Source organism: Gymnoscopelus microlampas (assembly GCF_963454915.1).
Source record: "Gymnoscopelus microlampas genome assembly, chromosome: 3".
NCBI classification, from domain to species: domain Eukaryota; kingdom Metazoa; phylum Chordata; class Actinopteri; order Myctophiformes; family Myctophidae; genus Gymnoscopelus; species Gymnoscopelus microlampas.
In genome coordinates, this window is record NC_139940.1 from 46844463 (window position 1) to 46910019 (window position 65557).

Below are 65557 nucleotides of genomic sequence, written 5' to 3' on the forward strand. Positions count from 1 at the left end.
AAACTGGGTTCACTGAAATGTTAGGGTCACAGTTTGAAATAATAAATCTGATCAGGAACAACTGATTGTTGTTCCTCCCCGTCTCTTATTTGTAATTTATATTCTTCAAAAGGTGGTTTATCATTCATCCATTGCATCCTATGCTAGCTATGGCTTTCTCTTGCAGTATTCTAAGCAAAAAATGTTTTAGTCGGGTATTGAATGTACTTGTTTTTTGGGGCGGTGTAACCGCCCCCTATAAGTGAGTTTTGGACACTGAGCAATCCTCCACCGTGATTGGCCAATAGTCTACAACGCAGTCTACACCCCTAACCCTTCCATTGTTAATGCAAATCGATACTTTTGCAAAGTCAGCCAATCACATTACAGCTAGTGTCATCACCACTAACTGTAATGTGATTGGCTGACTTTGCAAATTAAGGACTGTGATTGGCTAGCGAAACACATGACACATGTGCAGCCCTATGAATAGCAGTATGGACTTAAAAAAAAGTAATTCATCTTTTTTTTTAAGTGAGTCATGTTGTGATGACCACACAACGCCCACTTCACACTGGGTGTGATTTTTATTATTACGTGAGTGTTAGTAGTTTTTGTTCTGTCGTTTCATTGGAGGTTTTATGTTACTTGTATGTCGTGCATATGCTTATAAACCTGGGGATTTCTAATCTGTATTGCCTTTCATTTTGTACTCATGATTCTCCAATAAACCCTATTTGACAAAAAAAAAGGGGGCACTTTGATTTAAAGTCAGAGAAAAGCGGTACTGAAGCCAAAAAAGGTTTGAGAACCACTGGCCTAATGCATGCCAAACTGGGGGTCCTTGAAATTAAGAAGTTTGAGAACCGTATATATTATCATGTTTGTGTTTTTTCAGAGCGGAGCAGGGTATGGGTCCAGACAGTATAAATGATATATACCATGATGTTTGTGTTGTTTCAGAGCGGAGCAGGGTATGGGTCCAGAGGGCAGTATGGGCTCAGGGGCTCCACAACCAAACCCCATGATGGCTGCCAACGCTGACACCACGGGGATGTATTCACCCAACCGCTTCCCACCACAACAGCCACGGTCAGTTCGCCCGGAAAATCCTCTCCAGCCGTTAATATAGGTTTGATGCCACCAGCAACTGAATAGCCCTTCTTCTTATCGAAGAAATATATATTATTTTTTTCAGTTCTTATCGGATTAGAAATGGTATGTTATTATTTGTGACTTATCTACAAGCCCATGCGTAGATTTTTCGGCGAAGAGATTTGAGTGTTGAGAAGGGAAAAGGAGAGTACCTAGTATAGAGCCCTGGGGGACTCTGGTTTCTAGTGCTAAAAGATTCCCGTCTAGTGCTAAAAGATTCCCTTCTAGTGCAAAATGATATAAACACTTTCAAGATCTTTAAAAAATTGTGAGCTTGTACATCTGATACTTCTGAATAGCCAACGTATAAAATGTAGATAAAGTGGTTAAAATGATTGTCATGCTGGGACCCCCCCCCCCCCCCCCCAAGGACCCCGCATTGAGAACCACTGATCTAGACTAGAGGTCAAATATGCAGGGCAGCCACCACGCGCAGTCAGTTTCTGTCTGTGAATTTGGTCTTCTTGAGTATCAAGAACGTGGACACCATCTATCAAAACCGAAAAGAACACGGTGGGCGCCAAGTGGCGCCATGTTCTATTCGGTTCCTCAAGCTGCATAAGAATAACCAGACTCATAATTTCAAACAAAAAATAAGTAGAAGGTCTAAATAACATATCAAACACATTGGTCTTCATAGAAATGTAGGTGATGTTGCATAAGAAATAGCCTATCTACAAGCTCACAGCGCACCGTGGCATGTTGTGAGCATGTAGATGTGGCTTTTTAATGATTTTTGAGAATTTGCTAAATAAGTAATTCTTTTGGCGGCTATTATTATTATTTTTGTGTTCACCTACTTACATGTCCAAAATGGGGACGTCAGGTTGAAAGTGATTATGGTCTGTATCCCAGTGTGCCATGTGTTTACTTGCCTAGTAACACAATGAGCAGCTCATACAGTATATGTGGCTGTGAGCAGCAGTGACTCTGACTGTTTGAGTAAGCAGTGTGACACCTAACATTTGACCAAGTGGAAGCTGACAGGATCTCCTAATGTTTGCAGGCATGATTCCTATGGTAATCAGTACCCTGGCCAGGGCACGCCCCCTAGTGGCTCATACCCCAATCAGCAGCCTGGAATGTACCCACAGCAACAACCGGTAAGCGATCCCTCTGTCTCACACACACACACACACACACACACACACACACACACACACACTTCAGTCTCACACCAACGCCGATACGCCGGGAACAAATGATGTCACACTGAAGCTATTCAGTTTTCAAGTATAGGTTTCGTCCTTTGGTGTTGGCACTATTGTTGCGTTTCCTTTTCAAATGGCCTTCTGATGCTATCTGGTTAACTGGATGCTGAGTACTCGTGTGCTGCTTTAAGAAGTTTTAATCTGGGTCACCTGATGCTATTATCCAGGTGGGGGGTTTCCCCCGAAACCTTTTAGTTTGAGACCAAGATCAATTATTTGGTGTCTCCCCAGGAAAGACACCAAATGTACAAAATACATTACAGCGTTGTTGTCGGGCAGAAACCTTATCTCCATATTCTAACTCTTTGTGTTTTTTCGTAAATTGACGCCCGACTTGATCATGCTACAGCGTCACACAAAAGCATCAAAAGTAGCAGATCCACAAGCTCGGAGTGCGGCACGTAGCGACGCGTTTTGAGCTTGTAGATCTGCTACTTAAGCTATTTTTGAATTTGAATCCTTTCCACCCGACCGCGAAGATTGATTGTTCACCTAAGCAAAATACTAGATAGTGGAAATATACGATGTACAACGTTTTGAGCTTGTAGATCTGCTATTTTCATTATTAAATCATGTTTTATTCATGGAGTTAATAATTAAATTTATTTTTGTGAAATTATGAAAATCAAAATTAAATGGGTCCGCGACCCAAAAATAAGTTCCCGACCTGTTGTTTTTAGGAGCCAATGCTATTGTCTAGACTGCCTGTGGACCGTTATTGTTTGTTTTTCCAAACGTGCAGAACTACAAGCGTCCCGTGGAAGGTGGATACCCGCCAGCCAAGCGCCATGAGGGCGACTATTCCGGGCCTTTCCCCGGCGGGCAGCAGCCACCGCAGCAACAGCAGCAGCCGCCGCAGCAAGGAGGCTCCACTGCGCCCTCCTCAGGCCAGCCGGAGGCGTACAACCAGTACAGTGGCAGCGGCGGGCCCTACCCCGGCCCCGACCGGCGCCCGCCGGGCCCCGGCGGCCAGTTCCCCTTCCCCTTTGGCAGGGAACGGATGCAGGGCGCCCAGGGTCCACCCAACGCCCAGGTAGGGCCGCAAATAATCCATTATTATCGTAGCAATTATTGTTCTATTGATTACTTTTTTCGATTATTCGCTATTTCATACTTTTTCCCACAACGGTGTCGTGCAAAAATAGTGAAAATACTTATACTATGATACTATAAGAGCTCACTATTCGCCGCATTATTTGTGAGGTTGTAGATCAGCTATTTTCACTTTTTGACTATAATGACATGCCTCAAAACAGGGATTGATTATTAATTGATAATGTTTTATGAGATTTATTTTAACTGTTGCACCCCCTACTGGTCACCCAGGGGCCCAACATACCTCCCCAGATGATGCAGCAGGGTCCCGACGGCCCCCAGGGGCCAGGCATGTGGCAGGGGGGACCCCGGGAGATGAACTTCCAGAACTACCCCAACCGGCAGGGCGGCCCGCCGGGGGCCTCCGGGGGACCCCCGGGCCCCGGCGGTTACCCCGGCATGAACCGCTCCGAGGAGATGATGCCGACGGAACAGCGCATGAACCACGAGGGCCAGTGGGGGGGACCCCAGATGGGCCCCCGGCCGGGGCCCCCCTACGGCCCCGGAGGCGCCGGCCAGCCCATGTCACGCGCCGGCGTGCAGCCCGGCGGCTACCCGTCCCCGCAGGGCGTGCAGAACCACATTCCACAGGTAGGGGGGGCGGCTGTTTCCATCATGGAATTTTCTAATTATTGCAATAACAATTTTAATTGAACATTGGAACATATGAATCAAAATTACATAACATTTCTGTTTGTCTTTTAAGCTTAGTGAACAAAAGTTGCACAGAGCAGTCAGTTATGACGAATAACTTCAATATACAAATGAATGACTGACAATGACCCGTAGCAATAATCAAAATGTGCTATGGCCAAATAAACAAGCCATATAAATAATAATTTCATACTTTGTACTATGGGAAATCTACGAGCTTTAGTAGAGAGCCTTTAGATCTGCTATTTTGTAAAAATAATCTAAATAAATGTATGACAACTTGTCAACAGATGAATTTACACAGATGAATGGAAATGATGCAAACATAATTGAGGTCATTGTTGAGAAATAAACCCTGACAGGGTGTTTAGACCCCTACACGTCTACTTAATAAAGAAATTGATAATTGAAAATGTAACAACAAAACGAAGGATTTCATTGCTTACGGTAATGAAAGCAGTCCATTCATTTATGCCAGGTGCGTCCAGTGCAACGTGTCGCCTCGGAAAACAACGGGAAGTGTTGATAAAATAGAATTCATTTTCGGTTACTGCATTGTCTAGTTCTCGCTTCAAATGTTTTCAGAAACATTCTTGAAAGCAATGTTGAGCTTTAAATTACATTGTGCGTTTGTTTACACGGCTGCCATGTTGGATACGGCATAAAATCAAGCAGCACAGCTGGGTGCTCTGAGCCTTTGAGCCAATAGCAGACAGCAGTCTGCTATTGAGCTCAGTGGTCATTATTCAGAAATAACACGCCGCTGAATTCAGTGATTGACCAATCAGAAGCAAGAATTCAACCAAGCCGTGTAATGATAATGTAATAAGAGTGACCTTGTCCTGTCCACACAGGTGTCCAGTCCGGCCTCCATGCCCCGGGTCTTGGAGAGCAGGACGTCGCCCAGTAAATCGCCCTTCATGCACAAGATGCAGAAGGCCGGACCCCCGGTGCCCGCGTCTCACATAGTGCCCCCCGCGGTGCAGTCGCCCCTCATACGGCGGGACATGCCTTTCCCTCCCGGATCCGTGGAGGCCACCCATCCCGTCTTGAAACCACGACGGCGACTCACCGTCAAGGAGATTGGTATGTTATGGCTAGTTGGCTACAACGCACTTGATAAAGAGTAAACCTTCTCACTTTAAAAATCCTGTGAATATATATATATATATATATATAGCTGATCTACAAGCTCACATCGCGTGGCTATGCAACACGTTGTGAGCTTGTGGATCGACCATTTCGACTACTTAAAGGCCGATTTCACCCATTTTCAACCTGTCTTCATATAATTGGTCCTCTCACTAATGCTCATCATAATATGGCATGATTTCTGTCTACTCACTGTGTTTCTCATTGGTGGACTGTGAACAGTTCAGAAACCTGCCTACCAGTGACATCATCGATGGGGAATCCAAGCTAATAGAAACTGCAGGATTTATATTCCTGGAAAGTTAGCATGCTGAAATAGACGCCATTGTTATCGCGTAAAAATAAATACAAAAATGGAATCTTGAAAAAAAGAACATTCCTAACAATGATGTCACTGGTAGGCAGGTTTCTGAAGTGTCCATAGCCCTCCTGAGACAACAGTGCGAGTAGAAAATAATTACACAATTGTATCGGGAGCATTAGTAAGGACCTATTATATGAAGATATAATATATAAAATGGGTGAAGTCTTCCTTTTAAGGGAGTTTTTTTTTTTATGAAAAAACTAAAGTTGAATGAATTACGGAGACACAAGGTTTCTGCCCGACAACAACAATATATATGAACGCACGTTGAATACTTGTGTCTTTTCTTTTGTTTCTATCTGGCAGGAACCCCAGAGGCCTGGCGAGTAATGATGTCATTAAAGTCTGGTCTGCTGGCCGAGAGCACATGGGCTTTGGACACCATCAACATCCTGTTGTATGACGACAACAGCATTCAGACCTTCAGCCTCAACACGGTGGGCACATGATCACACCCATGTTTATTATTCTGAAAATGTTTTCAAACTAGTAAACTACCGTGACCAATTCAGATACTTTTTAATATCTATTATTACTGATGGGCATGACTTGATCAGCCACAGGGGGTTTAGGGTTGAGTTCAGGGCTGTTGACACCAAGCACTATAAATAACTCTATTGTTCACCATTGTCTTTTATAGTTGCGCTGTGAACTTTCCATTTAGAATGATTTTTCAAACTGGTGTGAATGGCCCTTTAACCAAGAGAAAGACATGCTGGCCTCTATGGCAGGGGTCTTCAACGTTTTTCAGCCCAAGGACCCCCTAGCTGAGAGAGAGATGAAGCAGGGACCCCCACTACATACTGTATAAGATTGTATTTTCATAGACCAACACCAAACCTCTTTGCCGAAAATAGCCGATCTACTAGCTCACAACGCCTTGCAGCGTGAGGCGCTGTGAGTTTGTAGATCTGCTATTTTTGGCTTAAGTTCTCTTCAGAATAGGGATAATAGGATTCAAGTGGTTAATGTAAAAAAAAAAATCCAATCACAAAGATTTGGCGGCCCCCCTGCAGTAACTCTGAGGACCCCCTAGACCTCTGCTCTATGCTATCCAAATGAGTCAAATAAGTTGTTGTGACTGAGAGCTTTAAACCATGTGTATGTTAACAATACTAACTGTAATTTCCTTCCCCTCCACAGTTGCCTGGCCTACTAGAGCTGGTGGTCGAGTATTTCCGGCGCTGCCTAATCGAGATCTTCGGCATCCTGCGGGAGTACGAGGTGGGAGACCCCGGCCAGAGGACGCTGCTAGACCCCGACGCCCTGAACCGGGACTGGGACAGCCCGGACGACGAGGACGCGCTGGTGGAGGACATGGAGCAGGACGACGAGGAGGACGACGACGACGACGAGGAGGAGAAGGAGAAGGGAGCGGCCGAAGGGCAGCCTCGCGTGAAGGCCGAGGAGGAGCAGGAGCCGTGCTCGGGCTCTCGGACGGAGGAGAAGGCGGAGGACGAGGAGAGGAAAGGGAAGGGGTCTTCGTCCGAACAGTCGCGTTCCTCGTCGTCGACGCAAGAGAGACCCAAACAGGCCAGCAAGTTCGATAAGCTCCCTCTCAAGGTGGTACGAAAGAAGGACCCGTTTGCGGCCAACCGCGCCAGCCACCACGGCAAGGTGCAGGAGTTCGACAGCGGGCTGCTCCACTGGAGCGCCGGCGGAGGAGACTCCACGGAACACATCCAGACCCACTTTGAACCTCGAGAGGACTTTGTGGAGCCCCGGGAACGGATGCTGGTCCCCATGAAATTCCTGAAGAGAAAATTACCTGAAAAAGAAACGGCAGCGGAGGCGGCGGAAACCGGCGCCCGGGCAGAGGAGGCCAAAGAGCGGCGTCTGGACGAGGATGAGAGGCCAAAGCGGCCAGCGTCCTCGGATAACGCCTCAGCGGTGGAGAAGGCCTCTACGTCGGCGACACCCTCTACATCGGAGACGTCTGAGAAGGCCTCGGCGTCCGAGAAGATGTCCGAGAAGGCCTCTGCGTCTGAGAAGGCCTCTGCGTCCGAGAAGGCCTCGACGTCCGAGAAGATGTCCGAGAAGGCCTCGGCGTCTGAGAAGGCCTCGACGTCTGAGAAGGCCTCAACGTCCGATAAGATGTCTGAGAAGGCCTCTGCGTCTGAGAAGGCCTCTGTGTCTGAAAAGGCCTCTGTGTCTGAGAAGGCCTCTGCGTCTGAGAAGGCCTCTGCGTCTGAGAAGGCTTCAACGTCTGTGAAGGCCTCTGTGTCTGAGAAGGCCTCAACATCTGAGAAGGCCTCGACGTCCGACAAGACGTCCGATAAGGTCTCGGTGTCCGAGAAAGCCTCGGCGTCGGAGAAGGCCTGCACGTTAGCCAACAACAGTGAGGAGAAGAAAACGGACGCCGACACCAAGCAGTCAGAGAAAGAGATCTCCAAAGGCCAACAGGAGATCAACAGCATCAGCGCCCTTCCCGCGTTCGGCGGCAGCGACCTGGCCCTGCTCCCGTCGTCCCGCCGCCTCGGCACCATCCTGGAGGACGAGCCGCACAGCAAGGACGAGGGCCCACTCATCACGCTCGCCCACTGGCAGGACTCTCTCGCCCGCCGCTGCATCTGCGTGTCCAACATCGTCCGCAGCCTCTCCTTCGTCCCGGGCAACGACCACGAGATGTCCAAGCACCCGGGGCTGCTGCTGCTGCTCAGCCGCCTCATCCTGCTCCACCACAGGTAGGCCCCGCCCACAATCATTACGTAACCACCTCACCGCAGTTATTTGAGATGAATCGCAATTATTTGTGCATAATCGTCAGCATCGTTTCCGTTCATCTGCATAAATTCATCTGTTGAAAATGTTTAATTTTCAATAATAACGGAAATTGCCAAGCTACAAGCTCATATTTAATCATTTAGTAAAAATATTAAATATGGCCTATTTTGCCAATGGTACATTATTTATTTGGATTATTGGCATACTGGTCATTTTCAGTAATTTCTTTGTATATTGTACTTTTTTTTTACAAAGCATTAAAGCCATACAGAATTTTTTATTTCAATTTTGCAATGTCAAAAACCCAATGAAATCGTTAATCGCAATTATTTGTACGACAAATAACCCACAGGCACCCCGAGCGGAAGCAGGCCCCGCTCACGTACGAGAAGGACGAGGAGTCCGACGAGGGCGTGACCCAGCGGGACGAGTGGTGGTGGGACTGCCTGGAGCTGCTGCGGGAGAACACACTGGTCACCCTGGCCAACATCTCTGGCCAGCTGGACCTCTCCATCTACTCCGAGAGCATCTGTCTGCCTCTGCTGGACGGCCTCCTCCACTGGGCCGTCTGCCCCTCGGCCGAGGCCCAGGACCCCTTCCCCACGCTGGGCCCGCACAGCGCCCTGTCGCCCCAGAGACTGGTCCTGGAGACCCTCAGCAAGCTGAGCATCCAAGATAACAATGTGGACCTCATCCTGGCCACGCCGCCCTTCACCCGGCTGGAGAAGCTGTACGGCATCCTGGTGCGGCTGATCGGGGACAGGAAGGTGGCCGTGTGCAGGGAGATGGCCGTGGTGCTGCTGGCCAACCTGGCCCAGGGCGACAGCATGGCGGCGCGCGCCATCGCCGTCCAAAAGGGCAGCGTGGGCAACCTGCTGGGCTTCCTGGAGGACAGCCTGGCGGCCACGCAGCTCCAGCAGAGCCAGAGCTCTCTGCTGCACCTCCAGGGGATGCACTTCGAGCCCACCAGCCCGGACATGATGCGGCGAGCGGCCCGGGCTCTGCACGCCTTAGCCAAGGTGGAGGAGAACCACTCCGAATTCACACTATACGAGTCCCGGCTCCTCGACCTCTCCGTGTCCCCACTAATGAACTCACTGGTGTCCCATGTCATCTGTGATGTACTCTTTCTGATTGGCCAGTCATGACAGCTGTAGGGAGCTGAGGCTCCACCTTCTTAGGGGTTTTTAAAATCCCTGCCCCCCACCCCCCACCCCATGTCTCTCTCTCTCTTCCCCCCCGGTGACCTGGCTTGTATGTGTAAAAGGGGCAGGGAAAGCTCAAGTGACTCTTTTTAATTTATGCAAAACCCTTCAGATTCCATTCTCTGAGCCCTCCCCAGGCCTGTCCTCGTTTAGAGGCGGGCCAGTCACAGAGCTGCAGTGGATTAACCAACCAGAGAGACTCCCAACAGCCACAAAACAACAACAACAACTTGGATCGTGAACGCCAACCAGACAATGTCGGAGCAGAGCGGCAAAGGTTTAGGAGACCGTGCCGCACTTGTGTGTGTGGGGGGAGGAGGTCGGGGGGGAGGGGGTAAAAGTACTTTTTAATAAAAGATAAATAAATGAATTAAATAAATAGCTGAAAAACAAAAAAAAGAGAAAACTGTTAACCAAAGTTGCTGTCTCGTTTACAGTGAGTTTTGGGAGGCTTAACGTTGTGCCCCAGCTCTCCCCTTGAAGGGGCACAGTGAGTCTGTAAACTGGTTTTCTGTTTCTGAGGCGAAAGCAGAACTGATGAGTGGCCAACTGGTTCTGGTTGCTGTTCAACTGGATCCCCACCAGTCAGCCTCTACGATAGACAGCCTGCTGCTCAAGCAGACAACCTTCACCGGGGAGGCCTGTGCAGTGTGCAGTAGATTGTAGGACATTTTCTGTACCGTACTGCTCTTTTGAGTGTAAGCATTCTGTAACACGAGTTCTCTCTCTCTCTCTCTCTCTTTCACACACACATACACACACACATACACACACAAACGCGCGCAGAGAAGGGCGACGACGGCGCAGCTCTCCCTAGACGTTTCGAGGTCGTTTTTTTCTTTTTTAGTTTGGTGTTCAAGAGAGAAAAAACTAAACAAAAAAACTAAACAAAAAAAAAGGTCTTTCTTCCCCCAAAGTTATAAAGACAAAAAAAAAACCTACGACCGGACGACGACGACGACAACAACAATCCTTACCTCCTCTCTTTATCCCTTGATTGTATGAGATACCCTTGACGGAAAAAGAAGTCCCCCTCCCCCCCCCCCTTCTACACCCCCCGAGGACTGGTTTTCAACTTGGGATAACAGCTTTGCTGTGGTGTATATATGATGTTGTACATTACACTTCTTTCTGTGTCCGTCCTCTTCTCTGTCTGTGTCACTATTTCCTCTACAAACACACGCTACTGACGGGGGGCATTGATCGAGGGCCCACGTAAAAAAAAAAGCCCCGATTCGTACTTCGTCGGACGGCAGCGGCGGCGCTGCGCGCCGGAATCAGGCCGACCTATACAAGCGGATGCGAAGCGTTGTGAGCTTGTGTAGGTCGGGACGCTTTTTCCTGCGTGCGGCTTCGTCGTGTGACGGAGCATAAATTGAGGCCGTAAATAAAGCCTTTTGGTTCCTGAACTCTGGTTCCGGGTCCCACTACAATCCCCACAACCTCCCTCTCTGCGCTGATGGACCCTTTCCTCCGGTCTGTCTCTCGCTCTCTCTCTCTCTCTCTCTCTTTTCACAGCTCCTTAGTACGGCAGACACGGCTCGAACCCTGTTAATCTCCTGGTACAAAAATGAAAAATAAACCCTAGATGAAGTTACGTTTGACAATTTTTCTCCGGTTAATATGGATTCTCTGCATATTTGTATTTCAAGACTTATGTAGCTAAAGACATCATGTAAATTCCTCCCTTTCCCCCTTTTTTGGCTCAATGAATATCATTTATTCAGTATGAAAATCTTTATACTATATGTTCCACGTGGTAAGAATTAAATGTACATTAAATCTTCCTAAGATGTTTAACGGCGTCATTCCTCTGGTCGTGTTTCTGGGGCATGATGGTGTACTTTTTTTTTTCTGGATCATCCGGATCAGAGCCATATAAGGAGAGTTGTGTCACCTCCGTTCACTTCATCGGGCCAGTCTTCTACAGAGCCTTTTATTGGCGAATAGTGACAAAGCCCTGAACCGGAAGTTTACGGAATGCACTGGAGTCACGTTTGTCACTACTTCGAGTTTACATGAACCACGTGACCAGTGCTGTTTCTGCCCCCTCATTGACGCAACTCTCCAATAGAAGGCTGTGGTCCGGATACAAGGATAATATCTGGAAATTACAAGATCGATAACTTCATGTGCATGCATTTTTATTTTGTGGGTTTCCACTAACCTTGAGCTCACTATTCAGAAGTACACAGCCCAGTCACATTTTAAAGGGATAGTTCACCTAAAACAAATCTTTTTTTTCTATCGATTAGTCACCCCATGGAGACTTGAATTCATGGATATTTTTTAGTTTTTGTCGCATTCCTAAGCCAATGATTTGATGACCAGCGGATTAGGCAGCGATTCCTGTAGGAGACACAAAGGGAGACTCTTTGTGTCTCCTACCGGAACCGCTGCCGGTCATCAAGTTCTTAGCTTAGGAATGCGACAAAACAATATCCATGAATTCAAGTGTCCATGGGGTGACTAATCGATGGGAACATTTTTTTTTTTGTGGGTGAACTACTCCTTTTTAAAGCCCCCCAAAGGTCAACCAGTAGTGGTTGTGAATGATCTTAACCCTTTAAAGCTGCACTCTTAACTGTCATGTCATGTCCTACCGGGGGATTCGAACCCGGGTCTCCCGTGCAAGTGCCTGAAATTCTTAACCTCTGAGCTGATAGAGCACACCTGCTCGCTCAGGGGAGAAATATATATTTTTTGACCACCTTCAGGCAGTAACGCTTGTCAACCAGTAGTGGTTCTACCGGGCCACAAGCATCTAAATGTCTACAGACCAATTATTTATTTACTAACATTGAGACTGGATGCATAGGTGATTGTTTCACGCAATCAATTCCCAACCTGTTGTTTTGGGGTGCGCTGGTTTCAGCACACCCCAACCCCCTCTTGTGTGTTGGCTAGTGAGGCGCGTCCTAGCGAGACCTGACAGAATGGGTTTCATTGCGCGCATACTGGTTGCGCGCATACTGGTTATTATCAGTGTGACGTCGTCTGTTAAGGGTCTATAGGGCATAGCAGTGGCGGCCATTTTGTGGGGCCACAGATACAAAGCCCATCCATTTTCCCATGGATGGGTTTCCGAAAATATTTATATACAGTTCTTTTAAGTCTGAAACCAAGCCATCCAGACATGACCACAAAACATTTGATTCTGTGTCAAGATAGAATATTTGAATATTTAATTATATTTTGTCATTTTCAAATATCTTTTTGACACAATCAAATGTTTTATGGTCATGATTCACTAGGAGCCTGGATGGCTTCGTTCTAGCCTTAAAATAATTTATATAAATATTTTCGGAAAAATCGATGGGAAAAATTACAAGACCCCAGAACCGAGAGGGAGCAGTGAAGCGCACTGGACATGGTGGCCGTTCATAGGTACTGCAGCTTATTACAGGGCCAGACACATGAACGAGTGAAATTGTGAATTTCACTCGTTCATGTGAATTGGGTTTCGACCAATAGGCTCGACTCACGAGCTTGCGCACAGGGTTGCGCACGGAGGTGACACTACTGCGCATGTGAGACGACGCGCAGAGTGACGCATACCGCACCACATAGGCCCAAAATAGGCCCCGTCCGTTACATTTCCTAACCCGGAAGAAGGGGTGAAAAGGGAGTACGCACTGGCTGAGCAACTCCATACAAGTGAATGGGCTGGGATTTCCGGTGTGCTCTATTATTTTTAACTGTTTTTTTTATCTGTGGCACCACAAAATGCCTATCGAAAAGCCGGGAGAGCAAATGCAACCACTGCAGTCGTGTTGGTTATATTGTATAAATATACTCTTGAAAAGAGGCGAAAAGTGTTGCACACTCCGGCTCCATAATTAACATACTCTTTAACATACAGATTGGTCCAAATAGCATTTTATTCACTAAGAAAGTTAGTGTAGCTTTTAAGCCCGATACTTAGCGAAAATAGCTTTCAGATCTACTATGTTCGCTGGTTTTCGGAAATGTTTTGCCTATAATGACATGCCCAAAATCTTGACCTAAGGTTGAAAGTGACTTATCTGTCGCATCATCACTTCACTGAGGGGTTTTGTTCATATTTTTACAAGTGAGTGTGGGCTCTAGCCTCTAACCCACAGTCTGTCAGCGTTGGGTGGGTCCGGGGCCCCGCCAGCGGTCTAAATAGACCCCTCCGTGTATACAAATGGAACCAATTTTTTATTTTAATCTTTGGGTCCCCAATCTACATTGTAATATTCTCTGTTCATTTAACTCTGAGAGAGTACAAATGGAACCAAATGGACCCGTAAGGGTAAATTATTTTGGACCTCCTAGTGGTCCCCAGACCCCGACTTTGAGAAACGTCTCAAAGGTGCTTCACTGATTTGTTTTGAGTTTCAGGTTTTTTTGAGTTTCTTCTCAAAGATACCCTTTGATTGATTTAATTTATTTAGCACACATATTTTAAAACATTACTAAAAGAGTAAACAAAATATAGGAGGGGAAAGTGCCAGGAGGAGGCAAGAAGCCCAAAGGGCTTATACGAGGCCTCTATGCCTCTATAACACAATAAAAAACCTTAGTTGGACATGATTTGCAAACAACAATTGGCCAACAAAGTTGACACGCATCATTATATAAATTGACATGATTGCATCATAAATTAAATCTCCAACATAGCTGAAATACATGATTATTATACCTGATAATCAATGACATGATTACTGATAATAATTTGCCAACATATTTCACATGTACTGTAAGCCATACAGCAAAACAAGCAAACAGGGAATAGACAAAAAATAACCCCAAAAAAAGGAATCAGTCAGTGTTATCAGGGAATGTTGACAAGTCCCCCCTCCAGTCATGTTTTGAAATATGCAAATATACTCTTATCATTAATATGTTGTTGAACGTGTTTTTTTTCCCCCCACATAGAAAAACAAAACAAAACTGAAAAGTGGTCCCTTGTTGAGAATTTCTGGATCACATGAATATTCAATGAGCGCTGAATATTCATAATATGAAAAACACATCACAGGCCCGCCCACTACTGCTGCTCTAAGTGGTTTCGGGTTCCCAGCAAGAGGCGAATTTGCATGTTAGTTGGACCTGGTGGGCTGCTGTAGCTGAGTGGGTGGAGAGGAGGATGTCTGGGAAGTAATCGGAAGGTCGTAGGTTCGACCCCCACCCCCTGACTCTCCCAGTCTGTGTCCCTGAGCAAGACACTTAAGCTCCCCGCCCGGGTGCCGCATTAATGTCAGCCATTGCTCCTATAATAGTTAGCAGACGATGAATTCTAACAATCTGTGCAAATGTACTGTTGCACTGTGGTTCTCAAAGTGGGGTCCGGGGACCCCCAGGGGTCTTCAAGGAGTTTACAGGTCTGTAACTCAGAGTGTACACATGGGTCCATTTCATTACATTCTGAGTGATCCTATAGTGTAGATTTGGGGGAGGGATGAAAAAAGAAGGAAAAAGGTATCAAATGGGGCTCTGTGGCCTAGTGCACATCAAAGTGGGGGTCCTCGAAGTGAAAAGGTTTAAGCACCACTGCTGTAGCAAATACCCCAACAACAACTAAAGGGGACACAAATGTATTAATTGAATAGGTTTGTTGGGTTGATGACATGACACAGTCTCAGATTTTGATGAAATGCAGTGGAGCCTCTAGTGGAAGAATGTGGGAAAGGACACTAGTTCTGCACATATTACAAATTACAATCTGTATTCACGTCAAAGTCAGTGATTTCGCAACCTTTTTCTTTTCAAGGACCCCCAGTTTGATATGTTTGGGCACGGATGGTATACCATTTTATCTCTAAGGACCCTCATCTACTACACTGTAAAATCCTCTCTGGCGCCTGAATTTCCCCCATGGGATCATTAAAGTTATCTATCTATCTATCACTCATCTAAGTAAACAATGAAAGAGGGTTCATTATTGGGGCATGGCCACACGGATGACAGGAGCTTCAGTCTGAAGACTGTTCGACTGGCATGTGTTTCAATAGGGATACGGGTCCAGTGGCAGTGGGCACCTAAACCTTGTGGGCTCCTCAATGTTAAATTGGCATACCTTTTCTCCCTGAAATGTAAAACAAAGTATAAATGTATGCTTTGGAAAATGGTCGGAAATAATGTAAACATGCACGGTACATCATTGTCAGACCTAAATTCAATTCAACTGTTGAACGGTAAAGGGTCCTTAATTACTATCACAGGTTTTGTAGCAATTTGTATTGGGCCTTAGATGTTGTTAAAAAAACATATATATATTATAGCCTATGTATTTGGCCCCTTATTTGTGAAATAAATGTAGATATAAATCAAATATAAAATACATATTTAAAAGAAATGCCCAGTGTTCCCAGGGGCCCACTATTCCGGAACAGTAGCCCACTGTTCAATAGGAACAGTGGCTAAACACACGTCTGCAAAAGACAAAAACAAAAACCTTTACTTGCATAGGTAAGTAAATACAGGCTTGACATTGTGGTCGAAAAAAACGCGCATTTGATGACCGTGATGCTTGTGTAGTCTACGTAAGGAAAAACAGCAGCACAGTCCTCAGGTGCGAGAACATCAGCGTGATCACAGTGTCGGCAAGAGAACAGTCCCAACAACTAGAGAGGGATGTTCTAGTAGCCTACAGTGGTTCTCAACCTGTGGGTCGGGTCCCCACTTGATTTGGGGGGGTCCCCAGTTCCAATACGATTATTTGGGGGGGGGGTGGGGTCACGGCCTGGAAAGGTTGAGAACCACTGTTGTAGAAGGTCTGCAGTGCATAAAGCCCTCATTTACAGACTAATGCACATTTGAGAGTTCACCGTTGCAAAAAAGAAACCACAGGCACTGTGTCTGTAGAGAAACTGATATGGTCGGCTGAGTCATCCGTCACCGTATTCTCCACAAGTGGGCGAGTGCACACCAAGAGAACGAGCACCACAGGCCCTGCATGCTTGACCCCCCGACTGTTGAGAATTAAGTAGTCCTCTGTTGTGATCCTAAGAGCTATCATTTAATCAGGTGGTTTATACAACAAGTAAGCTGCACAAGCCTGGAAAACGAGTTGACACAAGGTAATATCACACAATATGTTCTGAAGTTTATTACAGGTAGGGATATTTTTGGTTTAAACAAAAAAATAAAGTCAAAGCTAGGTGTCTCCCTGACTGTCTCCCCATCTACCTGGTAAACAGAAAATAAATGTTCAGACGCATTTCAAAACAACAGCCGTTGACCAAAGTGCTGCACAGAAAGCACAAAACAAAGCATCACAAAAGCAAGTGCAATCACATACACACTTGACATGCACATCAATGGCATGCAAAAGTTTAAGTACAGAAGTGCCCACTCAGATTTGATTAAAAAGCTAGGGGAAATAAATAAGTCTTTATCAGCTGTATGTTATAGTCTAACAGTTTCACTTTTGTCTGCTCATTTGTGTCATTGCTTCCATTTTCATTTGTTTATCCTGTACTTTGTTCTAAAAAATACATAAATATATTTTACATTATGTTTATTATCAATGAAGAGGTCAAAGTTTTCTCTCCTGATGAAATTGGCATCCCAACCTGAAAACATATTTTCTGTTTACTAAAAAGCTGAAGAGACTGTTATTGAACAAACACTCTATAGCAATGATTAATCAGAATATAAAGCTATTTAACACTTATTTAAACAACAAAATACCACTTACTGCACCTTTAAGCACAATACATTTGCAGAGGTCACATACGTGTGGCCGGAAGATATGATTCTATTTGTAAAAAAGGGGGGGGAATTCATAACTATTTAAGCCCTACTGTATATGGACAAACGGCTAAAATAGCAGATCTACAAGCTCACAATGTGACACACTGTGAGCTTGTAGATCTGCTGGTCTCACTATTTCTCAATAAAAAAAGTATTATGTTAACATAATAATTTTATAAAATTGTTAAAATGTGATGTTATGAAACATAAAATACCAAACATATCAGAAAGTAAACAATTTCCCAAAAGGAAATGCATGTATATACTGTAAATATATAGTCTGACAGAATCGGAGATGAAACATAATCTTCACCGGCTATAAAAAAGAATGACTGACCAGAGCGGGATATCAAAAGCAGAGGCCTTTCTTCCTCCCTGCACACATGGGGCATGAGGGGGTCACTGAATCTCTTAGTGTGCTACGGCCTTCACCAGATCACCGGATCTCGACACGGCCAAATACATCATATCAATTTGGGGGGTCCTTAACATGAAAACGTTTGGGAACCACTGACTTACACCATAACGGTTCGTAGCACCGGGCACCACGAAGGAGTTAATCTGCCCCTGCTAACAGTACAGGACCCTGCAATAATAAAACAAGACAGGGTCTAATAATGGTGTGGCTTCCCTGAGCAATCCTACTCAGAGGCCAGTCTGGAGTCTGTGTGAAACATGCAGTACGCAGTTTGTGGGCCAGCTGACCACCTATGGTGCCACCATATAGAACATTATAAAAAGGATGGACAAGTGTTTGGACCGCTGGTAGGTCCCTGACTAGAGGTTGAGAACCAGTGTCTAAGGTGTGGTAGTTTTTCTTCTTACAGCGTTGTGGATTGCGTGGAATCGTGTGGTGAGGACAGAGGCGTTTCCAATGGTGTCTAATGGCCCCTCTGTGAGGTCACTCGCCAACCTGCTCTAATGCCACGCAGTTCGTGTCATGGTGGGGACAGGAGGGATGTGGTGATGATAATATTAATAATCTTTTATTAAACTTGCTTTGTGGGTAGATGGTGGGTGGGACGGTGGGCTTCACCGTCCCACCCACCTCATTCCCACATTTGAAGGCTGCGTAGCACGCTGAAAATCTGTTTTAAAAAAAAGCCCTGGGTCTGGATTGAGGGGGGGGACAACAATAAAAAAGCAATAAAAAAAACAGAAGTGTCTAAGGTGTTCTAATGTGTTGTGCTGTCTAAAAGGTTTCTTAGAGCCTTTCTGGATTGCATGGAACCATATGGTGAAATAATAAAAAAACGAATACATTTAAAAAGTGCACAGGGGTAACTTTCCTGTCCACCACCACAAAGAACCAGGGGTTCAAATCCTCTGCGGTGCCTCCGGCTTGGCTGGGCGTCCATACAAACAATTGGTTGTGTTGGTGGGAGGGAAGCCAGGCGTGAAGGGTGATCTCTGTTGCTGCACTACAGCGGCCCCTACTAGTTGGTCCGGGTACCTTTTCAATGGAACTGAGTGGAACAGTGAGGAAAGAGTAGTGGGTTTCTCCACACACGCTACGTCTTCCCGGTGGGGGCTCCTTGCTGGCAGGAGTAACAGCAATAACAAAACTAAAGTGTGTGGGGAATTCAATTGGCATAACAATTACATTTGGAGAAAAAACAGGAAATAAATTGGCTACTCTTAAAAAAAGGAGGGGTCCTGGTCTGAGACCATTTGCTGCATGTCATCCACTCTCCTCCCACATTTCCTTAAAACAGCCTAATCTAAACCCTAAACCCTCTAACTGGTACTTGTTTTAGAGTCTTTTTCCATGGCCAGTTGGTTGTCTCCATTTGTGTGGTGACCTCCGTGTACCCTCTGGGGAACTTCAGTGTTGTGTCCCCGTTCAAGTTCAGTTTACTTTTCAGTTCACTGACCTTCGGGATACTTTTTGGGACCGGTTTCTTGCCAGGTTTGAGTCTCTTGTTCCATTGCGGATGGGTAACTGAAGGCTGGATCAAACAGAGATTTTCCTTTGTGTCGTAGGATTTGACACGACCGACATGATCCAACTCATTACCTGTAGCAGCTTGGTAGCTGGGTCTAAATCCATCCCAAAGTTCTCCATGGCCTTCTCCAATTCCTTCCCTGGCTGCTACAAGTAGTGGACGGAGGTTTTGCTTGTCGTCTATTGCTGTGCTGATCACGAGGTCTGCATATTGTTGGAATTCATTCTCCTCTGCAAGAGCACGCTCTATGCACTTGTCTTTGTAATCACGTTCGTCTTGTTTCAGTTTTTCGGCATTAGCACGTTTTTCAGCCACTTGTTGTTTGCAAACGTAGTCACAATATCTTCTTTCATCGATACGTTGTTGTTCCACCGCTCGTTGCTGCTCAAGATGAAGCTGCTGAGATCGTTTGAGTTCCTCCTCTGCCTCTTTCTTCCCCTCTATTTCCAGTCTCTTCTGTACCTTTCGCTTCGTTTTAGTCTGTATTTCCCTCTCCTTCAGAACCTGAACATGCAGGAGTGCCCTGTGTAATTTCTGGACACGTTCAGTATTACAAAAGATCTTTGACTTGGCCCTCGTAAGAAGAGCCTTCTCTTCTGTATCCGCTGGATCTTTGTATCTGGCCTGCTCTAACTCGACCAATTTCCTTTGGTCTTCCTCATTGGCCTGTTGGATCTTTTTCAGTTGAGCCTTGGCTTTTGCAATGGCCTCCACCTGTGCTTGATATTTGTCCTCCTCCGTCACGTCGACTAAATGTCTTTGTTCTTCCTCAATGGCCTCCTGGATGACAAGGAGTTGGGCCTTGACTTTTGCGACCTGTGCTTGATATTTGTCCTCCTCTATGTCCATTAATAGTTTTCTTTGGTCATCCTCACCGGCCTCCTGGATCTTCTTGAGTTGGGCCCTGATCTTTGAAATAGCCTCCATCTTTGATTTGTATTTGATGACCTCCATTTCGGCTAACTGTTTCTGCTCTTCCTCCTTCTTACTCACCTGAGGAACCTTTGTATCTACGTTTCTCGGCATTTTCCCTCCCTGTACTTGCAACTGCACAACAGAAATGTTGTCCAAATTACAAGCAGTGAACCGTAAATGCTTATATACTGCCTGATTAGGAGATTGTTGCTGACGTCATCCAGCGTCGCCCAAATATGGAATTCTGGCTAATAGTGTAATACTGTAAGATAAGTTAAGTTCTTTTTGAGGGGTATAGCCGCTCCTATAAGTGGGGTTGGGACACCTCATTAGTACACCCTTCGCTGTACTGTGATTGGCTCATAATAGCACACCCCTCTACATTAGTACACCCCTATCTGTACTGTGATTGGCTGACTCTATTGGCTGACTCTATTCAGCACTGTGATTGGCTAGCGAGACACATAATGAAATTAATAACCTATAAATAGGACTATGCACTTAAAAAAAACACTTTTTTTCTGAAGTGAGCTAAGCTTCCATCACTGTGATGACCACACCGCTCACTTCAAACTGGGTGTGATTTTTGGGGCGGTGTAACCGCCCCCTATAAGTGAGGTTTGGACACTGACCAATCCTGCACGTGATTGGCCAATAGTCTACAACGCAGTCTACAACCCTAACCCTTCCATAGTCAATGCAAATCTATACTTTTGCAAAGTCAGCCAATCACATTACAGCTAGTGTCATCACCAATAGCTGTAATGTGATTGGCTGACTTTGCAAATTCAGGACTGTGATTGGCTAGCGAAACACATGACACATGTGCAGCCCTATGAATAGCAGTATGGACTTAAAAAAAACACTTTTGTGTTTTTTTTAAGTGAGTCATGTTGTGATGACCACACACCGCCCACTTCACACTGGGTGTGATTTTTTACCTTGTGTGTGATGGTGTAGCTACATCAAGAACGTGTACACTATTCAAAGTAGTAAGGCGACAGAAAAGAACATGAAGGCCGCGTCCATTGAGTTCAATGGAGAAGTGGTGCCATGTTCTATTCGGTTCCTCAAGCTAAATTTATATAGCTACATTTGGCACACCAAATATCCTGGATGACCTTGGGATCAAAGGGAGGGGGGGGGGGTATTGTATTTGATTGTATTGTATACAATTACCACCATACTAGGCTGAGTAGGCTATGTTTTAATTTACCAGTCCGGAGACGGACCCCCAGGCATCCTTGATGGTTTCCAGGGGGTCCCCTTCAAAACTGAGTTGATATAGAATTAAATGCGCTGTGAGCTTGTAGATCAGCTATTTTTGCACATTTTTTTCGAATGATTTGGAACACAACACAAATCTTCTCTTATGGGGGTCCCTGGCACTAAATCCTTTCAGATGGGGGTCTGCAGCCTAATTAGCCTACATGTAAATTTAGGGGTCCTTGACCCAAATTTTGGGGAAGAAAATACAAAAATGAAGTGGAAAAACGTTCGTCTATGATGACCTGCCCAAAACATATGGACGCCAGCTAACGGTGAAGGCTGAAGAGAATATAGAAATCCGAATAACGTGGAACAGAAACTCTTTCTAGGGTAAAGTCATGCATGGAGTAAAGTGCCCGCATTGAAAAACCTTTATTCTGAAACTTACCCCCCAAATGACACCGGAAGTAAAACGTCCACCAATCAGATCAAGTGTGAGTGCCGCTGCAGTAGAAAGAACAGGAGCTGAAGAGCGAAACACACAATCAATAAGGATGAAATATTCACCATAAATAATGATGGATTTAATGTTTACACTGCCGTGTAATTCTGTACAATTAACGTAGTTGAACTCAAACACCGTCTTCCTTTGACTGAAAGTAGTTTGGACCTCTGGTGTTGAATAATAATAATATTAATAATGATACTGATGATGATAGGAGGACAACAATAACATGGAGCCTGTGTCCTAGCTCAGTGTTTACTGTTGGCCTGCGGCGACCATGTTCCCCTGTGGTACCAGTGTTCTCCTCCTGATGTTCGCCTGATGTTCGCCAGCTGTTCTCCGGATGTTCGCCTGCTGTTCGTCTGATGTTCTCCTGATGTTCTCCTGCTGTTCTCCTGTGGTACCAGTGTTCTCCTGATGTTCTCCTTCTCCTCCTGACCTCCTCAGTGACCATGGATGTCAGAACAGTGGTGCAGTTCGCCACAGTCACCAGGGGCCTGTCCCTGCTGCTGCAGGTCAGATCACATGGAGTGTTGTTTGTTTGTTTGTTTGTCAAATTACGTTAAAGGTTAACTGTGTAACTTTTAGCCTATTTTATTGATAGATATATGAAACTATTTAAGCCATCATTTCCCTCTTATCAGCCATAGTGTGTTTGTAAACACACACACACACACACACACACACACACACACACACACACACACACACACACACCACAAATGTTACATATTTCCCTTTAAACCTGAAAATCTGGTTCACATCTCTCAACCAGTTTGTACCTTTGCTGTCAAATCCTGAGTTGTTAAGCTTCAATCTGGAACCTATTTGAATGAGTAATACGTTGTTTTACATGATCCTATACACAGCACATATTGTGCACTCTGAGTTTCAGACCTGTACGGGTTTACGGTTAAAAGCTAACCATCATTTAGCCGGGGACACCTGTCTGGAACCCCCTCAAGGACCCCTGGGGGTCCCTGGGCCCCATGTTGAGAACCATTGTGTTAAAGCATAGTAAAGGCGTACAGATCATGATATATTTAGGGGTGCGACAGTTAATGAAACTAATCGATTTTAATCAATAATTTAATCAAATAATTGATTAATAATCGATCCCTATTTTGGGGCATTTAAACAGATTTACTGCTGTGAGATTGTAGATTTTCACAACTTTTGCATTATGTGGTTTATCAATTTGTAGGTATACAGTATATATATATATATATATATATATATATATATATATATATTAAAAACCTGCTTCTCGATTATTCTATTAATCAAAGAAAAAGAAAATTGATAGAATACTTGCAACCACTAAGAAAAGAATGATAGATGCTAAATATACTCCTATTATGCAAGAGGCAGTGATGGTTTTAGATCAGTGGTTCAAAAACGTTTTCATGTCAAGGACCCCCAGCCCATTATTGACACATATTAGCCCGCAGACCCCCATCTGAAAATGTTTTGCGCCAGGGACCACCAGAAGAGGAGATTTACGTAAAAAACGAAAAATCCACATTTTCCGAACATTTCCAATATTTGTTTTAAAAATTCTAAAATTGCAGATGTACAAGCTCACATGTTGTCTCTGAGCTTGTACATCTGCTATTTTTGAATATCCCAACGTATAAAATATGGATAAAGTGGTTAAAATGATTGTGACGCTATATTAACTACTTTTCTTGGGGACCCCCTGGAACCCCCTCAAGGACCCCGGGGGGTCCCCAGACCCCCACTTTGAGAACCACTGCTATATCAGGCCTCATCAAGTCTCATCATTTCAGGCAGTCTTCAACGCCGCCATCCCTGACCACCAGGCGGACGCGTTCAGCCCCCCGCGCACAGAGGAGCCTCTCTACCTGGACCCCGCGGTGGAGTGGCTGCTGGGCGGCCTGTCCCACTGGGACGCCGAGCACTTCCTGTTCATCGCCGAGCGAGGCTACCTGTACGAGCACAACTTCGCCTTCTTCCCGCTCCTCCCGGTCATCCTGCGGGGCCTGGCCGACACCCTGCTGTGGCCCCTGAGCTCCTGGCTGACGGTGCGGGGCCGCCTGCTGCTGGCAGTGGCGTTGGGTACGAGGTCGTTAGTCATTGTTTAGGCATGTAACGATTTATCGCACAAATTGATTCAAATCGATTCAAACTGGTGCCAATTTAAATCTATTTAATAAAAAAATGCATCGCCATACAAACAGATATAAAAAAAGAGTTTTAGTAATTTTCTACTGTATTAACTCATTGAGTGCCATTGACGTTGAAAATTCAGAACCCAAGATATCATTATCTGAAGATTTGCATCTCCATCCACACCTTGTTTAACTTATAACTGAAAAAGGCTGTATCTCTGGCACTAATCTCTGGCACTGGGACAACGTAGCCAGAAATAATTCTGGCACTCGGTGAGTTAAAAAGAGGATAAGAGAAAACATAGTATTGTAAAAAAAAAAAAAAAAAGAAGAAAAAACTGGATTTGTATAAGAGAAATAATTTAAAAAAAGATTTGTCTGGAGAATAATTTTGTGTTTGTGAAAAATCGTATCGTGAACCTAGTATCGTGATTCGAATCGCATCGTGAGTTGAGAGAATCATTACATGCAGGCCAGGGATTCTCAAAGTGGGTGCCATGACGCCAGTCCAGGGGTGCCTCAGAATACTTATATTTGGAATTCATCAATCAGTTTAACCACTTTAGACCAGGGGTCTTTAACGTTTTTCAGAGAGAGAGATGAAGCAGGGACCCCCACTACATATTGGATTCATGTTAAACGTGTGTTTTCAGACAATTAACCAAACCCTCAATACTTAGTAAACTTGACCTTTGGCTTTGTACTTGGTCTGCTCTTTTTTCCCCCTCTACACCAAACCTGATCTACAAGCTCACAATGCGTGACAAACGCATTGTGAGCTTGTAGATCTGCTATTTTCTGCTATTCTGATGTTCTCCTCAGAATAGGGATGCTATAGGGTTCAAGTGGTTAATGTTAAAAAAAAATATATATATACCCTATCACACAAAGATTTGGCAGAACCCCCTGGCCCCAGGGGTCCTGGTCGGACCCCTTTTTGAACACCCCTGATTTATAAGGTATACTTCTACCACAATTCCTCCTCCTCCTCAGGTAACAGCGCCCTCTTCCTGCTGAGCGTGGTAGCGCTGTACGCCCTGAGCAGGGTGGTCCTGCAGGACAGACGTCTGGCTCTGCTCTCCAGCCTGCTCTACTGCCTCACGCCCGCCAACGTCTTCATGCTGGCCGGGTACTCCGAGAGCCTGTTCGCCGCGCTCACCTTCGGCGGCCTGTACCTCCTGGAGAAAGGCTTCACTTTCAGGTAAATAGTAAATGGTGCATTTATATAGCGCTTTTTATCCAAAGCGCTTTACATAGATTGTGCATTACATTCACCCATTCACACACACATTCATACACCGATGGTGGAGGAAACCATGCAAGGCACCAACCTGCTCATCGGGAGCAATAGGCTCTATTAGTCCAGGGGCCAGCACTGATATTTTCACAAATTGGTACCACCTAAGATGACCGTAAAGTTTTTGTATTTTTGTCTTCCTACATGTCTCTAGTTTATATTTTGGTATGATAACCCTTCCAATCTTGTAGCTTAATGGCAGTTATCACTACCTACCGGCTAATGTATCCGGTAGGAGACACAAAGTAGAATCTTTGTGTCTCCTACCGGAAATACACCCGGGCATCAAATTATTGTGACAAAAAACAAAATATATCCATGTATTCAAGGCTTCATGGGATGTGCAATTGATAACTTCTCAGATTTTTGGTGTTTGCAAAAAGACTGCTTTCCATAAGCTTGTAAAAGTTGACCCTCCTTCGGTCTAGGGTGGTCATAGCTGAATGGGTAGAGAGTCCCCCTGGGAAACTTAAAGGAGGAGTTCACCCAAAAAATGATTTATTTTCTATCAATTGCACACCCCATGAAGCCTTGAATACATGGATATATTTTGTTTTTTGTTTTTTGCAATAATTTGATGCCCGGGTGTATTTCCGGTAGGAGACACAAAGATTCTACTTTGTATCTCCTACCGGATACATTAGCCGGTAGGTAGTGATAACTGCCATTAAGCTACAAGATTGGAAGGGTTATCATACCAAAATATAAACTAGAGACATGTAGGAAGACAAAAATACAAAAACTTTACGGTCACCTTAGGTGGTACCAAAATATGGCTTGGCCCCTGGACTAATGCACATCAGCCATATTGTGAAGAAATGCACAGGTGTTGCCAATGATACTAATGATTAATGAAGGCTCTGTTCCATTCTGGTCAAACAGAGTCAGGGTGCTGATGTTGTGTATGTTGGCTCACTGGAAACACTGCTACACCAGTGGGTCTAAAATTGGGGTTTAGGGACCCTCATGGTTCCTTGAGGGGGTTCCAAATGGCCCCTTACAGATGTGTAACTCTGTAAGGGAACCAAATGGACCCTTACGGGTCCATTTGGTTCCATTTGTACGCTCTCAGAGTTATGGTGGTCATGGAAATTAAAAAAGTCTGACAACCACTGTGCTACACTAAATAGAACAGAGCCTTCATTAGTATCATTGGTAACACCTGTGAAGGAAGTGATACTATGGCTGCTGTGCATAGAGCCTATTAAGGGTTCAGCGTCTTGCTCAAGGACACTTCGACACTAACTCTGGGGGAGCCCGGGATCGAACTCGGAACCTCGCGGTTGCCATCTGGCCGCTCTACCGGCCACTCTACCAGCCACTGCCGCCCCTGCAAGCTATCCAACATTTCTTAGATCTTCTCTCTGTCGGGTGGAAAAACCTCATGTCCAAAACTGTTGCTTTTCAGGATTCAAATTCAAAAATAGCAGATCTATATTACAAGCTCGAAACTTTTGGAGCTTGCCGATCTGCTACTTTTGTAGATCAAGTAGGGCATTAATTTACGACAAAACACAAAAAGTTAAATTATGGAGATGAGAGGTTTCTGCCTGACAGCAATGTTATATAGCAAAAAATCGATCAACCATTTAAGCGTTATTTTACACTTCATCACACAAACTTAATCGCAAAAACTATCTCACTACCCGTCTCGATGTGATGAATTTGTGAGCTTGTAGATTGGATATTTTCACTATTTTTGTTTGGTTTGTTTGACTTTTTTTTCTGCTTATGATAACATGCCCAAAATATGTATTGATTATGATTTTAATACAATTATTACTTAGGACAAAAAACAATTAAATCAATTGGTTCGATTAACTGTTTCACCCCTAACTTTCAGGGCCTGCCTAGCCCTCGGCATCGCCACCGCGGCGCGATCCAACGGTCTGGTGAACATCGGGTTCCTGCTGTACCTGCCGTCGCTGCACGCCATGTCCCGGATCGGCGCTTGTCGCGCGTCTGGGATAGGCTACGGCGGCAAGATCTTCCGCTACGTCTGGATCGTCGTTCGTCTCCTGTTCACCTCTCTCCTGGGAACGGCGGTCATCGCCCTGCCCTTCTGTGCGTTCCAGTACTACGGCTACAAGACGTTCTGCATGCCGTCTCTCTCCCTGGAGAGCGTTCCCCCGGCTCTCCTGTCGCTGGCCGAAAGGAAAGGCTACCGCCTCCCCGACCAGAACGGACCCCCGCCCCTCTGGTGCATGAGACCCCTGCCGCTGCTCTACTCCCACATCCAGGACGTGTACTGGGACGTGGGCTTCCTGCGCTACTTCCAGCTGAGGCAGATACCCAACTTCCTGCTGGCGCTGCCCATGGCCAGCCTGGGCATCGCGGCGGCCTACGGGTACTACCAGGCCAACCCGGACATGTGCCTGAGACTGGGCCTTTGGGAGACGGGGGCGAAAAAGCGCCTGGACAAGCCCACGCCTGGATTCTTCAACCCACGAGTGTTTGTGTATGTTGTACATTCCACGGCACTCCTGGGGTTTGGAACGCTGTGTATGCATGTGCAGGTGAGAAACAGGGCTGCAGCTGTTAAATATTTACTTGACGATTATTCTATTGATTACAGTTTTTTTTTAATTAATCGATTAAGCACTTAAGTATTGTTTTACACTTTGCCACACAATGCTGTCGTGCAAAAATTGTAAAAAGATATAAATGATAAATGACAAATGATGAATGTGTAGTCTCTCCTGATTGGCTGAAATGGCCAATCAGGCCAATTCTGTTTATTAAAGAGATGGAGAGACGGGGAGACCCCTGTTACTGAACAAACTCTCTATAGCAATGATTACTGTCGGAACGTCTGTTGGGTGGAAACCTCACATGTCCAAAACTATTACTTTTCAAATTCAAAAATAGCAAAAGTATCAGATTTACAAGCTCAAAATGCGTCGCTTCGTGCCACTTTTCAAGCTTGTGGATCTGCTACTTTTGATACTTTTGTGTTACGCTGTAGTATGATCAAGTAGGGCGTTAATTTACGAAGAAAAAATAAATGATTATGGCGATAGGAGGTTTCTGCCCGACAGCAAAGATATAGAGCTTTAACCTTTTCACACACACAAAAAAACCACTCATCACTTATACTACCTTTTTAACCTCTAGGTTCTAACCAGATTCATGGCGTCCTCGTCTCCGGTCCCCTTCTGGATCAGTGCCCACCTGCTGCTGCTCAACGAGCCGCTCCTCCACAAGAGGACGCCCAGAAACGGATGGAAGCACATGCCCCACAACAACCCCATCGCTGACCTGCTGCCACACTGGAGACAATGCTCCCTCACCACGCAATGCATCCTGGGATACTACCTCTCCTACTGGCTGCTGGGTCTGGCGCTGCACTGTAATTTCTTACCTTGGACTTAAAAAGGAGCACTTCACCCATTTTCAACCGTATCTTCATAAAATTGGTCCTCACCAGACACATAGAGAGAGAGAGTTGCATCACGCTTTGATCTCGCCGCAAAGCGGGATGTTGCCTCCTGTAGTTCCAAACATTGGAACTTCCTCCTTGAGATGGAAAGAGAACTTCCGCATTCCATTCTTACAATGGGAGTCTATGCTAGTGAAGTAACTCTCTCTCTCTATGGGTCTGGTCCTCACTAATGCTCATTATAAGATGGCACAATTTCTGTCTACTCGCTCTGCGTCTCATTGGTGGACAGTTCAGAAACCTGCCTATGAAGATAGGTTGAAAATTAGTGAAATGGACCCATAATTCTGTGCACTGGATGCAATACTTTTCATGTCGGACTGGGCGGTACATCATGTAAGGCTGTTGTTCTCAACCAGGTTCATACTAGGGATGAATTTAGACATTTTCATGGCAGTCTCCAACATCGATTGTTCGGAGAATTGGACCTCTTGCGACCCATTATTTGGTCCAGATCCACTGGTTGAGAAACACTCATTTGAGGCACACTGGTTATGGATCTAGTGTCCTGAGACAGACTGTCGACTCACACAGTTTTCAAATGCTTCAGAAGCCTAACAGTCTGTACATGGGAAGCACTGAAAATATGCAGGAAATAAAACGGATGTACCGCCTCCTCCCCACTTCCATTTTGACTTTGCAGTCGCACAAATAAGTCTCTACTGTAAATCACATGAGTCTGAGCCCGTCTAGCTTGCTGCTTAGCTGAAATGGAAATTCAACAGGTGCTCTTTAGTGAAACAGGTGGGTATATGAAACTATATATATATATATATATATATATATACTATACAAGAAGTCGTGCTTGATTTTATATCCCCCAGTGGTGCAGACAATCAAGGAAAAGTAACTAAAGGCCAATACATGCTTCTCCCGAACTGTAGCTCGGAGAGTCAGGACATCTGGGGATGCACGAGCTCTGAGAAAAAGTTCTGAGACCGACCGCCCATTAGAAGTTTGGAATTACGTAAATTTCTTGTTATATCACCTCACTTTCAGAAGAAAAGTTTGGATGTCGGAAGGAGCATGTACTGGCCTTAAGGCACTCTGGACCCTATCTTGTGCGCTGCCTTACCCCCTATGCCTAAACCTTTTAAGCATTTGTTTTACTATTTTGAAAAAACATTTTAAAATAGTTCAAATAGCCGATCTACAAGCTCAAAACGTGTCGATTTAGATCGTCTATTTTAACAATTTTAAAGTGTTTTCTAAATGTTTAGAAAGTTTCGGCATACGGGGTAAGGCGACACACAAGATAGGGCCCTCTGTCTTCAGGTGAATATATCAAATATGTATTTCTTTAACCAAGGAAAACAAATGACCAACGCGTGTCGACTCTCAGGTCTTCGTCAGGTAAAGCTGAATTCCAATACTCAAATTTCTGCCTCCTCATTTCCTCCGCCATCTGTCCTCCAGCATGGCGGTGTTACGGTGAAATTGGTAACCTGTCGAAATATTTGACAATCGTGTGTAGACATCGCATAAGGTCAGTGTCCGAACGTAAATCATTGAGGTTTGTTTTTTAGCAGAGTTCAACCTAGTGGTAATTAGGCCACGTATTTAAAGACCTCCATGTAAGTTATGTGAAGTCCACAAGATGGTCACATTTCGGTAGGTCACCAATTTCACCGTAACACCGCCATGCCGGAGGACAGATGACAGAGTTAAGCGAGGAGGCAGAAATTTTAGTATTGGAATTTGGCTTAAGGCTTTTTTTCCCTGGATTGTGTGCTGTGCGCCACAGGGGATTTCAAATTAAGCAAAGACTTTGGGGATCTTCATTTTCAGATGAAAATAGCTTCCTGTCGCACCTTTTTGCGAGGCGCATCTACAGACGCTCTGTAGCGTTCAAAGACTGTGCAGGAGTCGTTCTGGCCGGAGAGACAAGACTAGAGACTAGTATGGATCACTGTAGAGATGTGTTTCAAAGCCACTGATTGTCAAAGACTGATGTAGAAATAGGATGACGAATGGACCGTTATAAGTTAAAGCTGCAATCTGGAACTTAGTTTAATGAAAACAACTTTATTTTAACCAACGTGTATGTGGGTAGAGTATGTTAACCCATTAAAACCGGGAAAACATATACGTCATTTTAGATTTATATATATATATATATATATATATATATATACACACACACACACACACACACACACACACACACACACACACACACACACACACACACACACACACACACACACACACACACACACACACCCTTAGCTTGTACATTTTTTTTAATCTAAAATCTTCGCTTCTGGGAGACCCTGGCACAAAACATTTTCAGATGGCGGTCCGCACGGCCAAATACATTGGGGGTCCTTGGCCCGAAAAAGTTTGAGAACTAATGATTTAGAAGGCATTTGTAGAATCGGCCTCCGGTATTAATAGGTTAGTACATATGTATGATAGAGTATGTTAATACAATATAACTAGTACATGTACAGTGGTTGGAGGTGGTCTCTATACTCTCCCACTGAGACATTTAGACCCTGGTGGTGGTGGGTAGAACACTTCACGGGTTTACTGACAAGTAGTACTGCCTAAAGCTCGAGGGCAAAGTCTTACTCTTAGCTTACTGGTAGAAACTTTGTCTCCCATGTGGGAGACCTGGGTTTGAATCCCAGGAAGGTTATACATACATCTCTATGGATTGCAGCTTTAAATAAAACCTCCATTTTGAAAGTTTCTTAAAAAAAGAAAAAAAGAAAGACTTTGAAAAGAATGTTGTTTATGGCGAAATGTGCATTGTGGAAACTGAATACGGTCAAATTGTTTTATTGAAGCTGAAACAGGATAAAGATCATCTATCACCCAGTCCTACTTTCATCATACATACATAAGACAGGCCAGTAATGTAAATGCTACTCTGACATTAAGTTTTATTGCATTTTCTATACAAATGGAGATTTATTGAATGCAGTAGTCAAAAAAAATAATAATAGTCAATTTGCACATTTTAGCCAAACTGAGTAGAGTGGGTGTACGTGCTGGGAAGAACTGTTTGCAATAATGACTTTTTAAGAACACTTGAGTTCTTGCTGCAATATTCTGATGAATCCTTTGTATTCAAGATGGCACTGCATGGTTAATAAAAAATAAAAAATAGGATATGGGAATACTGTTGGTATATCACGGTCCTTGAAACTACATTCTACTTGGTGCAGTGATATTTTGGTTGGTTTAAATAAGTGTTAAATAGCCGTATATTCTGATAGCAATCATTGCTGTACGGAACAGGGGTTTTATGTTCAGTAACAGGGGTCTCCGTGACATGTCTCTCCAGCTCTTTAATAAACAGAAAATGCATTTTCAGGTCGTGTTAGCCAATTTTGTCCTGTCAGGAGAACTCATACAGGCTTCATGATTAACAAGTGAAATTGAAACTTGATGACACAAAGATGTGAGCAGACAGAATTTGAACTGGAACACTATACAATTGATGCTGATAAATGTGTACTCTCTCCTGATTGGCTGAAATTGGCAACCCACCTGAAACTATCTTCTGGAGAGAGATGGAAAGACCCCTGTTATTGAACTAATAACCCCCAGCAAAATTAGTTAATATAGCATCACAATAATTGTAACCATTTTAGCCATTATTTCGTTGCTGTCCGGCAGGAACCAGCTAACTCCATTTTTCGGCTTTTGCAATTTTTTTTCATAAATCAGGGCCATTGAACACCCTTTACGTCTGTGTGTTGATTAAAACATTATTGAACCAATGAAAAGTATTAAGAAGTGCTTCTGACAAAACCAGCTAAATCCATTGGAACATCAAACTTTCTGCTAAACCAGCTAAGTTCACCATAGGGGGGTGGAGTTAACTGGTTTAGCTGACTCCAGGCTCCACCCCCTTTTGACCTCCAACCTCAGTGTGAGCTTGGAGGTCCATTCAGCTGTTCTAATCAATGATGAACAAAACCTCCTAAATCCAATTTTTTTTTGTTCTTGTCATTTCCTGAAAAATGAACATTTTGGAGTTAGCTGGTTGCTGCCGGACAGCAGAGATTTTATACTTTGGCTATTCAAAAATAGCAGACATACAAGCTCAAGCGCATCACTTCGTGCTATCTGCTATTTAAAAAAGATTGTGTGTGGGGGTTGTGTTGTTACATTCCAAAATCACTTTCTGCATAAGTCAATTAAAATCAACCTTTTGAGTTAGGCAGTTTTTTTTAATGTATAGGCAATATTAATGCAGGATGAATCATCAGTGTTTGAGTAGAGTTAGGCAGAAATAAATAAATGCAGATAAACATGACTTAGGCAAAATGAGTTTTTTTCTCATGATTGCCTAATAAGTCAACTAAATCAGTGCTTCTCAACCTGTTGGTCGGGACCCCCAGGGGGATCCTCACATGTTTTTTGTTTTTTTGGGGGGGACACCCCCCCCAGATGATGACAGTGAAGTGACAATTTAAGGACTTTCGATACCTCGAAAAAGAAAAAGAAAGATCATTACTGCATCAAAAGTAATCAACAAATATAGGCTACTATACAAACTGGTCAAACATTGGCCAAATTGTCAAATGATATAAGAAAGAGGCAGAAATTGTGAAAATAGCAGATCCACAAGCTCACGTTGCGAGGCGTTGTGAGCTTGTAGATCTGCTTTTTTCACAAAATGTGTCTGTGGGACCAAGTCAAACTAAATGTAATGCCTCAACTACTACAATTCCAAGTGCTTATCAAGGTGGGGGCGTCCCCAGTTCAAATATGATTATTTTGGGACCACTGAACTAGATGACTTCATAGCAGATAGTGATTTTTCATTTCTCCTTTCTTGAAAACCTTAAAAATATGACTTTGGCAATTAAGCTATGGGGCTAACAATATGGTGCAAAATAAGTGATGTGGATGGATGGGGCTTTTAAGTCCACTGCAACAGTGCCCCTCAGTGGCATTAACATGCACTTCAACTCCTGTTTTTTTGTATCAATATCTTGCAGGCAGTGGCACCTCTTAATATGTAACTTATGATGTATAATTATGTAGATTCTCAGGGATTTCAGGTTGTAGCTAATGTTATCTGTACACTACTTTGGAAAGCAAAGTGTGCCTAGAGTGTTGAATAATGCATCACTTAATGGATGATATAGCCACGTCTGTCTCTTGAGGTTTCAAAGAATAAATTATCTGTGCTTTGTTTATTTTAACACTTTAGTCAGAAGGGAAACTGGACAGGGGACATCTCAATTAATAAAATGAATCCTTAATGTTTTCAGACTGAGGGATGCATGGATGGATACATACATGGATACTTTATTCATCCCTTTGTGAAGATTCCGGTAATATAGATTCCAAAAGTAATTTTGCACAACATGAAATTAAATTGAATGAGGTGTATGTTCGAAATCTGTATTTCAGTTTGGAGTAATCAAAAACAAAACATGGGCATAAATTGTTGGTATGTCATTGATATGGAAATCCAAACAGCACTCGAAACTGTTGATATAATGGTCAGAAATATCAAAAGAGACGCTCGGCCCGGACCGCGGCCTAGTGGTCTGGGCACTTAGGCTCAATGTAGCACTGTCAGCACGTCACCGGTTCGAGTCCCGAGCCCGACGGCCTTTGCTGCGCGTCATTCCCAGTGTCTCTCTCCCCGTTTCCTGCCTATCTTTACTAATACTATACAATAAAGGCAATAAAAGACACGGTCATAACATGCAACACTTTTACAAATCAATCGGATGCCCAAAGTGGTGCACCCGGCAAGAGAGTGGGTATTTAGAGGTCAGTGGTGATCCGTAACCTTTGCAAAGTATATACAGTATATATATATATACACACACTAGATTTTCAGATCCAGTCCTATTTTGCGCTGATCAGAGCAATGGTCACCGAGTTCTGGCCATTTGAAGTGGCCCCCTGGTGTGGCTATTCTGATGGCAGACCCCTGAACAGTGTTTGTACCAAGTTTCGGTGAGGATTGGAGCAACGTAAACTGTGGCAACGGGGCCCCTGGATGGCCCCTGGGGACCACAAATGACCCCTGGTGTGACTATTCTCACGCCAGACCGAACCCCTCCAGGTCTGGCGTGACCCCTCTAGGTCTGGCGTGACCCCTCCACCACCACCCCGCCATTAGGCAATTGTAATATAGGATAAATATAAGCATACGGAATGGGATGTATATATATCTCTCTCTCTTTCTCTCTCTCCCCTTGCCCCCCTTCTTCTTCTTGCCTTTCTTTTTTATGGAAATAACAATGGTGCTTGCGCGCGCGCACGCACGCACGCACGCACGCACGCACACACACACACACACACACACACACACACACACACACACACACACACACACACACACACACACACACAAACACACACACACACACACATGTATATAAAACATTCATAATGAAAGTTCCTATTTTCTGCTCAGTGCTCAGATCCGGTCTGAAGTCCCGCCTACTTTTTCTGTTTCCGTATCCGCTCTAGACCGGATATACTAGATTTTATTTATAATGCAAATCTCAAAGAAAGAAAGTGCTACAGAATAAATAAAACATTGGCATAAAACCCACCTAGAAAACATGGATGTATGCAAACTGGAAAGTGATTTATCATCTCGGTCCACTAGTCTAGTCAGCAGTGGTGTAAAGAAAGTACTCGCAATTAAGTACTGTAGTGTATTTACTACTTAGGCTAAGTACAATTATTTAGGTCTTTTTTTTTTTTTACTTTAATGGAGTATTTCCAATGTTCTCTACTCTTACTTCTCCTCCACTCCATCTCAGAGACAAATATTATACTTTTACTCCACAACAAGCATTAGAAAAATGTAGGTATAGTTACTTTGTAGATTTAGATTATTATTACAAAACGCTTTAGCCCTATTTATATTTCGGTCATTGGAAAATAGACGACAATTTTATACATTTGAAAACTTGAAATGGGACATTGTCTCATAATGAGTACTTTCATTTGATACGAATACTTTTGTACTTTTACTCTAGTACATTTTCTATTCCAGACTTTTACTTGTAACAGAGTATATTGTATTTCTTTATTTGCTGTATAAAAAGTTTCCACTACATGCCCGTCTAGTGGCTGAGATCAATTCCCTAAGCGAGCCGAGGGCGATGGGTGTCGCTTACCAAGAACAGAGCAGATCTACAAGCTATCGACACGTCGCGGTGCGCCGCGTCGATAGCTTGTAGATCTGCTCTTCTTGACTAAAACAGTGACACCGTCCTTCCACCGTCGTCTCATACGTCAACCTGAAACCCCGTGACAACCATTCTGTTGGCTGCTGACGATAAAGGGAAAGCAGGACCCTCGTCCTTAAAAAAAACAAAACAATTACGACAAAATCTGGCAATTATTTACAGTTTATTAATCCTAATTAGCCGTTATTAATTAATGATGAAAGGACCGGCATGGACCAGAGAACATGGCCGTTAAGAGAAGCAGCTTCGACGGGGAGGCTGGCTGTGGAATGTCGTTGCTGCTGGCTAGCTAAGCTAAGCTAGCTAACGGCTACAGAATGGGGAACTATAACTGAGAAGAAGCTCTAACTTAAATAAATAACCACCAAACTAACTGAGTCATTATCTTAGTTAATATATGAACTAATTGAGTGGATGAGTCATCAACGTGGACCTCATCATCATCCTCATATCTGAGTGCCTTGTAGCCTCTTCTTCCTCCTTTTGTTGTGTTGTTTACACTGTTGGAAGAAGGAAGGAGAACCATGAAGAACTGTGAGTACCAGCAGATCGACCCCAGGGCTCTGACCGTCACGGCCGGTGGACAGGGGTCCGGCGGGGGGAAGGATCATCAGGCTTTTCCTCCGCTGCGGACCCCCTCTCATGCGGGGGCCGGACAGGGACAAGGGGGCCGGAGGAAGTGGGAAGTGTTCCCGGGGAAGAACCGCTTCTACTGCGACGGCCGGGTGATCCTGGCCAGACAGAGCGGGGTGCTGCCTCTCACCCTGGGCCTCATCGTCGTCACCTGTGGCCTTTTCTTTGCTTTCGAGTGAGTTTGTTGTTTGTTCATTAAATCATTACAGTTTAGGCATTTAGCAGACGCTCAAAATTGTACTTAAGTACAGTACTTGAGTTACTTTACACCAGTGGTTTTCAACCTTTTTTGCGTCAAGGACCCCCAAATTGACACATATTAGCCCAGGGACCCCCATTTGAAAAGATATGCCAGGGAGTCAACCATTTTGATTCCTTGGGGGTCCCAATCTACACAGAAGTATCATCATCAGTGTTCATTTAACTCTGAGAGTGTACAAATGGAACCGTTAGGGTCCATTTGGTTCCATTTGTACACTCTCAGAGTTACAGACACATAAGGGTCCATTTGGTTTCATTTGTACACTCAGAGTTACAGACTCATAAGGGTCCATTTGGTTCCTAATTATTAATTTGGCTGGGGACCCCCTCAAGGACCACTGGTTGAAAACCACTGCTTTACACCACTGAATACAATATCCAGGATAATGGTAGCCCTGATACATGACTGTCATATGACAGTCATGTATCAGGGCTACCATTATCCTGGATATTGTATTTACTTTTCTCTTTTGTTGTTTAACAGTTGATTGTTGTTGGTTTGATTTATTGAATACTTTATAATAAACAGCTTGCCAAAAAAAAGGACAGTTCAATACAAGGTCTTTGCTAAGAGGATGTTAAACCCAAGAAAGCCTATGGCTTGTTTCCATTAGGGTCCTTTGTACTCAATTAATCGAATAGTGTGGGTGTGGGTATTAGCCTTGGATCAAGACTATCATAGATGTATTTGATCGAGTCTGACTTTTACTTTTGTATCTCTTATCATTGATTAATTTATTGTACAACAGGAATCATGCACATGGTATACTACTTCTTTCCTAGGAAAGATGACGGAATATTGTTGTGCCGGTGAGGTAAGAAACCATAGGGAGGGCTGGCTTATAGTGCAAATTTATGAAAATAATTGATAAAATATAATTGATAAAATACCTATCTATCTATGATAGTCTTAATGAATTGAATACGTAGGACCACAATGGAAATTGGAAAAAAGCCCTTGTTGGGGCTTTTTGCTTTGTCCTTTAAGCATCATTGTATAATCGTACCACTGAACTACTCGCAAACTGTTAATAAAATATTCAATCAATCAATTGATCCAAGGCTAGTGTAGTGTGGGTGGGAGAGGGTGAGCAAGCTATCTGTGTGTGAACTGTGAATGTATTTATACTTATGTATGTTTTTCTTATGTTGTTTTTCTTATGTTGTGCATGAGTTTATGGCAGTGGTTCTCAAACCTCTTTATGTCAAGGACCCCCAAAATGATGTTTTTCTTTGCTGCGGACTCCCTGCCTCAAAAAAGATTTTTGTGCCAGGATTTTTCAAAAATAGCAGATCTACAAGCTCATAGCACGGCACTCGGTGCCGTGCTATGAGCTTGTATATCTGCTATTTTTGAATAGCCAAAGTATAGGTTAAGTGGTTCAAATTATTGTGACGCTACATTAACCAATTTTGCTGGGGACCCCCTGGTAGCCCTGTGGGTCCCCGGCCCGGACCCCACTTTGAGACCCAATGGTTTATGGGACCCCCTCGAAAATGAGATGCTGCATCTCAATACATTCTAAACTTCTAATCATGTTCTGAACTTCCGGAGTTAATGAATATATTCTTTTGCACGAATGTCCTGTTACTTTTCTAGTCCTGCAACTTATTAGCCTTGGATCAAGACTGTCATCATAGATGTGTTGACTTTTACTGACATGTATGCAAATGTCAAAAATCAAAAATACACTTATGTACCTCACCTGCTGCAGTTTTTAACCTCACCTTATCGCTGCACCCTATGTCTCCTGTACACACTTACTGCTATTATGCTATACATATATATACTGTATTATGTATATATTTTAGATTTAGTTGATTGTGATTCTGCCTTAACTCTGGCAGTGCACATAACGTGCACTCCCAGAGTTACAAAAGGGTAAAGTAACAGGAGTTTACTGCATAATAATAATACATACGATTTTATACAGCACTTTTCTAGGTACTCAAAGTCGCTTTACAGAAACAAAATAAAAACTACTTTATTAGGAAAAAACTAGTTTACTCATTCAGTGCCAATAAAATAAAAAAATAATTGCGAACTGTGCCAGCAATTTTTCAAATTTCTTATACCTTTTTCAAGTAGTCACAGAATATTTATCTCCAGTATAATCGATCCCCTGATGGGTGCTAATCACTGAGGGTTGCACTGTGTGGTTTCACAAATGTCAACGAGGTCATTGGACCTTGTTGACATTAATTGTCTGCATTTTGAAAATAACATAATAACATTGAAAAATACATAGTAAAAAAAAGTGCTCAGGAGCCGAGATACAGCCTTTTTCAGTAATAAGTTAAACAAGAAGTGAATGGAGCAGCAAATCTTCAAATGATTATATCTTGGGTTCTGAACGTTTTTTTTTTTTCTTTTTTCAAAAACACGTCAAACACGTCATTGGCACGTTGCGCCATAGCGGTAAAACGCGTGAAACACGTCAATGGCACTCAATGAGTTAAAAAGGTTAAACTATAAAAGAAAAGTAAACAAAGGTGGGTTGGGATTTATGTAGGGATTCAAGTCTGAAAGGGTGGGTTTTGAGTGTGGTTTTAAACGTGGTGAGGGTGGGGGCGGGTGTATGTAACGTATCTACGAAGAGGACACCAAACCAAAAACCATGGATTGTCTTCTCTTTGTCTCACTACAGCTGCCCGTTCCTGGTGGACCGCCTGACCGTCTTCATACCTGTGATCGGCGGGGTGCTGTTTGTGTTCGCGGTCGTCGCCCTCCTGCAGACCAGCTTCACGGACCCGGGCATCCTGCCCAGGGCCACGCCGGCCGAGGCTGCAGACATCGAGAGGCAGATAGGTACAGTTTACAGTTTAGGCATTTAGCAGACGCTCTTAATCCAGAGCAGTAAAAGGGGAACAACATTACACCCCCGCGCACCCACCCACCCACACCCACGGGGGTCACAGTGCGCTCCTCATGTGAAAAGAGGGCGTTTCTGCACGTCGTCGGTTAGAAAAAGGTTAATTTAACTCGACGTGGGTGGCCGTGACACGAGCACAAGCGTGACGAATTTCACGGGATTGCGCACAGTCTGTCAGATTGCCCGCACTGACCTTTATCATACCTGACCCGCTCGCCTCTCATTAGTCACTTCCTGTGTGAATAGTCACTTCCCGTGTGAAAAGGCATTTTATGCTGCGTTCACACACAAGCGGTGATGAAAGCTACAAAACAACCAGGCGGGACCAACTGCATTGCTGCTGAGTCACCATTGAAGTGTTGCTCAAGCTACACTGCTGCCTAAATGAGAAGGGTTGGGTTACATTCGGACAAGGAACTGGTTAGAATTGTTTTTTCTTACTTTTTACAGAACAGAGTAAGAATTGTGGAGAGAGAGAAAAGGGAAGTGGAAATGGTGAAACAAAAACATGATTGATTGATGCTTCACCGAGTCATTGAAGCGCTTGGAAAAAAAGTTGAAGCCAGCTCAACTTTTTTTTTGTAGTGCGTCACAGAATGTTGCTTCATTTCGCTTGCTTCCACTTGTAGCCTGTTTTGTTTTGTGGCTGTTGGTATGAATGCAACATCGCTGGGCCACTAGTTGGACAGATGGGATCAGAAAGCTTTGCCATATGGGGGGGGGGATCGTTGTGATGCTGACCTAAGCAGATTACTTAGGTTAGTGTCAAGAAGCAGTCACTCAGGGCCAAGTGTTTCCCTCAGATCATTTAAAAAAGGGAGGCCTCACAACTCACTTTTAGTGCTCCAAACTTTATGAAAACAAACCTTTTTTGTCCCAATAGGTTTGGAGCACTAAAAGTGAGTTGCAAGCCCTCTCTTTTTTTAAATATGATTTCACTGCCCTTGCAGTTTGTCTCAGCACCAAAAATTGGAGGATGTTCGTTAAATTGTTCTTGAATCCCTCAGAGGATTTCTCAAAATGTTCAGATTATTTCTCAACGCTGATTCTGATTCCCAAATGAAACGATGTTGGTTTGCCTCTTGTGGTGTTTTTGTTTTTGCTATAAAGCCTGTGACTCAGTCCCCTCTGTTCTGATTTCTAACTGAAGACACGTCGGGGTCGTCCACATACCGCCCTCCTCCACGGACCAAGGAGATCCTCATCAACCAGCAGGTGGTGAAGCTCAAATACTGCTTCACCTGCAAGATGTTCCGGCCCCCGCGGACCTCCCACTGCAGCCTGTGTGACAACTGTGTGGGTAAGATGAACACACAATGCACAGCATGCTGCCTCCACTTCATCATGTTTACTGTATCGTTGCTGTCGGGCGCAAACCTCTTTTCTCAGAATCCTAACATTTCGTGTTTTTTCGTAAATGAATGCCCTACTTGATCATGCTACAGTGTCAGACTAAAGAATCAAAAGTAGCAGATTCGCAAGCTCTAAACGCAGCACAAAGTGATGCGTTTTGAGCTTGTAGATCTGCTGCTTTTGCTATTGTTTAAATTTGAATCCTGAAAAGTGAGAGTTAGGTCACTCCATGTGAGGTTTCCACCCGACAGAGACGATATGCAAAATCCTTAAGCTCTGACTTGCTCTGCCTTAAACCACATGAACCCTAGTATCCCGATTCTGTGCTTGTCATCAATCCATAAGCCTTTCAATGTGTTGTGGGCCTGTAGATATATATTTCGCTATTTGCCCAGTATATTTAGGGCATATCAACACAAGAAGAGAACACAGAAGACCCCCCCCCCCCCCAGAAAACGTACATAAAACACTATAGACCTACACCCCCTAACCCTAATATACAGCACAGGATAACATTACACATTATACAATAGCAGTTGGCAGTGCAAGGGAGTGTCAGTATCAGCTGTTCAGCAATCCGACTGTCCTTGGAACCAGACTCAGCTTTATTGTCACATCACAGGTTTACAGAAACTGTTACAGCGATGGATGGAGTGTGACTTGATGCTGAGAGTAGTGGTTTTTAGATGGAAGGAGTGAGAACAAAACATGAGTGGGGGGTCGCCACTAGAGCTTAAGATTTCAGCCCGAGCCCAACGGGACCCGGCGGGTCGGGCCGGGCCAATTGGTCACGTATTTGTCGGGCTTTGGGTCGGTTCGGGCTAGGCAACAACATGTTTTTTGAATTATTTTAATAATCCAAATAAATTATATATCAATTATTTTGTAGCGTATTGTGTTCACAATAAGCAACTTGACGTATAAGTCAGATCCAGTTGCAGGCAGGCAAGCACAGCGCGGTATATCATGTTGTCTCTGTCTCTGTGACTGTAGTAAGATGCGCTGCTGCGCAGCTTGACAGTGTGTGTGTGTGTGTGACTGTGTGTGTGCAATGTACTCCTGCTGCCTGATTTAGTGGAGGCCGTGTCCTCCGAGCAAGGCTCCCCTGTTTATTTGTTCCTTAATTAAGACGGTTATTACAATTATAGCTTATTTGATCCAAGGAGTTTTTTTAATAGTAGTCATTTTACCCTTTTCCAACTGTCTTTAACGAATTACCAATATTTCATGAGAAAAAAGGCTGCATGCAGCAATTAAGCTTGTTTAGAAAAATGTCGGGCTTCGGGCTGGGTCGGAATCCATTAGTCAATTATGGGTCGGGCTCGGGCTGACGTTCTGTCGGGCTGGGCTGGGCTCAAATATTTAGGTCCGATTAAAGCTCCAGTAGCCACTACTGCCCTAGTGTGGTTTCGCTGTTGATGTAAAGTTAATTTTTGTAAAGCTGATGTTTGTAAAGCTGATGGCACCAGGTGTATTAAATTGTTGCTGTCGGGCAGAAACCTCTTATCTCCATATTCTAAATAATAAAAAGAGGTTGCGGCTCTGAGGAAGGCTCATAACCGAAACACATACGTTCATTTATTGGTGTGTGCCAATAAAAATGTGGAAATGTGAGTACTTTGTCGTCCATTTATTAGAAATTTTGGATGTGCTACCTTTCGGGAGCACCCCGGACAGTTTTTAAGTTGCTTGATTCAGTATTTAGATATTTGATATTCATTTTATCAGACATTTATTTTTTATGCATTCTTTGAAAAATGAAAAATGAACTGAGCAGATTGACCAAAATATCGTGAAAACTACCACTTTCGCCGATTTTCGATTGAGTTTTGGCCAGTGTCGCCCGTTTTTCTTTAATAACACTGACTAGGAAGGTCGGACGGCGACAAACTAGATACCTGAGTAAAGTTCACTTTGAGCTGCATCCAACACATCCCCACTGCCATTACCGTTAGGCCGCTAGGGGCAGTTGAAATGTATTTTTCCTCACGGAACCAGAGGCTGGGCCCGGCCCTACTAATTAGCATAGATTTTGGGCCCAGTCCGGCCTGAAAGCGTTGGGTAGGGTCGGATTCGGGCAGAATTTGAGAACTCCAGTAAGAGCGCATACAACATAAATAAGGCTATAGTCCTTCTTGCAGCTAGCCCGCGTTTGAATCCAACCCGAGACTGTTGGCCGCATGTTACCTCTCTCCTTGCCTTTCCTGTCTTTCTGTTCACTGTCTCTTGTCTGAAATGAAGCAGAAAATGCAGGGGTGGGAAAAAACAGAATGGCCTTGATAGAATGTGTAGGCTAGGTTCAACCTTTTGAAGAAAACACATTGGGTTGCTTTCGGGTGGTTCTTGGCCTCAGCAGTTAGTACACACAACCTTAAAGGAACACATAGCCCCCAAAATAACTTTTTCTATCAGTTACTCACTGCAAAAGCCTCGATTTCATGCAGAGTTTGTGTCGCATTCGTTTACAGTTAATGAAGATTCCGCAAAACAGAGAATATACTAGATGAATTGAAGAAAATGCGTCAAAATAAGTATGTTTTATAAAGGCCAAAACAACTCTCACAGTATAATCCAAGTGTCTTGAATGTATCCAGTCAGTGTCCTCATTACCTTCAAAGCAAAGCATAATAGCTGAAATTGTACTATGCAAAACACTGCTGGGATAAACGGGCTCATGCACGAATGAGGTGCATGCCAGGGCGTGCATATGAATTCGGCTTGTGTTGAACCCCACACGCACGCCCAGGCACGTTCTTCATTCATGCATGAGACTGTTTGTACCGCAAACGTTTTAAATGGAGAGAAAATGCAGTGTTTTGAAAGTGTTTTGGTCACAGACTGGATACAAGACACTGATCGATTACACTGTGTGAGTTGTTTTGGAGTTTATAAATAGATTTTTTAATATAGTTTTACGGTTGTTAATCTTGGATCCCTGTGTTTTTCAATTCATCAAGTATTATTATTATTTTAATTCTTAACAAACATTCTTAACTCAGCATCAAGGGTTTGCTTGGGGGTAATTCCCTGTGACATACTAGTGTCATGTCCAGGGGTACATTACCGTACATTCATACTGTACACTTATACATTCATACTCCTGCCCTATAGGCCACAAGGCAGGCTTCTTGCTTACTTACTTGTAAGCTTGTAGATGGGCTATGGGCAATTTTTGAAAATGTTCTCCTATAATGACATGCCCAAAATAGGGATGCCAGGTTTAAAGTGGTTAACATACACCAGGATACTGTGGGTATTGCAGATTACTGCTGTGCATTTACTCCTAATCTCTTACGTGTAATACATATTTTTCTTATTCTGTTTTTGCCCTCAGAGCGATTCGACCACCACTGCCCGTGGGTGGGGAACTGCGTGGGGAAGCGAAACTACCGCTTTTTCTACAGCTTCATCATCTCTCTGTCTTTTCTGACGTCGTTCATCTTTGGGTGTGTCGTCACACACCTCACCCTGCGTACGTAATTATGCTTGCACCGCCGGCATACACATGCACACACGCACGCACGCACGCACGCACGCACGCACGCACGCACGCACGCACGCACGCACGCACGCACGCACGCACGTTGGGACTTGATCACTTTGTGTTTTCAACCTTCCTGCACAGTAAACTCCTCAGTGGTTATTTTGTCCATTTGAAACCCTGAGGATGTACAAATGGAACCAGATGGACCCGTAAGGGTGTGCACTCTGAATTAAATAAGGGTTTCTGCGTGTCCCTAAAACATCTAGGATCCAATAATCAGAAATTCAAGCCTTTTAAATTGTCTTAAAACGTCTGAAGTACAACTTTGACAGGCCTTAAAACAGATTTGGATTATGAAGTTAACGTTACTTTTATAAAGTTGTATATACTTCAGTCTCGCTTTTAAACGTGTTTTGGGGAAACATTTTTATTGATCACATTATAACAAAACTACAAAATGAAGACCAAAATGGAACCAATAACCAGTAATGCACTTCAACCTTGAATAGCTTAAATTCATTTACTTTGGAAAAGTAGTTCCGGGACTCTGACGTTTCTTCATATCCTTCGTATATTTTGTTTTGCCAGAACGGATATGAAATAAGTCTTAAATTGCATCCATTATGGTCTTAAAAAAGTCTTACATTAAACGTGTTGAAGCCTGCAGAAACCCTGTTAATGAACACAGAGGATGTTTTGTTTTTATGGTGTAATGGTTTTAATGAGAGGCTGATGATGAAGGCTGTTTTGGGTGTGTGAGTTGCCTGTAATCTTCTCTTTCCCCCCAAGGTTCCCAAGAAGGGAGAGGCCTTATCCAAGCCATCACGGAGAGTCCTGCCAGATATCCTTTCTGTACAGACAACATTCCTGCTTGACATCATCGCTGTGGTGTACAAACCTTTATGTCTTAAACTGTTCATTTTTAAGAAAACTGAGGGAAAAAAAGAACCTCTCTTCCAATGGATCCAAAGTAGTTATTATTTTAGTACTTCAATACTTTTCACTGATTCAATATTTATAAAACACACAGACTTAACACTTTCACTTACATTTTTCTTTCGTGTGCTAAAGATAGCAGATACATGCGCTGTGAGCTTGTAGATCGGCTATTTTTTTACTTTAGTGTGACACTAAATCCTAACCTAAGTTTTCAGAAATACTTAAATGTTTTATTCAATATTTGTTTTACAAATATCTGTTGCGCTGGCAACATCTAAAATTACATAGATGCTTTCCCGGTTTTAAAGGTATCACAACGTATAGGCTTTCACGGTCTTAATGGGTTAAAACATAACATTTAAAGTTGAAATATGGAGGTGTGAGGTTCTCTGCCCGACAGCGACGATGATCAGTCAGCCTATAGATGCTGTGGTGTCACGGTGCCGCTGGTGAGCCGTGCATAACACATAACTGACAGTAGCAACACTGTTGACGATACGTTCCTGACAGGCCTTAGCGCTCTAAGCCAGCAGCTAATAGGATTAGAGGCATGGCCAGCGCACACACACACTTTGAAGTTAGCATGGTTTAAGTCACTGCTTTTAGGCAGATGGCTTTTGTTTCTATCAGAGGCAGTAGTGTTGTCTCATGTCATGTCCATATGGCATGATGTCACTGGCTAGACAAATAAAGCTGGCTGATTGTGTGTTTACACGAAGTGTGTGTGTGTGTGTGTGTGGGGGGGGGGGGGTAGCCTCATTAGAATATGAATGCCGTGTTGTACACACGGTCAACAGTGTAGACTAGTGGATGGGGCATTGATCATAGAATAACATTGATTGTATCATGGTTGAAACAATTACCTCTGACATACGTTTCAATCAACCAGACCCCACCCACTCGTGTGTGTGTGTGTGTGCACTTGCACACTTGTGCACATTAATCTCCACACATGCAGCATTGTGGTCAACTTGTGTCATGTAGCCAATTGTGGTCATTCTTCACTCTGACAACAATGCGTTTTGAGTCGTAAATTGCCTTGACGATCTCTGTGTCACTGTTGTGGAGCTGGTCATCTGTTTCTTCTCCATCTGGTCTGTTTTGGGCCTCTCGGGATTCCATACCTACTTGGTTGCCTCCAACCTCACAACAAATGAAGATGTAAGTACATGGACAGTTAGCAGTCCCCCCCCCTCCTACGATGACAGTGGAAGACTTATGAATAATGAATGAGCCAAGTGTACAGCTTTTTATTTTAAAGAGATTTATTGGGCTTTTCTGCCTTTATTTGGATAGTACAGAGTACAGGAGAGCGAAACATGGAGTGACACGCAGCAAATGCCAATGGGCTCGGGAATGGAACCCGCGACTCGCTGTTATGTCGCATTAGAACCTATATGTGGTGGTATGCGCCTTAACCACTAGGGCATCGGCAGCCCGTTCATTTCGTTTTTTTAATGGCTGACAAAAATGTTTGCATGTGAACCAAAAATATATTTATTGACTCATTGTCAAGTGTCATAATATTTTCGAACTGATTCCCACCCTACCGGTATGCAAGTCGGACTGTGCTGAGTTTGCACTTCTCGGTGCGGGCACTTGCTCATCTGTCTCCTCACTCAGGCACGCCCAACTTGGCTTAAGCACACTTCTGTCTGTGCGCCTGTCTTGTTTGGAACGTTGGATGACTCCTGACATGAGAACACTTGACTCATGAAAGAATTACTTCACCCCCATATATTACTTCACCCCCAAATTACCCTTTTTTCTCCTTTCTTCTTTTTTCTATCGGTTACTCACACCGTGAAGCCTGGAGTTCATGGAAAATGTTTGTTTGTGTCATGGTGAATAAAGAATCCACACACAAAAAGAATTGAAGAAAATAGACATCCAGGATTAACGATGGCAAAAACTGTATGAAAAATCCATGTATGTCTTTATAAACTCCCTACACCTCACAGTATAAACCAAGTGTCTTGTATCCAGTCGTATCCTCATGACTTCCAAAACACCACAAAAGTTTACTATTTAAAACACTTCCGGGATAAACAGTCTCATGCACTAATGAGGCGTGTGTGTCAGTTGTGCATGGGACTGTTTACACGGAAAGTGTTAAAAGATATAGTAAAGTTCCAGCAAAAATACAGTGTTTTGGAATTAATGAGGACACCTGGATTATACTGTGAGAGCTGTGCTGAGAGTTTATAAACAGGCTTTTGATATAGTTTTGCTGTTGCTAATCCTGGATCCCTATTTTATTCAATTCATCGAGTATATTCTCTTCGTTTTTGGATTCTTCAATCTCTGTGAAGGAAAGGAATATGACGCAAACAAAAATTCCCCACAAATTCAGGACTTCATGGGGTGAGTAATTGATAGAAAAAAAAAGTATTCCTTAAGTCTCCTCCTGCCATCCTAGGAAAACAAAAAGATAGCGTACAGTTTACACCCACGTCAATCAAAACATGCTTCATTTGGAATTGTTTTGTGCAGGATGTCTTCACTCTGCCAAAGGCTGTAGGCCTGCTGCAGCTATCCATTATTGTATTATTGATTATTCTATCGATTCCTTTTTAGAATAATCAAGAAGGTAGTCTTCTGAGAGCTGTTTTTTGTATGAAAAAAAAGAAAATCTCAACAAATTGATTAACCACTTAAGCATTATTTTATACTTCCTTCATCCAAATATAGTGAAGATAGCCAAACTACAAGCATACAACACATCGCATTCGCAGCTTGTAGACTGGCTACTTCACTATTTCTGAATTTCTTATATTTCAATATTTTTGAAACTTTTCGCCTGTAACGACGAGCCCAAAATAGCTGGGATAGATTATTGATAGATTATCTTCTTGTGTAATCGATTAAATCGATGAGTTCAACTCTAAGACACTGTTTATGTTGCTGTATAACACCACACTGCTGTGTTTTCCATGATGCAGATAAAAGGCTCCTGGTCGAGTAAAAGAGGTGCAGAGGAGACGGGTAATCCATACACTTACAACAGCATCTTTACAAACTGCTGCGCAACGCTGTGTGGGCCCATGCCCCCAAGGTCAGTACCACTGTAACCCTGTGTGAGCCCATCTATAAGCTCACATCATGTGAGCTTGTAGATATGCTATTTTTACTGCTAAAAATATGTATGAAATGTTTGACATACGTACTGTATTTTTTTCTGAAAATCAACATTTTCTTTCTTTCTTTTTGATTTTTTTTTTAAAATAATACAAATATTGTTGGAAACGAGAAAAAACTAGACGCGTCGCAATTGGCAATTGCAAAGTGTGGTTGCGCCGAGGCGGTCGGGACTCCGGTAATACGCCGGGAGGAATACCGTCGTAGACTGCGCCAATTACATCGTCACGTCACTCCTGAGATGACCTGCGTTTCATTTTGAGAGGATTGATCCCCCAAAAATCATGTTTTTGCATCAAACGGTTACATTTCGAGCATTCGTGGCGCCCCCTATGGATCAAAGTGGAAATGCTTTTGGGGATTGGTTTAGTATACCACCCTCGACATGTATGTGGGATTGACCGGACGTTTCGTTCGTGATTTATGGCATTTTTGGTCAAACGGGCCCCTCCCGCTAACTTTGGAAGCCATTTACGGACGGACGGTACGGACTATCAAAATTCCGCTTGGATAGGTTTATCGCATGGGTCCATAGATCACGTGTACCGATTTGTGTGAGATTTGGAAAAAAATTGAAGGAAAAGGAGCAAAAAGTGTGTTTTGAAGAAAATTCAAAATGGCGGAAAATCTATCCTGACGGAAATGGGCGTGGCCTATATGGGAAGATGCGTCGTGACCCAAGGAATCCAGGGGAAAGGAAATTTTGATTTTACGACCTACGGTTCAAGAGTTATAGGCCAAAAGGTAAAGGGGGCTGTTATAGCTCCACCATGTGGCCGACTGGTGTGATTATTTTCTTAATAATTTTTCAAAAAACTATTAACCTCCCCTCCAAATCTTGTAACTGTAGCCCTTACGGTTTCCGAGGAAAAAATACTTGAATGGGAGTTTTTGCAATTCCCATTAAAGTGGATGGGGAAATTTAATGCAGAAATAAATCAATATCAAAAAATCTTTCCAGACGCAAATGGGCGTGGCCTATATGGGGAGATGCGTAGTGACCCAAGGAATCCAGGTGAAAAGAAATTTTGATTTTCGGACCTACGGTTCAAGAGTTACGGGCCAAAACGTAAAGGGGGCTGTTATAGCGCCACCATGAGGCCGAATGGTGTGATATTTTTTTCAATAATTTCGGACAATATTATGAATTATCCCTCCAAATCTGACAACTCTAGCTCTTACGGTTTCTGAGAAAAAAATACTTGAATTTGAGTTTTTTCACTTTTCCATTAAAGCGGATGGGGACATTTAATGGCACTAATAAATTAATATCAATTAAACTATTTAACCAATCTCTTAGCCCTATACACGCGCACGATTCCCGATTTAGACGGTCATTTTGACATATGGCACAACATTGGGGGATAAAAACTGTGGGAGAAATAGCGGTCCAAAGTATTGGACCGCACTTTCTATCAATAACAATAGTCTGGTTGCCCTGTTGGGCAACCACACTAATAAGCAATATTTACTTGTGACTGATAAAAATGGGTCCCTTTCGACCCACTGTTTGTAAAAACCCTGCTGTATAGTATCACTCTGACCACATCCTCTTTGTTTCTTCTGGGCGTTCCGCAGCCTGATCGACAGGAGAGGCTTCCTGCCCCCCGACGAGGCGCTCCCCACCACCTCCTCTTCAGACGTGGAGCTGCCGCCCTTCATGGCCAAGAACGACGCACACATGGTAGGATCAGACACCTTGTGGTCCCCCACTAATGCCCCCCACCCGATGGTATAGCTCCCAGTGTTCCAACCCCTGCCTTGCCCCACCCCCTGCCCCGCCCTGTATGTGTGTGTGTGTGTGTGTTAGCCTTCCCTACTGTAGGTTGGTCTGTGTTCAGGTTCCTCCTCAACGTTAATCTGCTGCTGTACCACGGAACACACTGAAGCTGTGTCCTCCGCATGGATTTAAAGTTCTCAGTCGGCAAGAGTATTAGAATGGATCAAAACTATGGAATAGAAAACATGTGCTTTGGAAAAAAAGAGGAAAAGATCTGAACACAAAAGTGAAAGAGGTGAGATGTGGAATTAAAAGTAACTTAAATGTAGTAACCCATTTAGACCTCGAACACCTATACGTTGTTATGCCTTTCAAACCGGGAACACCTCTGTGTGTAGTTGCTTCTACAGTATATACAGTATATAGTTATATAGAACTTAGGTCAGGATTTAGAAGGCGTTTCGACCAGGAGCTGGTCTTCATTCATCAGTCGAGAACTGTTGAAGTTCTTCTCCATTCTACATCCTCTCCTCCTCTTTTTGTCTGAGTTGCTAGGATCCTTTCCTCTTTTAAAAAAAAAAGGTCTTCATTCCCATTGATCCTAGAAGCATCATCAGTATACTTTTATAATGTTTTATCTAGTTTTTGCTTCCTTGTTTCGCAATGTTCTATTGCTTAAATTGTAAAATTGATGTTCAGAAGCATCCTCCGTTAAAAACCCTAATGGGTCTCGGATATATTTCATAAAAAGCAACCCGCGATTTCTTCGTAGAACAGCGGGAACATAAACACCAATACCTAAACACCATCGTTCTACATATTGTGGTTATTGTTTAGGACACTTAACACAGAGCTAGTGTGGAGGCCTCCTCTCACACTGTTTCACAAGTCACAGATTATGACGGACGTCCTGAGAGTTGTTTTTACTTTACTCCCTGCTCCTTCATTACGGCGCACGTTTCACATTTTAAAAGTGCTTTTAAAAGTGAGAATCGCTCCATTAGTATTTTACAAGTTTTTTATTTTAATTATTTTTTACCTTCTACAAGTTGTGCCTTTTCTTTGATCTACCTCCTTAATAAAGTAGTTTTGAGTTGTGTTGTAAAGGTCTGAGGTTGTATGGTTACACAAAAGTCCTAAAGATGGCTGCTGCTTATTTCTGTTTCGGCACATATGTACAGTATTTTGAGGCAACGGGTGTGATTGTTGGACTGTTTTCTTTTTCTTTTTTGTAAGCACTTTAGTGCCTCTCATTTTTCACATGCTTTGAATGTGTTGTTCGCCATTCACAGTTCACACCATGTTTGAAATATCTTTTGAGTGTAGTCCGTTCAGTTCCTAAATGATTGAGGCACGATTATATGTTTGAACTATTTATATCACTTTCACCGTGTTTAATGTTTTAAATCAGTGGTTTTCAACCTTTTTCATATCAAGGACCATTATTTATTCGGCATTTGAGCCAGGGACCACCGTTTGATGAGATTGATTAAATTAAGTAATGAATAAAGATCTATAAGGGTCCATTTGGTTACCAACTCTCCACCATTTAGCTGGGGACCACCTGGAACCCCCCTCAAGGACCACTGGTTGAGAACCACTGTCTTAAATAGAAAAAAGAAAATCTGCGTTTGTTTATTTGGAATGTTGCCTCTGTTTTTTAAGTTGTCTTATTTCATTGCACATAAATGTAAGACAATTGGCAGCATTTGTGCCTTGTTGTTGGTTAAATCTTCATTTCATCCGGAGCAGAGGGTCTAGTTTAGATCAGAATGATCAGTATGTAAAGAATTTACTTCTAAAAATGACATGTCAACTTTTGGGGTGAAAAAAGTCGTCAACGTGCCTTTTTCTAAATGATTCCTGATATAAAGAAAATAAAGCATGTTCCATGGTTTTTCATAAAATGAACGAGTCATGTCAATTCAAGCCTTATTTTTTATAATTTGTTGTGCAATGGTATCTTTCTTAAAAATTGCAGATCTACAAGCTGGTGTCTTATCTTAAAGTTTTGCAGTTCTACAATCTTGCGTCGCACGGCACGACCTGTGACACGTTGTCTTGTAGATCTGCTATTTTCAGTGTGTGATACTGTCATACATAATATCCATATACCTTTTTTAGTAGTACGTTTTTCTTTTTTCCCCCATCAAATTGGACGACCAACCTTTTCTGGATCAGGGCCCACTTGAAAATCTGCGGTCCACCCATCTGACCACATCAGAGCATGTTTATTTTAATGACTTGATGATCAGTGGAACTAACGTAGCACACTTTTAAGTTGCTATTTATCGGTATCGCAAAGATAACAAAGATAACAGCAATTGTGTGACACCTGACCCGAAAAAAAACCAACATGTTGTCACCCTTTTCACCTCTGTGCTGTTTGCATGCCTGTGGACGTGATAACACAAATAAATGGAACACTATAACATTTAAGCTGATAAATGGGTACTCTCTTCTGATGGCAACCCACCTGAAAATGTATTTTCTTTAGTAAAGAGCTGGAGAGTCGAGGAGACCCCTGTTACTGAACAAACACAAAACATGTTTTTATGTTTTAACCAAAACATATCACCTACCCTACCTTTTAATGTGTTATATTATCATTTAAATCTTTGTATTTTGTCAATTATTTGTTACATTTTCACGATAAAAAGAAAATGGCAGATATACAAGCTTGTAGCGCGGCACTCGGTGCCACGCTATGAGCTTGTAGATCTGCTATTTTTTAATAGCCAAAGTATAAAATATGGTTAAAGTGGTTGAAATGATTGTGACGCTGTATTAACACATATTGCTGCGGACCCCCTGGTACCCCCCCCCCCCCACCCCCCAAGGACCCCTGGGGGTCCTCAAACCCCACTTTGAGAACCAATGGTTTAGTGATGAATGCCTTCCATCCTCGCAGGAGGAGAACTGTCAGGATTTTGCTCTGTCCTGCACAGCCTGAAGGGGGCACTGTTGCTGTGTAGACGGCCCATGGTAAGAGTAGGGGCTCGGCTTCAAACTCGTCGCACTCATCTCACCCCCTCCTCGCCATCTGTCGTCGCTATGTAGCATGATTATCAGTAAATATCAACCCACAATATATTGTTGCCGTCAGGTGGAAACCACATTATGTCCAAAACTGTTCACTTTTCAATATGGCAAGAATAGCTGATCCGCAAGCTCCAAAACGCATCACATTGCAATGTTTTGCGCGTGTAGATCGGCTACTTTTGTGAGACACTGAGTATGATGAAGTAGGGCGTTCATTTACGAAAAATATGGAGATAAGAGGTTTCTGCCCGACAGCAACTATATGTGGTCTATATGTGGTCTCTGTCGGGCTGAAATCTTGTGTCTCCACATTTCAACTTATTTGAGTTGCTTTGTATATGAAGGCCGCTGTGCTACTTAGTGACACAAGAGTGTCACGCAATAGTAGCGGAAATAGGCTAATCTACAAGTGTCTCACTACTACGCGTTGTTAGCCGAATCTAGACGAATCTGCCAGTGCAAAAAAAAAAAAGAAGTAAGATTATAGTCTGGCCCCGCAAGGTTGTGATTGGATTTAGCTGCCCCCCGAAGTTGTGGGGCACCAATCAGGGTCCAGTATGCAAATGTGGGACGAGTTTATCACTAGAGGCATTTCCACTCAGAGATTCCAGACTAATATCTACACAGTGATATTAGTCTGGCCATGCCAATAACTACATTGGATCCATTGGAACACAGGTTCTTTTTTTCCCATTCCCTGAAAAGTAACTATTTTGGACATACACGGTTTACTTCACCCGACAGCGGCGATATTATACGGTATTACTAATCCCCTCAATTATTTCAATAAACTACATTGGATGCTTTCATTTTCACATGTAAGACAAAGGAAGGCAATGTGGGGAGAGATGTAGTCGATGGTAGTCTGAACGAGGCCGTGATCTGGATGGTTTGGTTCTGCGTGCCTCTTGCCTCTGAATGTGCATGGTTCACTTCACTGTCAATCATTACGGTTCCACACTCTATTCCTCTCATTAACATTGACTCACTGTCCTCAGTGTTGGATGAAACGTCACTTTTCTTTCAACGTTGGTGTCCTCCTGTGTGCACTATAGGGTTGGGATCTGGAACTGGATCCAACATTGATGAACTATTAACGGTAGTGATCGACTGGTTTTTCAGTGGCAGATAGATAGATAGATCGATCGATCGATCGATCGGGAAGGATCGATCGGGGAGGATCGATCGATCGATCGGGAAGGCCCGATAATGTGAAACGGTAATACTCACCTAACTAAATGCAACAAATAGAACTGCCCTGACTGGTAGTTATCTCCCACAAACTAAGACATCTACAAGTTATGAACCTGTTTAGATACCAGTGCACTTGCTCATGGACATAGAAAGCTGTGTTCTGAACTACAGATGTTGTTCAGAACACAGTAGTTGTAGTTGACAGGGTAGCACCATAGGAAGCACAATAGAAGACAGGGGAAGCACCATGGAATACAGGAAAGCACCATAGGAAGCACCGTAGATGATAGGGAAGCACCATAGGAAGCACTATTTAAACCATCTCGTCCAAAGGGAACCATTAAGGAGTCGGACCGTTAATAGGCAATCGTTTAACCCATTAAGACCTGGTACGCATTACTTTAGATTGCCGTGCTATGAGGTTGTAGATCTGCTATTTTTTTAAAAATCTTAAACATTTTTTTTTGGATTTTTTCCAAAAAACTGTTTTAAGAATGGCCTCAGGTCTTAATGGGTTAAAATCCTAAAGGATCCCAACCCTAGTGTTCGGTCACATGTTCAGTGATCCTCCGCACAGGTCTCTCTGCTGTTTGCTTGGTGATCCATTGTTACATAACACTCCCTTCCGTTCCATCTTTTGCTATCAGCCCTCGAGCAAAATGCAGGAAAAGAGAAAAAAAGGGCTTCCGTTCTTCTAATCTTCTGTTGTTGTTATTTTTGTTCTCCCTCACTTCACTTCACCTTGTGTGGACGATATTTTCCCTTTATTAGTCTGACTCACTTCCTCTGTGTTGCTACTGTACCTCCATCTTAACCCACTGACCTACTGCCATTGTTCTCCTCCTCATCACCATGCTGGATGCTTTGTCCTGAACTAACCTTGGCTTCATTCATTCACATCAGAAGAACCCTGGGGTGCTTACACTGTGCTTCACTAACTGTGTGTTACTGGCTTTATTCATTCACACTCCATCTCTTTGCTGCCTTGGCCCATTAAGACTGGGAACGCATCTGTGTCATTTTTTTTTAGGTTTCTTTGGGCTATTCAAAAATAGCAGATCTACAAGCTCATAGCGCGGCACCGAGTGCAGCGCTGTGAGCTTGTAGCTCTGCTATTTTTGTCTCGGCCAGGCCGAAGGCATGGCGAGAGAGTATGTTTTACCCTCCGTCCGTCCGTCCGTGTGTGTGTGTGTCCGTCCTTCTGTCTGTTACCAGCTAATCTCCGCCACCGTTGGCCACTTTTTCTAGTTTTAAATTGTTTTTAAGACATTAAATATATCTATATATGGATTACCAGCATATGTGGTATGCGCCTGGACCGCTATGCCAACGGACGCCCCATAGCTCTGCTATTTTAGAAAAATCGTGCACAAAAAGATTTGTGCAAATCTTTGAATGTATATATATTTTTTTAACTCAAATCTTTGCTTCTGGGGGGTCCCTGGAACAAAATATTTTGAGAAGGGGGTTCACAGACAAATTCATATAATTTTTGGTGGTCCTTGACATGAAAAAGCTTTATTAGCTACATACTATATTATAGCTACATACTGTAAGATATATTATAGCTACATATAATATATATATTATAGCTACATACTGTAAGATATATTATAGCTACATATAATATATATATTATAGCAACATACTGTAAGTGTTTCAGAAAACTGTTAGGATTTAGAAGACATTTGTAGAATCCCCAGAAGCGAAGATTTGTGTTAAAAATGTTAATTAAAAAAAATATATATACTTTCAAAGATTTGCACGATTTGAAAAGAAATAGCAGATCTACAAATTCATGGCGCGGCACTAGTACCGCGGTATGAGCTTGTATATCTGCTATTTTTGAATAGCCAAAGAAATCTTAAAATGACACCACACCGACGGTCTTCCCGGTCTTAATGGGTTAACGCTTATGTGGATCATCTTGCCCTTTAAGCCCCCTTGACCTCCGTGACCTCTCTTGTCTTGCCCCTGTTCCCTCCACACACAGTGCACACAGAGCACCAAAGACCTGCTGGAGAGGATGCTCCGCTCCCCCGACGTCCACAGCCTGTGTTGTCCCGGCGCTCCCAAGACCAGTCCCCTGGGCCAGGACCAGTCCGTCTCCTCCTCCACCTCCTCCTCCTCCGCTGGGGAGGAGCCTCCCTCCTCCTCCTCCTCTTCCTCCCTGGGCTGCCTGAGACGGCAGCAGCATCACATAGGAGGCGCTCCCTCCTGCCCCCCTGCGCTCGGCAGGACCGACGACACCAGGGCCTCGCTGCACTCCATCAACCCGGCCTTCCGCCTGGCCTCCCCGTCCCCGTCCTTCAGCCACCGTGGAGGACCCCTGATCCTGCAGGGGGGGGACGCGCCTCCTGACATGGCCTTCGTCCCGCTGCAGTGAGCGCTGGGAGAAGGGGGAAGGGCCATCCAGCCACTCTTTTTTGACTACAAGAACTTAAGTGAGCCGAGTATAGTCGCACCGTGAAAGTGTTTTTCATCACAGGTTCTATTTTTTGTTTCCATTACGCTGCTGTGGTTAGGCTTCAGATGCGTTTCTCAGAACGTTGCCTGTCGGGGCTGGAACCCTCTTCTCTCCGTATTTAAACCTTTTTATGCTTTTCATAAATGAATGGCTTACTTCGTCATACTATAGTGTCACACAAAAGTACAAAAATTGCTGATCTACAAGCTCAAAACGTGTCGCGAAGCGACACGTTTTGAGCTTGTAGATCTGCAATTTTGTTGCTGTTTTTGAATTTGAATTCTGAAAGTGACACTTTTTTGGACATACAATAGTTCCACCCGACAGCGACGAGACCCTAATTTGGGTCCTCAGGAGGTGGCACTAACACTGAGTACTGGGAGAACCCACAACTCGGAGCTTATACTTTCAAAATTGTTCTAAAATAGCTGATCTACAGGCTCCACAACGCGCTGCGCCGGGATGCGTTGTGAGCTTGTGGAGCTGCTGTTTCGCTTTTTTAAAGTTTTTTACGACATACCTCCCTCCTTCAGGGTGGTTGTGGTTCTAATAGAAAACTACAAAAAAACTAATCACAGACCTTCACTAGTTCTGGAAGGTTCTGGCCTGGGTTAACCCTTTCATAGTCGAAAAGGAGCCATTTTGTTGGAACAACTCGCTGAATCCCTCAACAATCCTGATCTCCCGTCGTCACAAAGGGAGCCCGTCATGGCTTTTTGTGAGGAGACCCCTTTTTTTTTATTATTCAGACTGCCGCTTTTTCTATCTCAGGATTCCGTTCTGCTGCTGAGTTGATAGTGAGTTGATGGTTAATTAAAGAGGGTTGTTAAACTTAGTAACACTGTCAAGCACAACAAATATTTTATATAACTCCATACTATTTTATTCCCCTTTTAATTTTTTTGGGCTGATGCTATTAGCACCCAGGTGTCAGTAGCCAAAAGTGCTATTTGCCCCCTGGGGTGGAATGGCCAATGTGGCTCTTTACACCCGGGTGGATTTAGCACGACAGAGACAAGCACCCACATAGCGAACCACGTCATTTGCACCCGGCCGTATGTATGTTTCTCAAACTTTTTCAAGTCAAGGACCCCCAAATTGGTTTGGCCGCGAACCTTCACCTCAAAATCTTTTGTGCCATGGACCCCATAAGAGAAGATTTACGATAAAAACATTTTCGATAATTTTAACAACACAAATGTTGTATGGTGGTCCCCCTGGCTCTAAATGTTTTTCAGATGGGGGGGGGGGGGTCTTTGGAGAAGTTTGAGAGCCAGTGAACCAGTGATGTACAGTATTATTGGGTTCAGTCCCCCAATCTTATGCAAAGTAAACCAACCCTGGACACACAGGTGTGTTAGTCAGGGGACTGTGTGTGTGTGTGTGTGTGTGTGTGTGTGTGTACAGTAGGTGAGAAGCGTCTGGAGACACAGACATTGAACCAGGCGTAGCAGGATGGATGGATGGGTGGGTGCAGTCGGGTGTAGCGTGCTGTTAATACTGTCTCTGCTGTTACTTTTTTTTTGTTTTTTTTTACATGTCTGCGTCTTGTGTGTTAAGAGTACTGTTTCTCAACATGTGGTCCAGGGCCCACCACCAGGCCAGGTTAAATTAGATGGAACCAAATGTTCCATCTGAACACTCCAAATGTGTTCCATCTGTACACTCTCAGAGTTACAGACCCGTAAAGGGACCATTTGAGGACCCCTGGTGGTCCTCAGACCGACGTTGAGAAACCGGTGTGTTGGTGTCCATTTTAACACTGATAGTGAGGTCTAGCTTGACTTTTTGTTTTTGTTTTGGTTGAAAGGGTGCATCACTAATAGTAGGAGTCTGTGATGCAGAGAATATATACTTGTTGAAAAGTAATTTCTGTGGAACTATTCAGGTATCGTTTTATCGTGGATAATCTTCTTCGTCTGAAATGTAATGGCACATGAATCATGAACATTTGCCACCACTGTGGTTTTTTAAAATGAATGTTATTTTCCACTCTGCGCATTCATTCTTTCATTCGTTCATTCATTCTTTCATTCATTAGTTCATTCATTCTTTCATTCATTCATTCGTTCATTCTTTCATTCATTGCAACAAAAGGGATTGATTTGAATCAAAAAAACAAATCCCCGACTGCAGTATTTATAAATGACTCAGTGTTTTTTCTATTCATTTCAACTACCATTGTGTATGACGAGCTAGTATAGCATTGTTTTTTTGTTTTCTTTTGTTTTCTGGATGCACATTCACTGTTCTACTGTACTACACTGTATTATGTTTGGATCATGGACGTACAGTAACCGTATGTTAGGGAATCGATGCACAGGCTAGATGTGACCAGTGGTGGGCTAAGTACTTGGATATTTATACTCAAGTAGCAATAGGACGATATACATTTCGACATGCTGTCAGGCAGAAACCTCTTATCTCCATATTCTAACTTGTTCGTGTTTTTTTTCCGTTAACGCCCTACTTGATCACACTACTGCGTCACACAAACGCATCAATAGTTTGCGCCGCGTTTCGAGCTTGTAGATCTGTCTTTGAATTTGAATCCTGAAAAGTAACCGTTTTGGACATATGAGGTTTCCACCCGTCAGAGACGATATACGGTATATACTCTGTTGCAAGTAAAGAAGGCCTGTATTCAAAAGATTACTTGTGTGAAAGAACAAAAGTATTGGCATCAACATTTCGAAAGTTTTAAAACATTTTGTCGCAATCTTTAAAAGATAGCTGATTATTATGAGCTTGTAGATCTGCTATTTTTTAATATCCAAATTATAAAACGGGGATTAATAATTGGTTAATGTGTGTTTTGTAATCTAAATCTACAAAGTTAACTTATAACTAAGTTTTCAAATAATTACAGTAGTGAAGTTCCTTAAAGATTGTATTTGAGTACAGTACTTGAGTAAAAGTTCTTGGGCTACTGTCCACCACTGGACGTGACGTCATGTTTGAACCCAGAGTAATGTTCTAGGAAGGTTAGGTGACACAAGGGTACAGTAGATTTGACCTTTGCCTACTCTAGTGGCATGAAATGTGATCCCCCTTCTCCCTGGTCGTTTGGACTACTCTACTGTGACAGTACACTGCAGGTACCACAAGGGGGCAGAGTCCACCATCATTAAAATGTGGATCACACTAGTGGTCACACCACATGCTAGAAATGTGAAACAAACAGTATGTCTAGAAGGGCCCTTGATGCTTCTTTGTTTGAACATTGAAATAAGCTGTAGATAGTTTGTGAAAACCCACTGTGTGGTAGTCAACATGTCTTATTTATGCATCTATATCAGTTGTTCACAAACTTTTGTATTTTATTTTTTATTTCACGGACCCTCGTAACTCTGAAAGTGTAGAAATGTCTACACTCTCAGAGTTCTAAGACCTGTAGGCTAAGGGTCCATTTGGAACCCCCTAAAGGAACACCGAGGGTCCCTGGACCCCACTTAGAGAATTAAAAGCCACGGGTTATACTCAAGTGTGTGTGTGTTACAATTACAAGCAGGGCTTGTATGAGCATATGGGATTTCTTTTTGTTTCTGATGTTTTTTGTATTTTGTAGATTGTAATGAATATCAACAGTGGAACTGTACCATTTGCTCAGTAAACCTCACCAGCTTTGTAAACCGTTTGAGTTTCCTGTTTATTTCCTGTAAGATATCCTGTAAAACCATACTAGGACTAGGAAAGAAAATATATAGCTACCGCCTACCGGTAGTGTAACAATCATGGATTAAAGTTCTCATTCACCACAACGTCATTTGGATTCCATAGAAGTATTTTATGGAACCAAGTCGCGCACAGAAAATAGCCAATCTACAGGCTCGCCACGCGTCGGCTATTTTCGTTTATTAGTTTTAATATGAAAGAGTATTTGAAGACGTGATATTAGCAATAGAATACTGTATGTGTTAAGAAGCTTCTTCCATAAAACCCTAATGGTCATAAAAGGTGAAATGTTTCACATATCGCAGATTAGGATTTGACATAACTTGCCAGTCGTGAGATTTTATTTTGCTTTAATACATGAACTCTAAATAGAGGAGAACCGCAGTGTTTCTGCTCTACGTTTCTTACCGACATGTTTTGCAGGGTGCGGATATAGACGGCTTCCTTATAGACGGCTTGACTCTGATAAAGTTTAGCCAATGATGTCCCATGTAAGGGCCTTTCTGTGTGGAGTTTGCATGTTCCCCCGTGTCCCCTAGGGTAGGTACAACCTCACAAAAAACATGCAGTAATCCTGGTCTCTATACTGCCTCCTCCAGCCGGGGTGCCTGATAGAGGGGAAGGGGAACCGTTGGACCGACCAACTTCAAACTTGGCGTGCATGTTGCGACGACCCGAGGTAGTGCCGTACCCGCCAATCCGCCATCGAGTCGGTCCAATAGGTGGTTGGTTGTTCAGAACCGCCGATCCGACCGATACACCCCTATTTAAGCATATGGGGATTTCCAGGTGTCCAGAACTGCTGATCCAACCGCTATGCCTATATGGGCATGCCCTACTGACGCACCTGCCAGTGAGGAGCCCCCACCGGGAGGTTGGGCTTCTAGGAATAAGTGCAGTAACATATGTCATCCTCCCCGCCCGGCTTCCCTCTCCCGAACACAATTGTGTTTGTAAAGATGCTCAACAAAGCCGGATGCACCAAGGTACATCCGCATCCACAACCTCCGCGGTGGTGAACAGGCACTTTACCACTGCGCCACCCAAGGAAGACATTTAGTGTAGACGTCACCCTCACTTTGTCCATAGGTTTGAGAACTCGCATTCCAGTGAGGGAAAGGTTATCGGGACGTTGTAAAATTACACGACGGGTCGTACCCGACTACCCGTCATGTCAAATGTTGTCGTTTGGTCAGATGTCCATTTCCATCACTATATATCTAACTATATAAATGCCGACCGACTTCCGCACCCTCGGTGAGGACACCCCACAGCTCTGTTATCGACTAAACAACGCACCGCCAGACCACATGTCTCCAACTGACTCGCCACGGCGGCCGCGCTGAATTTACGCGTCGCGTAGGGGACATCTCATTGCTCACTACACCTTTTCCACCGCGCAACATAATTAATTCTACTCACCAAATGTCGGACAAAACGGAAGGTGAATCACTTTCGCACCGTTTACCGTGCACACCACCGACACCGAACGGCGACGGGTTTCGCCGAAACAACACGAGCGGCCGCCATTGCACTCTGCCCATCTCCTCCACAACACCACACACGCAGCTCCTTTGCTTCAACCCCCCCCCCCTTCTTACGTACCTCCTTTGTTCCACCCAGGCCGTTACTTTCACTTCACTCATGTCTCGATCACAATATGTCCGTCCTTCACGTGCCATGTTCATCCCAAACACACAAACAAACAGTGACGGCCACAGCACAGCACGTTGCCCAGGCTAATCTGGTAAACAAACCAGGCTATAGGTTCATGACACCAAAGGACTTGACAGTGATGTCATCATTATGCAACCCGGAAGTACAAATACCAAGGATACGTCAGTGATGTCAGTCGGGTTGCCAGGCATGCCAGGTTCTCTAAAAACAAGCGCCAGAAACAAGCAACCACCTTCATGAAAAAAAAAAAAACACCGAAGGGGTCCGCAATGTTCCAGGGGTGTCCCCGCGCGTCCCAACACTCCACAGGGGGTCAGTGGACCAGCAGGGGGTCCGCGGACCCCCTGTGGACCCCCTGAAACATAAAAAATATTATTTCTTCTAATTTTTTCCTTTTTCAAAAAAACTTTTCCACAGTTTTACTCCGGCGATTTGGGTCCCCCAATATACACGCGGCCACGCTGGGCCCCGTGCGCGGCTGGGGTTGAGGGGGGCGTAGCCCCCCGAAACTCTAGTGTATATATATATATATATATAGTGCGGCTTGGAAGTGAGACCATGTTGTTGATTTTATAACGCAGTGGTTCTCAACCTTTTCTGGATCAGGGCCCACTTGAAAATATCAAAAGCATTTGCGGCCCACCCAACTGACCACTTAAGACGGCAGCTGATACCTTGTTTAGTGGTCAGATGGGTGGGCCACGTGCACTTTCAGAGCATGAAAAGGTTGAGAGGAGAGAGAGAAAATTCATGGATATATTTTGAACTCTTTGTATCTCAACATTTGTGTTGAAAAGTGGGACTTTAACTGCAGCTAAAAGGATAGATTCAATTGTGTATGCATAACCAGTAGACCAAATAGTGAGTTTAACAATATTATAATTTTTTTGGAGTGCTTTATTCAAATTTAAGATATTACATAGTATCACACTGCAGCAGCAAACTGGATTTGATGGATGACATGCCATGACTTCCTTGTATCTGTGAGAGCAGTTTCATCAGCTTATGAATATATTTTTATGATTTCTACCTTTTATCAGATAAATCGGTTCACATAAATAAGACATCACATGCTTTCTGATCTCTTGTTTTTCGATGTGCACACTATATAATGTTATTGACGCATCTAAAGAGCGCAGAGTATGTTTCTGTCTGGGCAGTATATATACACTAGTTGATTAGTCAGGTTTCCAGACAGGGTAGACAGAAACTTACTGTGCTATTTAGCACAATAATTATATGCATAGAGAAACAAGAGACCAGAATACAAATTGAGATATATATTTTATTTTCCTGAACCAATTGTTTTTATCCTGTGCCCTGTGTGAGTTCTCTCTCCTGATTGGATACAATTGGTATACCGACCTGGAAATGTAATTTCTGTTTAATCAAGATCTGGAGGTACGGGGAGAGCCCTGTTTCTGAACAAACAATCTATACCAAAATTAGTACTGTAAGAAGCAATTTAACACTTATTTTAACAAAAGAACATCACTTACCCTACCTTTAACTGAGACCATTCTGAAACCCCCCTGGATTGGCTCATGGTTCCAGCTGGAATCTGTGCCCTTTCTGATCCTTTATGACCTTCCTCATTTCTGAGGTGAAGCTAACATAGTACGAGCATGGTACTCCAAAAAGACCATTACTGCATCAAAATTAATCAACAAACTATCCTATAAACTCTGGTCAAACATTGGCCAAAATGTCTAATATATTGAAGGAGGCAAAAAAAATCACAATATTTGGAACCGAGTCAGACTAAATGTCTGCCTCCACTCCTACAATTCCAAAATCTTATCAGGGTGGGGGGTCCCCGGTTCAAATGCGTTTATTTTGGAGGGTCACCGTCTGAAAAGGTTGAGAACCAATGGACTATCCTACACTTACTTTACTTTAATTTATTTTCTTTATTTTTTTTAGGTTTATTTGGGGGATTTTGTTTATGCCTTTATTGACAGGACAGTAGGCTGACAGAAAATGGGGAGAGAGAGAGATGACATGCAGCAAAGGCCTTCGGGATCGGGACTCAAACTCACAACACGCTATCAGGCTACACTGAGCCTAGGTGCCTGGACCGATACGCTAGCGGTCCAGGCCTAATTTCATTTTGTATGATGGGAGTAGAGTAGACCACGGCTTGTCCATTTAGTGCAGTTCTTAACATTCAAAATGCCACTTTCCCTTCACATTATGGAGCAGCAGACAGAGAAATATTAGACAAGCAGCCTAAATAGATTTCGTCAAATGAGCGAGGCCTCCAGCTGGCTGGACAGAAATAAGTTCAGAGTTCAAGCCAAAGTTAACATCCGTCTGGTGACACATATACACTATATTATGATGATAAGGCCAGGGCCACTGAATGAGTTTTTTTGTACTGCGAGTGTAGTAGATTAGTACTGTACTATGACCGATTTTGTATGTTCAAGAACAGGGTACATATCGTTTGCTGTCGGGCAGAAACCTCCTATCTCCATATGAACTAACGTTAACTTTTTTGTGTTTTTTCGTAAATTAACGCCCTACTTTATCATACTACAGCGTCACACAAAAGGATCAAACGTAGCAGATCTACAAGCTCGAAACGCGGCGCCAATTCTTTTTATCCTGAAAAGTAACAGTTTTGGACATATGAGGTTTCCACACCAGACAGAGACCATATGTTTTGAAAGAAAGCATATTGACATGTTCAGTTATGTTTTCATGTTATGCGTGGACCCCAGGAAGATTAGCTGATGTTATGCAAATAAACTCAAAATGCTGATGCCCATGCTATAGCACGTACCCTTACTAAGCACTTTTTTACTTATCTGTTAAAGGAGTAGTTCACTCAGAAAAATGACTTATTTTCTATCAATTACACACCCCATGAAGCATTGAATTAATGGAGTTTTTTTTTTTGTCGCATTCATGAGTCAATAATTTGATTATAATAATAAAGACCCTAATGTATCCGGATGAAGATGCACCGTGCATTATTTACAACGTTTTAAAAAGCCCTGATTAGATTAATTAATTAATTAATTAATCAATTGGATCAGCGGTTCTCAAATATTTTTCAATTTCACATTGAGGTGCCCACAATGTTTACTGCAGGTGCCGACTTGACCTGTATCTGCTCAAACACCAGGGAGCTGGGGTTCTCTATATTGCTGGGGGACTGGCTGGTTCAGGAGGAGATATGGAATGGGAGGTTCTCTGGCCTCCAGGAGA

At 43.4% G+C, this 65557-nt stretch overlaps 3 protein-coding genes across 11 annotated transcripts in view; all 3 read left to right on the forward strand.

Moving 5' to 3' along the window:
- Positions 1 to 11136, forward strand: part of arid1aa (AT-rich interaction domain 1Aa) — a 36754-nt gene extending 25618 nt beyond the window's left edge. For all 9 annotated transcript variants that reach the window (XM_084053602.1, XM_084053604.1, XM_084053603.1 and 6 more), the window contains exons 16-23: positions 943 to 1071; positions 2141 to 2237; positions 3088 to 3378; positions 3672 to 4031; positions 4949 to 5180; positions 5917 to 6047; positions 6754 to 8294; positions 8687 to 11136. In XM_084053602.1, coding sequence (XP_083909728.1) covers positions 943 to 1071; positions 2141 to 2237; positions 3088 to 3378; positions 3672 to 4031; positions 4949 to 5180; positions 5917 to 6047; positions 6754 to 8294; positions 8687 to 9482 — 3577 coding nt within the window. In that variant the 3' untranslated portion in view covers positions 9483 to 11136. The remainder of the gene's footprint in view (positions 1 to 942; positions 1072 to 2140; positions 2238 to 3087; positions 3379 to 3671; positions 4032 to 4948; positions 5181 to 5916; positions 6048 to 6753; positions 8295 to 8686) is intronic.
- A 10722-nt stretch (positions 11137 to 21858) lies between these two features.
- pigv (phosphatidylinositol glycan anchor biosynthesis, class V) lies at positions 21859 to 31812 on the forward strand. The gene is made up of 5 exons (XM_084052601.1): positions 21859 to 22351; positions 23627 to 23915; positions 24962 to 25169; positions 27109 to 27781; positions 28380 to 31812. The coding sequence occupies exons 1-5, from the start codon at positions 22289 to 22291 to the stop codon at positions 28635 to 28637; spliced, it is 1491 nt and encodes a 496-aa protein (XP_083908727.1). The 5' UTR covers positions 21859 to 22288; the 3' UTR covers positions 28638 to 31812.
- Positions 31813 to 35952: 4140 nt separating this feature from the next.
- Positions 35953 to 57182, forward strand: zdhhc18a (zDHHC palmitoyltransferase 18a). The gene is made up of 9 exons (XM_084053645.1): positions 35953 to 36696; positions 39431 to 39591; positions 40806 to 40955; positions 44343 to 44480; positions 45282 to 45333; positions 46490 to 46592; positions 48374 to 48486; positions 50148 to 50253; positions 56519 to 57182. The coding sequence occupies exons 1-9, from the start codon at positions 36413 to 36415 to the stop codon at positions 56909 to 56911; spliced, it is 1500 nt and encodes a 499-aa protein (XP_083909771.1). The 5' UTR covers positions 35953 to 36412; the 3' UTR covers positions 56912 to 57182.
- Positions 57183 to 65557: the final 8375 nt, after the last annotated feature.

Bases quoted from the DNA above. Each gene is read 5' to 3' on its own strand.
- pigv (XM_084052601.1), top strand. From the start codon at position 22,289: ATGGATGTCAGAACAGTGGTGCAGTTCGCCACAGTCACCAGGGGCCTG. The intron at 23,916-24,961 runs GTACGAGGTCGT...CCTCCTCCTCAG, and splicing joins GCTGCTGGCAGTGGCGTTGG to GTAACAGCGCCCTCTTCCTG. The intron at 25,170-27,108 runs GTAAATAGTAAA...CCTAACTTTCAG, and splicing joins GAGAAAGGCTTCACTTTCAG to GGCCTGCCTAGCCCTCGGCA.
- zdhhc18a (XM_084053645.1), top strand. From the start codon at position 36,413: ATGAAGAACTGTGAGTACCAGCAGATCGACCCCAGGGCTCTGACCGTC. The intron at 45,334-46,489 runs ATATCCTTTCTG...TCTCTGTGTCAC, and splicing joins ATCACGGAGAGTCCTGCCAG to TGTTGTGGAGCTGGTCATCT. The intron at 46,593-48,373 runs GTAAGTACATGG...TCCATGATGCAG, and splicing joins ACCTCACAACAAATGAAGAT to ATAAAAGGCTCCTGGTCGAG.